We start from the raw sequence: 72,089 nt of genomic DNA, 5'->3' as shown, positions 1-72,089 counted from the left end.
ATAAACACATGTACCAATGGTGGTATATCACACCACACCACAATCCCCAAGCAAATATATGTATGTTACATTTGACACCCAATGCTGATAACATTTGAATTTACATGATTTAAGGTATTCTGTAGACCCCCCACTGTTTTTTGCTATACCTCATCTGAAGCCTGAGCAGGTTATGGTAAGGCAATCCAATGTTAATGCTAAGGATAGCACTCTGATGAGAAATATGCAGACTTGTTAGATATAACAAAGGTAGAACTCACCTGATGTGCCGGACGGCACTCTCTCACACTATCGATTCCTGAAGGCCTTAATACAATCAGCCAGTGATGACTTTCTCAATTGGTCCCCTTGTTCCAAATGGACATCTGAGCGGGAGAGCACACTGGTCTTGTCACAGAGATCCAGTTGATGTCTGTTTAGAAATCACAATGCATGGAAGAAGAGAATGTTAACTAGAACGTATGGGAGTAACTAATTACAGTAATGGCTAGAGGGAAAAAAGAGTAGGGATGTGATGGTTAAGTTCAAGATTGCTTTTCATTCGGACATAGTCAGGAAAGGGTGCATGCTATGACTTGTTACGGGACATATTGGGGGTAAATAGGGGCTTTTTATAATCTGTTAAGGGGGCACTTGGGAGCATTATTGCCTTTAAAAAGGCACATGGCATTATTACTTTCAAGGGGAAAAAAGATGGCACTTTTGTATGGGTAAGTATAAAGTTTTTTTTGCTGAGACACAATCATTATCACTTGTTATGTGGGCACTAAGGGGCATGTTACTACTTTTTAAAGAAAACCTGTCAACAACGAACAGCAACAAAAACTAAGTTACCAATGCAACAAATTTTACATTGATTGTGATAGCATGGCACAGAAAGTTATCTTATCTTAACCCACTAAAAAGCTATTGTTCTCTTATCTTAACACAACAAAACCCATTGTAAGGTTATTCAAAGTGTAAAACAACATCCTGATTGCATGGCACACCATGATGTTATGTCACATTTAGAGTCAAGCTAAGGAAAAAACCCATCTATATGTTACTTTTCGGTTAGGTTATTGGGAGCCAGGGGATGTTTTTTTACACTTCCCATTCTTCATTTCCGGGGTGTCCACTGGTGAAGTTTGTGTGTGGTCCAAAAATCTGACTCTTTTCAGACCACTGTGTACACGCTCTCCCATAGACATCTCCAAGTCCATAATTTGGTTTGTGGTGCTATTCGGTGGTATAAAGTTCCCTTTAAAGGGGCACCCAGGGAATATTATGGGAACATTAAAAGAGAGCATAATAAATTGTTAAGGGGGCACTTAGGTGGGCACAGTGGGGCATTATTACTGTCTAGAAGGAGTAAGAGTCGTTAATACTTTTGTAAATGGCAGTAAATTGGGCATTATTACTATGGACAAATGTACATTACTACTGTTCAGGAGTATAGATGGCACTATTATTGTGTCTGGTTCTAATAAGGGCACCATTATTGTTTGGGCTACAAAAGATGGCACCTTTAGCATCTGGTGCTCTATTAATGTCTGGGAAACAATATGGATCACTATCTGTTTGGCACTATTATTTTTAAGAGCACTATTGGGGATAGCAGTAAGATGAAGAGTTTGTGTAGGTAGAGTAAAGGTTGGTGTGGTTCTGGAAAAATGGAGAGCCAAAGATGTCTGTGCTGCAAACTTTGCAGAGACAAGTTATGGCTAGAGAAATCATGATGGAGATCTGGGCTGGATGTAAAAGACAGAAAAAATGAGCGTCTCCAATCAGAGAATACGTCACCTGTGATTGCTGGATGTAACTCTACTGTAATTACTTATACTGTCTAGAACTGTCTGGGGAAGGAAGCATCAAAACATACAGAGGTAAGATCTGAAAGGTAAATAAACGGCAACAAAAACATTTTATTTTTGTTATTATTGTTTTATAAGCAGAATTTGGCTTTCAAACGTCATCATGATTCCCACAGGATGAACGTGAAACACAAAAATGCTAATTTTTTAGGTCAAAGCCAGATCTGGTAGGCTTGCTCCTCTAGAAAACTGATGGAAGTTTAGATTCCCTTCCAAGTAATCTAGTACTCAATGCAGCAAGGTTTAACTCCCATGCAAGAGCAACATCATTATGCCAGAAGAACTCTTGGAAGGGTTTTCTGATTGGGTTTCTTCAGAGAAAAATGGACAGTTTTCATGGACGTGTTTTTATTTTATATTTATATATTTTTCCTTTCATTCATTTTATTTGCTTATTTTGTATTACATAATTGTGTATGTCTCTATGAAAGTTGTAGGAACATACGTAGGTATCCCATAACAGGCGATGTGGTTACATATGCAACCTAAAGTTCAAAGACAAAGTGCGTCCACACAAGAGGTGTAAAAATATCATTTTTTTAAAAATATCAGTAACCATTGATAAATGTATTGATATTATATATTTCGATGCAGAATGTCATATTTTACACCTTGTGTGGATGTACTTTCCTTTTCCAGTTATAGTTTGTATGTGTTGCCGTATAGGGGATCCCATAATGTATTAGAAAATTGATTAGGATTATGATCACATAACGTTTGGTCTTTTTGACTACAGGTTATCCAAAGATCACATTGCTGGGTATTTGTCTAATGTCAAAACTCCTGCAATTAGTGATGATTTTGGTGAAGCCAGAGGTTAATGTTGTCTCCACTGTAATTTTTTGGGGAAAGTTGTTGGAACTTCCTTCTGTCTCCAACATATTCTACATTTACTCTCATATGAGAAAAGGTTTATACCAAGTTATGCATTTTATTTATTTTTACACAAAAAAAGAGTATTCCAATATAACACGTAAAGAAAGCTGCTATTATTAGTCACTTCAACCCAAAGATTCCATTGGAATTCTATACAGGATGTATTAAGATTTTCATTTCCATCCCTCCACTCTCATACTATACTTTAACAATGGCATCATGCATGCTACTTAATGCAGCCTAAAGTCCAAACACAGCAGGAGATCGCACGCCATAATAAATCTTGTTACATATTAAAATGAGGGGTGGAGAGTACATGTCTTTAATCTCCTCTTATCATATAAGATGAGGAAGTCGATTTAACCCATTGTACTGCCTTTGTCAGCTTATACAAGTCATGGAAGCACTAGGTTATCATATAAAGTTCTAACTTGCTTTATTGCCATTGATATAAGTAATATATGTCAACTTTAATCACGTTTTCATACAAACGGCACAGCATAATTTTTTTATCTCCTAATTCATGGGAATGTGCCAGCATCAATCTATAGAGTAGCTTGCATCATTTGAGAAATGAAATTATAAAATACTATATAAATATAAAAGTAATTCAAGCAACCAAATAAAAACAAACAAACTTGAAGACAGTTTTTGCTTTCAAACGTTATTTTACCAGTTCTGACATTATCTACAAGCTTTTGTCATCTTCCAGCTATTGGCCTAATTAATAAATTCATAGCAAGATAAAGATGGCTACCTTTATATAGTAAACCAACTTCCATAAATCACACATTTCTTATAGCCTTGTCCTATGGCCCACAAGTTAGCAAACACAAAACTCAAGTTTTTCTTTTATTTTTTATACTAGGCACATATTTAGATGCCTTTTCACTACTTTCTGGCAATATTCCAACTGGCTTGGCTTTTACCACAGCCCACAAAACAAAGCTTAGAAGAATTCTTCCACGATCACAGTTATACTGTGGCTATACAATGACAAAAAGTCCCATACAAATTATGGGAAACTCAAATACACTGCAACTTCAATTATACCATAGGAGTTCAATTACAAATATTTGAAAGGTCACGTAGTGCTTTTTAACCAAAGGCAATAATTTAACCTTTGTACATTGTGGCTATAATTTCCCAACAATTCCAGCAACTCTTAGTTGTGTAGCCTAAGCCTAATTCGATTCTTGATGTTGTTTGCATGTGTGGCATTTGTGTGTTTAACAAGACATAAGATATGGGATATTAGATTTACCTATGAGATCCCCATGCATTCACTGACCTGGTTCATTTTACAATATGTGCACCGAGTCTGACTGACTTATGAAATCACTATTAGTAACCATCGAATTATTAAAGTTTGTGACACTTTCTACTTGAAATAATCATTGTTTAATCAAATATGTCAAATGAATTCATTGGCTTTTCAATGATCTCTCAAATCCCTCCTTATCACGCAACTTAGTGCATGACTTTTTTACAGAAAATTGAAACCTTTGAAACTGAAGCCTTTCTGACAAGTGTTAACTTCAGTTTGTCATTTTTCAAGCCAAAATTCCTACATAAAACAGAAATGTAAATTTGGACTGGAAATTCGTTATTTAGATCTTGTTATGCATTTCATTAATATTATGAAAATAAACCAAAGCTGATAATAAACGTTACATCGTGTCATATTCAACAACTTTACCTGCTGCAAAATAAGAGTTTAGGCAAATGTCTCCTGTTAAAAATGACAGGTATCAATAAAAGGGTTAACCCATCTCAGCAATTAATACAAGGACTTATCAAGTATACATCACATGTATGCTGTAAATCAGAAATACTCAAATCTAATTTCTAGGCACCAAATTGTAATATTTACCTACTGTGATGTTCAGCTTTAGTTTCTTATGGTGAGCTGTGTCCTTGAGCGGAGAGGGATTAAGCAGCCTCACAACTGTACTTGAGAGCAGGTGGACAGATTGGGAAGGCGGTTTAGCTCTCTGGATAATAATGATGACACTTGCAGAAATAGCCCTGTGTAAGTAATAGGATTATCAAAAGGATTTAGGAAATGTTGTTCATTAGTGCAGTCCAATAAGAAAGACGCTGATATCTTGAGTCTAAGTAGAAGAAACATTCTAAAATAGCAATTTAATTATACAGCCTGCAGGAGAAGCAGCATATAGTTTCTATACAGTAGTATTTGATTTTAGGTTCACATTTCTAAGGGTTATTGAGAGTCTTTACATATGTACGTTACAAGTGAAGAAATGTAGTGAGTTCAGCATGTACAGATGTAGCAGAGCTCAGTTTGCCATTCCTGTTTATTTCGATCACTGTGATAACCTCACTTGTGAATTACAAATTTACCTGTCATTGAGCCTCAAGCATATGAGCTATGGCCTTCACCATCATAATCATCCTTAGTAGTGTACTTCTCAATTTTCACAATAGTTGAAAAAATAAAAGCTCAGCTGTAATAGATTGTAATAAGAAGGGGGGATTGGGAACTTAAAATGGCTCTGGGACAAAAAATCTAAAAGTGGCCTCATGTTGTTGGGTCCACATTACTGGAATAGTAGTAATAGTACTACCTGATGTGGGATCTGTGATTTGAGATGACCAGACTAGCCCTGCCCCTGACCTCACCAGCCTACCAGATTTTTCCCAGTAGGACCTACAGCAAATCCACCTTTGATAATAAGGCCAGTTTTTTGATAGACAGTTTGGTAAATGAGGCCTAAACATGTCTCTCTTGTAGGTCTCCCTTGTATCTGCAGTGTTGTGCACACTGCAGTTCCTTCTATTTTCATTGCTCTTTCTTCCACAGGCTCAACAGAGGATAAGGCTCCTTGTGATCAGTAAGAAAAGTTCCTAGTCTCCTCTTCTGGAGAAGGAACTTGGATCCTTTCTCCTGTAAGGGTGTGTGTGTGTGTGTGTGTGTGGGGGGGGGGGGGGGGGGCAGTGCCCTGCTCCCCTCTTATGAAATACAGCAGCTCTGCTACCATGAACTGAGTTCAGTTCTGGAGCAAAGTCCATTCCACTGTCTCTGTCAGCTATTTTGTGGCATCTAGCACTGAGCTGCAATAATGCTGACTGCAATATCAGCATTGGCCAAAAACAGGAGCTCCAACCAATATAGTTGTCACTAATAGAACTGAATTGGGTTTATATTAGAAGCTTTTAGACAAGGTTGTGATTGGTTGTGTAACCCATATGACTCTGTGAAAAAGGGCCAGGTGTCAACTTGGGACTCATACACAGTTGGCACAGTGTGTGTTGTATAAGAGACACAGCAGCATAAAAAAACTGAGTGGCCAGGCCAGGGAAGTTGAGGAGGCAACTGACTGCAGGTGCTATGCTCTTCGCATGGTGGGAAGACAGAAATGTCCAAGGAGGATGGGACATTTTGTGAAATGAGATTCTTGATGCACAATCTTTAACAATCCATAAAAGAAGGAGGAAGGGGAAGTATTTAAAGAGACCAGGAAGGATAAACACAGAACTTAAATACATGCTAAAAAGGAAAAAAGACATGTTTATTAAATGGAAAGAGGTGGGGAATATCTAAAAAAGAATATAATGCAGTCTGCAGAAACTGTAGGGCAAGTGTCAGAATAGCTAAAGCTAATAATGAATTGTGGCTTGCGCGAGAGGCCAAAAGCAATAAAAAAAAACAATTTTGGGGTATGTCAAAAGAAAAGTCAAAGATCCTATAGGATTTTTATTGGATGAAAATAGTGAATTTTATTAAAAAAATTATGTTGAAAAAAACAGAAATTTTAAATTCCTATTTTCTATCTGTTTTTTCTCAGAAAGTAAATGTAACATGAATTGATTGTCCCTATGCTATTGGGGGAATAAAAGAATGCAGGCTATCTAAAGGCTGGAAGATGGTGAGGGAACACTTGGCTAACTTAAATTAATTCAAGTTTTCAGGTCTAGAATAATTATATCCTAGGATATTGAAGCAAGCAGTAGAGGTAATGGCTGAACCACTTGGTGGAATCTTTGAAAATCCATGGAGATCAGGAGAAGTCCAGGAAGGGGATCAGCCCTATTCTCATTTGCATAAGGAAAAACCAGAAGTAATGGTATGGAGGAGACACGAGATATTAGAGATATTAGAAAAAACCTTCTGAAAGTGAGGGTGATCAATGAGTGGAACAGGTTACCACAGGAGGTGGTGAGTTCTCCTTCAATGGAAGTCTTCAAACAGAGACTGGACAGACATTTCTGACAATTTAGTGAGTCCTGCATTGAACAGGGATTTTGATGCAATGATTCTGGAGGTCCCATCCAACTCTATGATTCTATGATTCACTGGTGAGCATTCAGGATGACGAAAGAGCCCTGATGATTTGGGGGCTGAAGTAACAATGCTGGATGTGGACCAGCTAGAGAGATCACCGCGTAAAGGACCCCACAGTGCATGAGAGGGCAGAGAGTCTCCCTCCCCAGATGGGTCTGTGTCCTAGATGATACCAATGGCGCCATGGATCCAAGCCCGGATAAAGACACAGCTGTCAGACATGTGAGGCTGGCTTCCAACGACTAAGTGTATACACACTTTATGGACTGTGGCGGACATGCATGAGCATTGGTTTAGGATGTATTATTAGTAGAGATGAGTGAACGTGCTCGTTTAGAGCAATTACTTGAACGAGCATCGCTTTTTTCGAGTAACTGCCTACTCAGGCGAAAAAGATTCAGGGGGCGGTGGGGTGGAGCGCGGAGTAGCAGGGGGAGTTCTCTCTCTCCAACCTGCAACCCCCTGCTCACCCCCGGCGCTAAACGAGCATGTTCGCTCATCTCTAATTATTAGGTTATATGCGTTGATATGTTGTTCCAATCTGCAGGGGTTAAGTATTACGATGTGCTGTGTAATATGTATGTACAGGGTTGGCAAAGCAATTTACAAAGGCACTGTGTGCAAGGAGATATTTGGGTATGTGAAAATGATGTACTCAATTCTGTGTGGTTATTTTATGTACTCTGGAACCCACAGTGTACTAAGGCTGCGATGATAGCGTAATGAAGTGGACCTCCAGAAATAAAGTATGCAGTACTAGTATGAAGACAGACAGTAACTAGAGAGATTAAAGTGACATGCCGGTCTGAGATGAGACATTATTATTGTGTAATTCTGATTGAACTTTGGTAACGTTTCAAGTACCAGTGCTCTCCTATGGAGCAAAAAGTCATCTGCATATTTTCTGTTTAGTAAAGTTTATTTTATAAAATTATTCCTATTTTTTTCCTATTTTCCTATAGGGAAAAGAACAGCAAACAAAAAAACCTATATGTGACCAAAGATGCTACTAAAGAAAGGCCTGTAAAAATGCAGGCATCAGAAAAAAATCACATGCATTTTCGTGCTTTTCAGGCTCTTCTTAGGTCCAGCTCTCTGTGCTGTAATTGTGTCTGTTGGGTGGTCCCAACTGCCCACTAGACATATTGATAGCACCGGGAGCCAGACCTAAGAAAGCCAATGCCTGGCCAACAGAGGTGAGTATGAAAGAAAAAGAGGGATAGAGTTAGTGGAGCCATGGTTGCAGACCTATGAGGTAGCCCTATGATTTTACACAATGACAGTTTCTCTACAAGTATAACTTTCACTTCGAACAAGTTATGGCATATCATAGTGACATGGCAGATGTTCCAATTGTCAGCAGCCTTATGCTGAGACGACAAATACCTTACCACGGTTGTCCTTAGCTACGTACATTGCTAAGGGCACCCGCAACCAGTTTGTAGGAGGAGAACACCAGGTAGATGTAGGCTGAAGATGATTGTTCCCCTCAGGTCCCCATGGCCAGATGGTTTTTATCTCTGTGTGTTAGTGTCTTGTGGAGCTACATGATTCATTCTCCTCTAATCTAGGTCCAGATGAATTACATCGTAGGATACTACAGGAAGCAGTGGAGGTAATTGCTGAACCACTCGCCATAATCTTTGAAAATTCCTGGAGAAAAGCAGAAGCCCCAGAAGACTGGAAAAGGGCAAATGCTGTCCCTATCTTCAAAAAATGGAAGAAGGTGAATCCAGGAAACTACAGGCCTGTGAGTCTGACTTCTATACCAGGAAAGATCTTTGAACAAATTATGAAACAGCATGTATGCAAGTACTTGGATGAAAATGGAGTAAATAACTAGAGCCAGCATGGGTTTGTAACAAACAGGTCTTGCCAGGCTAATCTAATTTCCTCCTATGACAGTATCACTGACTGGGTGTATCAAGGAAATGTGGGGGATATAGTTTATCTTGACTTCAGTAAAGCATTTGACAAAGTATCATACCATACTTATTGAAAAAATGACCAAATATGGGATTGACAAGGCAACTGTTAGGTGGATTCATAGCTGGTTGAGTGATCATACTCAAAGAGTGGTCATAAATGGCTGCACATCCAAGTGGAAGAATGTATCAAGTGGGGTACCACAAGGCTCTGTCCTAGGCCCAGTGTTGGTCAACATTTTTATAAATGATCTGGAGGAGGGAATTGATGGGGAACTGATCAAATTTGCTGGCGACACAAAGCTAGGAGGGATAGCTAACACTAGGGAAGAGAGAGAGTATTCAAAAAGATCTAGAAAAGCTTGCACAGTGGGCAGCAACTAACAGAATGGTGTTTAACAAGGAGAAATGCAAAGTCCTACATCTGGGCAAAAAAAATGAAAAAAGCACATACAAAATGGGAGGAATTGGACTAAGCAGCAGCACATGTAAAAAAGACTTGGGTATACCAACAGATTAGAGACTGAACATGAGTTAACAATGTGATACAGCAGCCACAAAGGCAAGCACAATTCTGGGATGTATTAAGAAATGCATAGAGTCTAGATCACGTGAGGTCATTATTCCCCTCTACTCTACCTTGGTCAGACCTCATCTGGAATACTGTGTTCTGCCAGTTCTGGGCACCCCACTTTAAAAAAGACAGAGACAAACTGGAGCAAGTTCAGAGAAGAGTCACCAAGATGGTGAGCAGTCTGCAAATCATGTCCTATGCAAAACAGTTAAAGGATCTGGGAGTGTTTAGCTTGCAAAAAAGAAGGCTGACAAGAGACTTAATAGTGGTCTACAAATATCTGAAGGGCTGTCACAGTGCAGAGGGATCAGCGCTATTCTCATTTGTACAAGGAAAGACTAGAAGCAATGGGATGAAACTGAAAGAGAGGAGACGCAAATTAGATATTAGACAGTGAGGGTGATCAATGAGTACTACAGGTTGCCATGGGAGGTGGTGAGTTCTCCTTGAATGAAAGTGTTCAAACTGAGGCTGGACAAATATCTGTCTGGGATGATTTAGTGATCCTGCACTGAGCAGGGGGTTGGACCCGATGACCTTGGAGGTCCCTTCCAACTGACATTGCTTTCAGCCCATCGGTGCCCCTGCACAACAGTTGCTTAGGTCTGCTACTATATTTTATGAGCTTGGTCTGGGACTGTATTTATGGTATGAGCTTGGTTCTGGTATTGTATCTATGTATGGAAGTTGGTTTTACTGTGTTTATGTTATGAGGTTAGTTTTGGTGCTGCATTTATTTTATGAGCTTGGTTCTGGTGATATATATCTATATATATATATCTATATATATAAAATTGAATGTATGTCTGTATGCGTGCGTGTCTGTCTGTCTGTTTGTCCTTTATGCGCTACTACACCATTCATCCGATCGCCATGAAACTTTGGGAAATTGTTGAGTACACTCCTGGGAAGATTTCCATCATTGCCACTAATTCTCTCACTTCCCGATGTTGTAGAAACATGAAATTTGGCACGAGCATTGATTATGTCATAAATAGGAAAAGCTAATGGGTCCCAACTCGATTATTCAATTCTATGCACCAAAGAATTAGCGTCCAAATTTTACGTACGGAATCTAATTTTCTCGCTTCCCAATGTCATAGAAACTTGAAATTTGGCACGAGCATTGATTATGTCATAAATAGGAAAAGCTATGGTTCTGGTGATATATATATATATCTATATATATAAAATTGAATGTATGTCTGTATGCGTGCGTGTCTGTCTGTCTGTTTGTCCTTTATGCGCTACTACACCATTCATCCGATCGCCATGAAACTTTGGGAAATTGTTGAGTACACTCCTGGGAAGATTTCCATCATTGCCACTAATTCTCTCACTTCCCGATGTTGTAGAAACATGAAATTTGGCACGAGCATTGATTATGTCATAAATAGGAAAAGCTAATGGGTCCCAACTCGATTATTCAATTCTATGCACCAAAGAATTAGCGTCCAAATTTTACGTACGGAATCTAATTTTCTCGCTTCCCAATGTCATAGAAACTTGAAATTTGGCACGAGCATTGATTATGTCATAAATAGGAAAAGCTAATGGGTCCCAACTCGATTATTCAATTCTAAGCGCAAAAGAATTAGCGTCCAAATTTTACGTACGGAATCTAATTTTCTCGCTTCCCAATGTCATAGAAACTTGAAATTTGGCACGAGCATTGAATATGTCATAAATAGGAAAAGCTAATGGGTCCCAACTCCATTTTAAATTCTAAGCGCAAAATAATTAGCGTCCAAATTTTACGTACGGAATCTAATTCTCTCCCTTCCCGATGTAATTTAGCACGAGCATTGATAATATCATAAATAGGAAAAGTTAATGAGTCCCAACCCGATTATTCAATTCTAAGCGCCAAACAATTAGCGTCCAAATTTTACGCACGGAATCTAATTTTCTCACTTCCCGATGTCATAGAAACTTGAAATTTGGCACGAGCATTGATTATGTCATAAATAGGAAAAGTTCAAGGGTCCCAACTTGATTATTAAATTCTAAGCGCCAAAGAATTAGCGTCCAAATTTTACGTACGGAATCTAATTCTCCCACTTTCCAATGTCATAGAAACTTGAAATTTGGCACGAGCATTGATTATGTCATAAATAGGAAAAGTTCAAGGGTCCCAACTCGATTATTCAATTCTAAGCGCCAAAGAATTAGCGTCCAAATTTTACATACGGAATCTAATTTTCTCATTTCCCGATGTCATAGAAACTTGAAATTTGGCACGAGCATTGATTATGTCATAAATAGGAAAAGCTAATGGGTCCCAACTCGATTATTAAATTCTAAGTGCAAAAGAATTAGCGTCCTGATGTCTTCGCATGGTTACCTCCCCGTGGTGTTTCCTGGGTAACGCAGAGAACCATGCAAAATGGTGAATATATTTTTTTTCCCGGTATCTCTAAAGTAACCACGACTTCATAAGATTTTCCGTGTGAACACCAGATAAACACCAGTACCAAATTGACCCAGGCGAAGCCGGGTATATCAGCTAGATATTACTGGCATAGTACATCTATCCTATGATAGGTGGCGCGCGTGCGAGCGTCGTCGACAGTTATGCCCCCCCAGACAAAGATCGTTTGATTTCCATCTCAAGCACGAAAGCAAAAGGCATTACGAGCAACGGGATGAGTGTTCAACTACAAAATAATGCATCCGCCGAACGTATCACAAGACAATTCCTGGATATTGAGAATGCTGAGGTAAAATAAAAGCTGTGCTGTGATTGGTTGCTATATATTATACCGCTGAGGTAAAATGAATGCTGCGCTGTGATTCGTTGCTATTTTTTATATCGCTGAGGCAGAATAAAAGTTGCGCTGTGATTGGTTGTTATTCCTCTTACTGCTGACGTAACATGAAAGCTGCACTGTGATTGGTTGTTATATTTTATACTGTTGAGGTAACATATAAGCTGCCCTGTGATTGGGTGTTATATATTATAAAGCTGAGGTAACATGAAAGCTGCGCTGTGATTGGTTGTTATATATTATACCACTGAGGTAACATGAAAGCTGCGCTGTGATTGGTTGTTATCTAGATATATAAAAACGAATGTATGTCTGTCTTCGCAGCAACGGGTGCTTTTCCCTATCATTGTTTTAAAGACTTTGTAAAAATGTATACATTGATTTGAAGGAATGCTGCCATCCAATAGGTGGCGATGCAGAGTTATTGTTTCATCTTCCCTATGTGCAGGTTTAAATGAGATAACACATAGGCCTGTCACATCCTAGCACCAATGTAGAGATCATAAAACTGTTCCTTCAGTGGACTGATTAAGTATTTACCTCTCTGCTTATCTTGGTTTCTCTAATTGAGAACAATCACATTTAATTCAGTTGCGGATGTCCACGTCCATGTCTCCCTACGGGCGGCTTGAACTGCGAATAATCTGTGCGGGTGCTCCGCATGGATTCCGCAATTCAAATCCGCCTGTGGACATTGGGCCTAAAGGAGATAGCAAGGAACACATTGAAATTTTGATCAGGAATCTTCACCAATCATATAAATAGATATGTATCTGTATTAAAATGGCAGGTATGTGAGGGATCTCCATGCGCAGGAACAGATAATGGAGAATGGATGCAATGAATGGATGAAATAACTTTACCGGGCAGCGATTACAATCTTACAGTCTCTTTGCATAAATCAGAAGTATTATATTTTAATGTTTCACACACTTTAGCAACTCAGTGACAAAACACAAAGAGAATTGAAAGATTGAAAGTTTTAGCGATCATTTTAATGTCCATTAACAGTTTATCACCTTCATTTGCATGTAAAAGGGCCTCTGGGGGCTGTTTGCAGAGCCCAGCATGTGGGCTGGGCTCTGCACACAGTCGCATTGTTCTTGTTGAGGCTTGCAGCAGAATACAATGTAATCTCCCAGCTTCTATGGAGAACACAGCATGCGGTCTGTTGAGAGATACTTTATCTCTCTACAGCTAAACGATTGATTTTAAGTTCATCTTAAAATCATCATTCAGACGAAAAGTGCAAGATGGTAGTGTTTACATGCAACGATTATTGCTCATTTGCATGACTTCTGAGCAATAATCGTTGAGTTTAAATGGGCCTTAAGACTACATTCACATGGGTGAGCATGATATTGAGCCGTAAAACTCGTCTCAATATTGCGCTTGCTAACGTGCATTGTACCTGCAGATGCGAGGCGTTTTTACCTAAAAAGAACCTGTGAAATTCTGATTTCAATGGGAAACCTTACCTCACACTCACATGCACATCATATAGCATGCAAGTGCCATGCGATGTCTTTAAGGTCCCATTGAAATCAATGGGCAAGGCGTTCTGCGGAATGTGGAAAAAGGACATACAGAGATTTTTTTTCCCCGCACAACATTGTTGTGAGGGAAAACATCACTCATGTGTATGACTCTATTCAAAAGAATAGAGATCATATTCATGCAAGTTTTGTGTGTCTCATAACAAACAAAACATGTGCGAGCTTCGCAGTCATGTGTATGTAGCCTAAGGCCTCTTTCACACGAGCATCATTTTGCCACAGAGTAGGTAAGTAAAAAAATTGCATCTAAATGAACCTATGTTTTCTTATGGGTTCTTTCAGACAAACGTTTTTTTTGACACGCTTAAAAAAATTGTGTGTCAAAAGTTAGAACATAAGAACGATTTTTTGACGCTGAGATTTCTCTCCATCAAAAGTTAGAACTTGTCCTATATTTCGATGACACAGAGCCCTATAGGAGTCTATGCAGAATTACTTGGGAGTTTCTCTCATTCTGGGGGATTTAGTGACTCACTCGTTTTCTCATGCGTTTCACATGCGGTAGGTATGTCTCTCCTTCTCCTCCATATCAGACACAAGGAAACCAGAGATGTCTCCTGGTGTCCCTGCCGTTTCCCTAGTGGATCTGGGAAGAGGGAAGATCCTCAGCTCCTACATAGGGAGCCTCTCCTTCTTCTCCATTTTCAATGCAAGGAAGCTAAAGGTGCTTCCCTGCATCACTGTGAGTCCTCCAACAGCATGGGTAGATGGATGATCATCAACAACCTTTCCTGCTCTCAGACACTCACTTTTATAACTTCACTTGTACCACATGACAACAGTAGAATAGATACATTCAATAGCAAAGCTGACAGGCAATGATTATGGGAGTTGATCCTTCAGACGCTGCAGCTGTGCAACACACATACATAAAATCGACATGAGAGATTTGCACAGTGCATCCACGTAAGACAATACATGTATAACAATTATGGATGGGAGCAGGATGTTGTTCTGGGACACTACATGTTCACTGTGGATAGGACCATAATCCAGTTCCTGTTTCTCCAAGGGAAAGAAGCAAAGCAGATCCATGATGAAATGTCACAAACTTTGGTTGATAGCGGCCCTTTATATGCAACACTTAAATGTTGAGTTGTTAATTTTTAAAACTGGCCATTTTGGTGTTGAAAGTGAGAAACCCAGTAGAAGGCCTGTCTCTGTTTTCTTGCCTGCAAATGTGAAAGCCATCCATGACATGATCATGGAGGACCGCCATATCAGCCACAAGTATTGCTACATGTCTATGGATATCACATGAGAGAGTTGGTGCCATTATCCCCAATGACTTGAGAATGAGAAAGCTTACAGCTTACATCCCAAAACTTTTGAGAACCAAACAGAAGAGGAGACGTGTGGAGACATCGGTGGCTGTTTTGGAGCATTTTACAAGAAATGAGTCAGATTTCTTGGACAAACAGGTAACTGGTGATGAGATATGGATCTACTGTAATGATCCAGAGACAAAGGAACAGTCTAAGGAATGGAGGCACAGCGGTTCCACCAGGCCAAAGAAGTTCAGCATGCAAAGGTCAGTGCAGAAGCAAATGGCAACCATTTTTTGGTGTAAGAAGAGAGTTCTGCTCATGGATCCCAAAGGATTCAACCATCAATGCAACATATGACTGCTCGTTATTGACAAACCTGAGGTAAAATATAAGGAGAAACGTTGAGGAAAGCTCTCCAAATGTGTCATCCTGTTGCATGACAATGCACCGTCACACACTGCAGGTGCCAGTATTGCAAAAATGACCTCCTTAGACTTTCAACTGATGCCCCATCCACCCTGTTCACCTGACCTGACTTCGTCTGACTACCATCTGTTCCCCAATATCAAAAAACACCTAGTGGAACAACAGTTTAGGAGTGTTTTGGAAGGCAACTAATGCTGCAAATGAGTGGTTTGACCAACAGTTTGAAGAATTCTATTTGTAAGAACTTAAAAAGCTGCAGGAGAGATGTCACAAGTGCATTGGCATCCTGGGGGAATACGTACAATAGTGTGGCAGTTTCAGCTTCTTTGCTCAATTTTTTCTGGATAGGACTCAATACTTAGCACCCCCTCGTATCAGCAAACCAAGCATATATACCGAGCACCAAATATAAAACAACAGCTATTAACGGCTTTGCTAAAATGTAATATGTAGGATGTTTGTCATGGACAACATGGCTTGAGCCTCTAAATATTTAGTCAGACTCTGACAGCAATCTGTCTTTAGTAAATATTATTGAGGCTTTTAAGCCTCTCCATATCCTGTTTTCTTTTATTTTAGGACAGGCAGTCTATTCTTGCTTATTTCTACTAAGTAAGTACACATGGTCAACCTAGTTTTTAAGTGTAAATGAAACAAATACAGACCACCAAACTATCATTCCATTACATATGCATCATTGTTTGTGCCATTGTCGCCTCTAGATGGCGCACTATGCTTAAATAGAAACTTGAAGTGTGCTACATTTTTCATGATTTCACACATAGGTACATTTTGATTTTGAAGCATATTTTTGATTTCTGCCTTGTTGCAACATACAACTATTTGCAGATTTAGCTTTCTCACTGATTGTGAGATGCTAGCTTCCAGGATTTGTTAGAAACATAGAAAATTGACAGCAGAAAAAGAGAACATGGTTCATCTAGTCTGTTCTTATATTATTCCCTTTTCAGTTCCCTCTTAGGATAGATATACAGATAGTCCCCGACTTGCGAACATTCGACTTACGAATTTCGCTAGATACGAACTATCTGTCCTGCACAGTATGATGTAATGCTATGGCATTACATCATACTGTGCAGGGACCGGACAGGCTTCTATCAAGCCTGATAGAAGCCTGTCCGGTCACATCGCGGTTGCTAGGCAGCCGGGGGCCTTCTGAAAGGCCCTAGGGCTGTCTATGCAGAGCGCCTATCAAGCCGTGCGCTTGATGGGCACTCTGCATAGGCAGCCCTGGGGCCTTTCAGGAGGTCCCCGGCTGCCTAGCAACCGCACAGCGTCCCGCGATCTCATCGTGGGACGCTGTACGGGCCCCCTGAACGTCGGGTGCAGCGGGCACCCGGCGGCAGCAGTTCCGACGAGCCGCGCCGCTCGGCGGAACTGTTAACACTCTAAATACCGCTGTCAGAGCGGTATTTAAAGTGTTAACAGTTCTGACAAGCGGCGCGGCTCGTCGGAACTGCTGCCGACGGGTGCCCGCTGTAAGAACAGCCGGCAACCGACGTTGTATGGAGCGGGATCCACCCGCTCCATACCATTTGTTCGACTTGCGAACAAAACGGACTTGCGAACGGGCTCCCGGAACGGAACCTGTTCGCAAGTCGGGGACCACCTGTATGCTTATCTCAGGTAGCTTGAATTCAGTTATTGTTGATATTCCATCCAAATCTGCTGGAAGTTTGTTCCAAGCATCTACTACTCTTTCTGTAGATGAGGTCTCCAAAACTGAACTCTGTAATCCAGATGTGGTCTCACCAGAGCTGTACAGCAGGATCACAATCCCCCTCTTTCTACTGGTAATATCTTTAGCTATCCAGCCCAGCATCCTACTCACTTTCTTTGTTGCCTGATCGCACTGTGGACTTATTTTTAAAGCTGTCAGAAATCACAACCCATAAATCCCTCTCTTCTGAAGTAATGGCTAACAGAGCTATGATACTCAATCCGAAGATTTCTTCTCCCCAGGTCCGTTATTTTACATTTGGAAACATTGAACTGCAATTTCCATTGTTTTGAGCATTTATCCAGTAAGACTAAATTGTTCTCCATGTACAAGACAATCTGATAACCAGTTGATATTTAGTGGAATCTGCTTTTTCCTCTATTTAAATAACTAGATTGACCCGATGTTAGCTACGAGAACATAAAGTGTTTGTATAAATGGTTGTAAATGTTTTAAGAACTGATTATTTTAATTGGCAAGGACTTCAGGATACACTATGTTTTCAGTGTACCAACTTTCATCTGAGTGTACCGCTTGAACTGTTTGCCATCCATGGCTTGGTCTTCCACATTTTGGGGACATGGCAACAGTCAAACTGGTGAGCACTTGATATGAACATTGCTTTGGAAGAAGTGCGGCGGAGCTGGACAGCGCCTCTTGTGGTGGAGCTGGAAAGCGACTCTTAGGTGATGTATTTCTTTTTTTTTATGCACAGTAGGGCTTACATTTTAAGGCATCAAAACAAATAATAAATCAGGTACTTGGCAGGAGCAACAGTGTTTTGACCCAATTTTAATAGCAAATCTGCCCCAATGTTTCTCAAATTTCTTCTATTAATCCATCTATGTTTTCTTATTAGTTCTTTTAACAAAAAGGCTATTTTCACACTATATAGCAACTATATTGTATCCCCTTTTTAAACGAACTCTGGTGAACCCCAGACATGCCGTATTGACTTTAATAGGTTCCACTGGAGTTCAGATATTTTTAACTGCAAGAATAAAGCTGCAGATGGAAACCCTGACAACCCCTATTAATGCAAATGTGAACAAAGCCTTGCAATCAGTGACAGCAGGAAACAAATAAAGGTACATAAACTTTTCCATTCTCTTTCCCTTTCGCCTAAAGTAATAATTTTGTTTCTTGACCTTAAATTGCATAAACATATTTCCTGTTTCACAGTTTACGATATATTAATGGCAGAGCTTCAAGAGTTTCAAATATTTTCATCCCAGAGGCCTTTCCCATTCACTCATGTTGTCAGACGTAACATAATTCATAGCAGATGTTCTGCACGTTCAAGGAAAGAAAAATCCTGTTTGCAGGCTTGTGAAACGGATATTACACACAGCCAGCGCAGCCAATGTCTGTTGCAAAATCTCTATAATGAACGCACCTTCAAATATTTCCTAAGCACTTCTATGCCAGTTAATGATGACGTATTTCTATTTATACACTTTTGTTGATTTAGGTCTAGCTGGAATTCTTTTTTCTTCTGTTATTACAGGCCAACTTCCCAAATTGACGTGTTTATACTTAAAAATTGTAAAAACTAATGGGAAGGTGCCAGGCTCCGAGTATGTACTGTAACTTGCTGAGATGTGTGGTCAGATGTACTTGTTTTGTAATCTTGTTATATCACAAGCAGGAAGCCATGTATTACTTGAACTTTGCTACACAATTTTGTCCCTATTGCAGAGCCACGTGTACTGTACATACAGTATAGTGTGTACTGTATGTATCATAAATGCCCAATACATTTTGTCAAAGGGCCACCCTGTGCATTCTAATCTCAAAAATACATACAATAGAAGTCTGTTACAATCTATCATCAGCTCCTGTCTTCTATCAACTGGAGTGGGTCAGCTTCCCTCACTGCTGGAGCTCAGGCTAGTTTCAAGAAGGATTCCTGTTTAGCCTCTCTTTAACCCTTTAACACTCCATGATGTACCCGTCTCCAAGACAAAATGTAATGAAAAAAGTCACATGTACTCCAAAATGGTACCAATGGTAACAACAGGACTTTCTGCAAAAAATGAGCCAAAACTATATCAGCAAAAAAATTTAAACGTTCTGGCTAGAGATGAGCGAGCGTACTCGCTAAGGCAAACTACTCGAGCGAGTAGTGCCTTATGCGAGTACCTGCCCACTCGTCTCTAAAGATTCGGGGGCCGGCGGGGGGCGGGGAGCGGCAGGGGAGAGCGGGGAGGAACGGGGGGGAGATCTCTCTCTCCCTCTCTCCCCCCGCTCCTCCCTGCTCACTCCCGCAACTCACCACTCTCCCCCGCCGGCACCCGAATCTTTAGAGACGAGCTGGCAGGTACTCGCATAAGGCACTACTCGCTCGAGTAGTTTGCCTTAGCGAGTATGCTCGCTCATCTCTATTTCAGATGATGGTGGAAGAAAATGCTATTTTTTTCCAAAAGTAGTACAGCCCAAAAAAAGCAACTATATAAATTTGATATAGTAGTAAGCATACTAACCTATAGAATAAAATGATCATGTCATTTTTGCTGCAGTATGTACACCATAGAAACAAGACCTCCCCAATGATAGAGGAATTGCACTTTTTTTTCCATTTCACTCCACTTAGAATTTTTTTCAAAGTTTTTCAGTACATTACATGGTACTTTGCATAGTAACCTTAAAAATACAACTCATTCCACAAAGGGCAAGCGCTCAGGCAGCTACATTAATGGATAGATAAAAAAAGGATTTTTTAAAAGTGGGGAGAACAAAGCGAAAATGAAATAAAAGGGACATGTCCTTAAGGGGTTAAATATTCCTGGCTACTGCAGTGTGTTGCCGGTTATAGTGTAAGCTATGAAATTTTGAATCCACTATTCCTTGTTTGCTTCTAGTATTTTGTTTATGGTCTAACTTTGGTTCTTGGCAGAGCAGTTTTTCATGTAGTTATTTATAGTCCAGTCCCTGCTTTTTAGACTTGTTGTTTATTGTTGTTGCTTTTTTTCTTGTTTATATCTGTTTGCTTCCTAGTACAGATCTGCTTAGTTTGGGTTTTTTTTTCTGTGGGTCTTAAAGCCCTTTCAATGCTTGTCAGGGTCAGTATTTCAGATAGAATTTATATTAGGGATATCTTTATGGGTAATCAGGGACAGTGGTGTCTAATGTTAAGGACAGCACAAAGGATCGATTAGGGGAAGACTTTGGGAAAGCTAGAGTTAGGGTTAAGGAGTTAGAAATCAACCATTTCTGCCATCATCTGTTCCTGTTATTTTTTGGTGAGTTCCTATTCTTTCATCTTTGTTACCTATTGTTGTTGATACGGCTTCATGTTATTACTCATTCAACTGCTTGGTTATGACATAATTTGACTCTACTGTAAGTTCTGGGGTATCGGAGTACCAGGATAGACAGTTAAAACCTGGTAAAGGTGATTGCTACAGGCGAAGTTGAGTTCTATCGCTCTAGCTGGCATCATTATACAGTCTAAGTAAACCCATTTTTAATTACTATTATATTAGTAAATTCTAAATTGAAAGAGGGGCAAACTGTAGCAGCATTTGTCACCCTGGGGGACCTAGTATTTGATTTCAATGGAAACCATATACTATTTAATTTCTCCTATGGCAAAATGGAACATTCACTACCGATTAACCCCACAGTCAGGCAATCTGTGATTAGCTTAACATTAGTGGCCCCTTCTAGAAAAAATGGATTGTCCACAACACCTATTCATCTAAAGAGAGCTGGCAGAAAGCCATGTGTTTGCTACCAAACAAACTACATGTAAAGACATGTTTTTAGGACAAAAACACATGGGGCATGCGCTAATACGCTCGCAGGTATGAAGCATATTAGTGCGTGAATCTGATTTTTTCCTGGACTATTCAAACTCTGTGCCAGCATGTGCAAATTTGAAAAAAAAAAAGCGAGAAGATAGGTCCTGCCCTATCTTTCTTGCACATAGTATAAACTACGCGTGAGAAAGATAGGGCAAGTCCTATATTTCTTTGCACATACTATGCACATCTCTACTATAGGAACATTTTCTTAACTGATTCACAAATACAATCTCTTTGTGTTCTTAAGGTATTAGCTATGTACACTCTTCTCTTGCAATATAGACCTATTGACTTGATTTCCTTGTTTAGTAATGTAAGCTGTACAAAAAAACAGGAAATATGCTACCAGAATGTCTTATGACAAATGTCCCGTATTACTGGAGGAAATTAACTGTAGAGTTTCTCATAATACTAATTTGCATTCAAATTGCTAGCTAGAATGAGCTTGCACAAATGTATCATAATATGCTACTAGAGATGAGCGAGCGTACTCGGATAAGCGGTACTCGCTCGAGTAATTGGCTTTATCCGAGTACCGCTGTGCTCGGGGCTAAAGATTCGGGTGCCGGCACGGAGCGGGGAGCTGCAGGGGAGAGCGGGGAGGAACGGAGGTAAGATCTTTCTCTCCTTCTCTCCCGCCCGCTCTCCCCTGCTCCCCGCTGCGACTTACCTGTCAGCCGCAGCGGCACCCGAATCTTTAGCCCCGAGCACAGCGATACTCGGATAAAGCCAATTACTCGAGCGAGTACCGCTTATCCGAGTACGCTCGCTCATCTCTATATGCTACATAAAATTTGCCACGTATACGTGTGTTTTTGCACATCTATTGCTGGCCTATATGCAGCGTATTTTATGCGCAAAAACGTACACTAGCAGAGAATGATGTCAAAAGTTGCCCAGCTCCCTGAAAACACCCTTCTAGCACTAATTTAATCACACAGGCACCAAATACTTGTGCTTTCCTGAGTTGGTAACTGTGCTCTGAAAATCATGTCTCTACTAGAGGATGACGCTCTCTTGGTTCGGCTGGTTTATTTCACTTTTGGACAGCCACGTTTGATGTTGGAGGAAGAACCAAGAAGAGACAAGCCCAGGTTCTGGGTTCATCCTCTAGTGTCGCAGCAAGGCTGTAAGTGCGACTTCAACAGCATTTACAGCAACTGGAGGCAGTATCCGGTTCTGTCATAAGAAAGCTCCATTTGGCCAAGGTATTTCCCTTTCCTGCTCCAGGAACGGAGCAGGAAAATGGAATCCCCACCACCGATGTGAAATCAGCCTAATTTAAATAATTTTAATATTTGTATCTCTCTTTTCTTTTCTGAATCCTTGCCCCCAGGAACTCATTTACATCTCTGCATTTTGAGTTCCTACTGGGCCACTCAACCATCTGTGGGATCACCAGAAGGACCTGTGATTTGAAAGCAGCGAGCCTCTTCACAAGCCTGGCTGGACATTGCAGAAGGTTTTGAAGCTGCGCAGTTTCCAAACTGCTCCGGGGCCTGGATAGCAAGCACACTAGTGTGAAGAACTCAGGTCCTGACATTACAATTATAAACAGTACTTTTCAGTATTTCTGTTGGCTCTGGGTAATAGTAACTATCCATTTATACTTGTTGATATTGGGTCCTAAGGAAGCATTGCAGATGCTCACAATCTCAGGGCTTCCAGATTGGGTCAGTGGCTTCTTTCCAACCAGTTGACCCTGCCAGAACCACTGATGCTTCATGGTGCTTCAGCCCACCAGCCCCATTCATTATTGTGGTAGATGAAGGCTTTGGCCCGACAACCTACATTCTGCGCCCCTTTCTGCGCAGAGTGTTGAACACTAGAAGATGGTTTTTATAATTACCATCTTATACAGGCTTATCATTTTGTTGAATTGCCTTTAGGATTCTTACTAGTAAGTGGCGAGTTTTCCTTGGCACTATTCAGATGGAACCTGACTATGTGTGTTCGGTAATTCAATCTGATGTGGTTCTGCACAATTTTTGACACAGGTTGGACTGTGGTTGATGATCTGTTGCACCAACCTCACGAGTTGTTACAATAGATCAGACCCCACAGCGCAGGCCTGCATCATTTGGATTGCTATTAAAAGACCTCTTTGCTATCTACTTTGCGAGTCCTCAAAGAGAAGTTCCATAGCAGATGGATTCTGTCCTAGAAGCCTGATGATCTGGACTATCTAAACCATGTTTTTTTTAACTGGCTTCCTGTTTTAGTTTTTTTTAGTTAGGGTCTTTTTTCTCTTAGGTAGGGGTTTGCAAGACAATGAGGAACTTTGACGTCGGTTGCGAGCTTATATAATGTGGCTTAGTTATTCAAAGCTTTCCTTAAAAATAATGTTATTTAAAGGACCTTTTTTAATCTTTTCTTTGTATAACCTGGCCATATTATAATCTATTAACTCATTAGTTACCCTTTTTTGGACATGCATAAGTCCATTAAATATGGGCTTTGTAGAGGACACCTGAAATTGTGCTGCCAAAACGAAACATCTATCAATCGTTTTTTTGGAAAACAGTCATTCTGTGTGAAAAGTCTAAAGGTAAAGACCTTAGCCATTAATGAAAACACAAAGGTTGAATGCTAACATTTTTTTTATAGAGAAAACCTAAAAATAAATTCTATAAAAACATTTTAGAAAAATAAAAAACTATATAAACAAATTGAAGTATATACCTCTTCAGACCTTACAAATTAGTGAACTGGGGCCCAGACTCACCGTTCTGTGAAGGAGAAGGCCTGAAATCGGTGCTACTATAACATTAGGGCTGTTGTGGCATTTGCAAACTGCGGTCACTGGGGCCTGGTACCAGCATATATGGCCGTGGTAATTGATGGCTAGTAACTGCAGGATTATAGTACCCTATAGTGAGCCTTATGTGGTGCAGTGTTAAGGCAGCAGATGTGTTCCTAAGTTCTTGCTCATGACCTGAAGGTTGCAGGTTCAATCCCTGTGTGTTTCAGCCTTCCATCCTTCTGAGGTCAGTAAAATGAGTCGGTGTTTGCACCAGAGGACTTTACCTTTTACCTGTAGTGAGGTACTGTAGGCATTGGTGGTGGGGCTGGGTGCTGGTGTTGAAAGACCACTGATCAATCCGCATGTGTAAACCATACATCATATATGTCTGTGTTGTGATGCCGACTCAGATGATGAGTGCGATATTGTGGCCAGAAATATACATGGCTGTGGTAATTGATGGCTAGTAACTGCATGGCCGTGGTAATTGATGGCTAATAACTGCACGTTGCTTATCTTTTTCTACTAGCAACTGTCAAAACACATTGTCATCAACCGATGGAAGCATCATAAAAACTCAAGAGATGGTCGAGTGGGAGCAGAGCTGCAGGCTTGTTAGTGTATTGAACTACATTTGTCTGAGTAGTGGGAAAAGTTGCCCAAAGCCATAGAGAACCCCCACAAATGACCCCATTTTGAAAACTAGACCCCTTAACGAATTATACAATTTTTGAATAAATCTAAGCAAAGAAGTAGGAAAAAAAATATGATTTTCATTTTTTGGCAATTGTGGCAATTTAAAAAGTTTTTTTTTGTACAGCACACATATAAATGAAGATTTTCACCCCAAAATAGATACCACTGTTTGTCCCATGTTCAGAAACATACCCATTGTGGCCCTAATCTACTTACAGGACACATGGTTAGACCTATAGCGGAAGGAACACCCGTTGGATTTCACGGTACAACTGAATAAATTTCAAGCCCCATTATCAACTTGCCATTGCCATTGAGCGGCCAAAACAATAAAGAACCCCCTCAAATGACCCCATTTTGAAAACTAGACCCCTTAACGAATTCATCTAGGGGTGTACTGCACATTTTGACCCCACAGTATTTGAATAAATCTAAGAAAAGCAGAAGGAAAAAATTAAAATTTTAATTTTTTTGGCAATTGTGTCAATTTAAAAACAGTTTTTTTTTTGTACAGTGTACAAAGGAATGAAGGCTTTCACCCCAAAATGGATACGCCCATTTGTCCTGTGTTTAGAAACATTCCCATTGTGGCCCTAATCTACTTATTGGACCAATGGCAAGGCCTATGATGGCGGGAACACCCGTTGGATTGCAAGGCACAACTGAATAAATTCCAGGCCCCATTGCTCACTTGCATGGAATAAAAATTGACTCCCTAAAAATATATCCCCAGCCCCCTTTTCCCCCGCACGCCCTTTTTGGTGTTCCCCAAATCTTAGATAAAAGTAATAATGTGAACTGTGTAGTATTTCCGAAGACAGGGGTAATCACGGGGGCTGGTTGGGATGGGTACATGGGGCAATAAAACCGGGTATCCCCCCTCCTCTCATGCTTTTTGGGGGGTGTTTTTTGACCTCAGTGGCAAGGATGGGGTGTAAAAAGTGGCACTCTGTGAGTCGTAAGCTTGCTGAGGTGTGGCGGTCTCACACTGAAGGCGCTCAACAAACTGCTCCTGGAACTGCAGGAAGTCGAGCGTTCCTCGGGCTTCTGATAAATCACGTATTACAGGTAGCAGTCTGAATAATGCCGGGCTCACATGGCAGTATGTGGAACCCACAGTGGATCCCAGCTGTGTGCCGGCCGTGGCGCTGCGTATGGCCGGGTAATGTACTGCCCATAACTGCGTACTCACACAGGCGGTCATGTGCAGTACACCTTTTTTTTGTTTGTATTTCCCACACCGTCGCTTAGCGATGACGCGGGTACCCGCAGCCCGTACACAATGTAGTTGCATATGGGCTGCGGGTATATCCGCGACATGGAGCACAATGGGCTCTATGTTGCAGATATCCGCGGTAAAATAGAACCTGCTGCGTTCTGTTTTTTATGTGAGTGGATTACGTTATTCTGCCCAGCAAATGTGAGTGGAATTGTGTAATCCAATGCATTTGATTGGTCCTCGAGATTTTGAGTTTCCTGGCTCCCTGGCTCCTACGCATGTGTCTAGCATTTTTCCGGCGGTCGCATTTGCAGAATCCGGGAAGCTTCACGGAGGAGGATCATGTCGGGGTTCAAATACAGAGGCCTCCGTTAAAAAAGTTTCATCTCCTCTCACCGATCGTATCGGTGAGGGGAGATAAAACTTCAATTTTTTTTTTACTTTTAAGTGACCGCCATTATCTATTGGATAACAGTGAACACGTGATCAGGAAACGCTCACCGCGGCCCCCCATGAAATCTCCAGGCCCTTGGCTAAGTTTTGTAGCCAGGAGCAGGGAGAATTTAAATTACCCTGGCAATCCACGGCTTTTGCGCATGTGCCTGCCATTTTGGCGACAGGCGCGTACGCAGAAGCTGGGTTAAGGTCCCTGGATAAATCCAGGGGCCTTAGGTACGTAATTTCATCCTCCCTCATGGATATGATCCGTGAGTGAAGATGAAACGTAAGCTTTTTAAACTTTTTAAAAAACTTTTTTATACCTGTTTTTTAACTTTAAATGATCATTGTTATCCATCTCTCTGCTCCTGGCTATACATGGTAACCAGGAGCAGAGGGATTTTAAATTTGCCGTGGCCTGAGCCCCTCTGTGCATGCGCCTGATGACTGACATCGGGCAAGCATGCACAGAAGGGGACTTCAGGTCCCGGAAGACCGGGACATCGCGGAGGACCTGGGGTGAGTATTTTCACCTCCCCTCTCATGGATCCGATTTGACTTTTTTTTTCAACTTTTTAAAACTTTTTCGCGATCGCCGCTATCCATGGGATAGATGCGATCACGGGCCCGGCAAACTTATACCGTGTGAAATTAGCCCTAGGCTGATGATACACTGCTGTGTTTTGGTTGACATTTTGCGTTTATAACAACAGCCTCCCAACCCAAATTCTGAGCATCGTAAGAATATATGACCCTTGAAGTTCAGGTTAGGAGACCTGCGGTCAATCCAGGGTGCACTTCCGTATTACAGATGCAAATGGCAGCCAAAATTCATCCGTGTATCACCAGCCTTTACTATGCATTGGTATCTGGAAACCATCAACAAGCTGCTGGGACTTATCTGTTGTACTAGGAGTCACTATTAGCACATCATATGTAATTAGGTTCATTTGTTAATGAGCCCAGCTGTAATAATAGACAAGCCATGAATTATGGCACAGTATGATCTGTCAGCAGTACTAGCCTGCTTGTTGATGGTTTCCACATAGCAACTTTGTTTTTTTTAACACTGTTTAAAGGAGTAATCTCATCTGGGACAAGTCCTTTCAGATTGGAGCTGCCACAGTAACCAATTGATTGCCACGGCTCTGACTACTGAGAGTTGAAGCCCTGGATAAAATGCCGTTAAGAAGTTCTGGACTCCCAGTTCTGGCTCATAGAGGAAAGTTCTGCATACAGCCCATATGTGATGTTCCATGATAAAGACAGCCCGTGTCCATATGTTCTAATGATATGGACAGAATTATACTCTAGTCACATCCAGAGCTGCTGTGCTCACTCCCTGCTGATCCTGTGGTTCTGCTGCAGAGCATTGTGAGAGATGTAGTCAATGTGACAGATAATTGCCCGCAGCCCGCTAGCAGTGCTGTAGTTTCTAGTGAACGCTCAGGACTGGCAGCGAGTCTTGTGACCGCAGTTTGTACTGCAAGATAAATATTAAGGTCTTCGTTGCTGCAGCCAAGAACACGATTTACCTGTCTGTGATGTCTCTAGTCCTTTACTTGCGTCCTGTCAGATTACAAGTAATGCAGAAGGTGGCCATTATCATGTATAGCTGTGTAATATCATTATCTATATATATCATAATAGTTCCATATAGTGTTCAAATAATAGAGTGCCCATACAGTGCACAGAAAGTACAGGCCTTCATAGAAGTGCCAATAAATAGCAGCAGGCCTTCCCATATAATAATACCTAATAATGCATCATCATATAGAGAAGACACAACAGCGCCTTTGTGATAGTGCCAACACAACCACCATATAATGTCACCTTCTAATACTTACCAGACATGCTGACCGTACAATAATGTCAACATAGTAACTGTAGTGGTCCAGTACATGCTTTCCTGGCCCCCTCCATAATGTCATACATGTATGTCTTATGTTGATTCTCTGTGCAAATCTGTCTTGTCTTTCCGTTATGTGTATTGCACAGCTGCAGCATGTGATGGGTTAAGTGTTTGCAAAGCCTGGAGACTGTCTGCAAATGTATTAATTTATGCCCTGACATGTGATATGAGAGAGTTTATAAAAGTGAGTGTTTGAGAGTGGGAAAAAAGGGGGTTCTTCTAGTTTCATGTCTTCTGGGTCCCTGCTGAAGTGTGCCACCTACATGCGGGCACCTTAAGCCCTCATGTAGTGAAGAATGGAAGAGGAGGAGAGTTTTCTCAATTTGGATGTGCCTGTTATGCTAATGAAGTGAGTCCCCAAGCGAGAGAGAGAAAGAGAAAATGTGAGTGTTGCTTCTCAAGGCCCAGTGCAGAGGTACTCTACTCTAATTTGTTCACACCCAAGCGTCCTGAAATCTGGGACCGCTGGGTGGAGGTTTTACTTGTTTACGCACGGCTGTCCTGAGGTCTGGGATCACCGTGTGGAGGTACTCATAATCAAGTCTGTCTTAATACCTGCACTTGGAATATTTACTATCTTGCCTTGTATTGTTGGAGTTTATCTAGTAAAGTTATTCCAGGCCCTGACCGTTCCCATGGACCTGAGCTACATTGACTTTGACTGCGGCTCATTTATTTTACCGCTGAGGGATTTACCGGTGGGTAAAGGAATGGTGGCGTCACCCGTGACAAACTCGATCCCTGTTCTACCATCTACTGGGCATCCCTATCCTAGGGGTGTCCCGAAGAGGTCCAGCGCTGCCCTGGCCTTGGCTGCGTGTGTCCCTCCTGGAGGGAGCATGGAAAGTGCCGCTATGACAAGCCAGTATCTTGCCCTCCCAGCTCCTCAGCATATGCCATGTGTCCAGCGTCACCCTATGTGACACTGCAATAGAAACCACATAATCATACCAACACTGTAATACCAAATAGTGACCATATAATAATACTGTCTATTCTGACTATATAATCATCCTGCCAAAGTGACCATCCATCAAGTAAGGCCGTTTTTCACATCTGCGTTACAACCTACAGTCAGAGGTTCAGTCGCAGATCCAGCTGCAAATACTGGAAGAAAAAGCACCGCATACAGCACTTTCTTTCCATCCCAAAACCGGGCAGCAGGACAAAAAAGGGGGCAGACCCCGTAATAGTCAATGGGGTCGCCTGACACTGTTTAGTTTCATCCACAGACAGAACTGTTCAGCTGCATGCATTCCCCTCTCCTGCTCCCCGAATGGAGCAGGAAAGTGGAATTCCCAATGCAGGTGTGAAAGCACCCTAGTACAAACCACTGTGACCATATACCGGTGTCAGGTGCATAAGCATATAGTAATACCAAGCATAGTGACCATATACCAGTGTCAGGTGCAGGAGCATATAGTAATACCAACCATAGTGACCATATAGTAATACCAACTATAGTGAGCATAGAGCTGTGTCAACCACAATGAGCATATAGTAATACTAACCACAGAGACCATATGCTAGTGCCAGCCACCATAACCATATAGTAATACCAACCACAGTGACCATAAAATAATACCAGTCATACTGATTATTTAAAGCGCCACTCTGGTGATTTTTCTTTTCTCATTCATTATGTAGCTATCCCACAGTATATATATATATATATATATATATATATATATATATATATATATATATATATATATATATGTATATATATATATGTGTGTGACTAGTGTTACCTTGGTTTGTAATCCCTTTCTGTCTGAAGCTCCTAGCCTTTTTCTCCTCAGATGATCATGTGATCTAATTTCTGACCAGCTTAGATTTCCTTTGGTTTATATGATCAGTTACTAGTCAGTTTCTCAGTCTGTGTGATGCTTCCCTACCGAAGAAACTTCATATAGGAGGACACAGACTCTCCCATCACAGTTATTGATAATGATCACACAGCTCTTGTCACACAGGTATAATAGAGGAGGTCACGGCTCATTCTCCTGGCCATATACTTGTGTTCTATAGCTTATTGAGGGGACTATAGAAGGTAATGATGATTAAATCTCATTGGCAGGCAAAAATGCTATAGCCTCAGCTAATGCTGTGCTAATGCACCATGGGATAGATGGTGAAGTAAAACATCTCAGCCACCACATGGCACCTGATAAGCATCGGACAGGGGGGCTGCACTGCATGGAAGTGGCTGCAATACATAGAGGAGACCTCCAGAGTGTGACAGGCAATCAGGTGATGGGGCAGGGATTGGAAATATGCTTTTTTACCGGAGTGGCCCTTTTAATAACACTATCCAATGCGAGCATCTAGTAAGATCAACCACCATGACCATATGGGTGTGCCAAACACATTGCCCATATAGCCGTGCTACCCAGCAGTACTAACTACAGTGCCCATATAGCAGTGTTAATCAACAATGCCCATAGAGTAATACCAACTACAGTGACAATATATCAGTGCTAGTCACAAAGACCATATAGCAATACCAACCATCGGGCCACATAGTAATACCAACCACATTGAACCCTACTCATACCACCCGCTAGGACCGCACTGTCTGCCAACCATGAAAACCAAATACTAGTAATACCAACTACAGTGACCATATAACAATAGTAGTCATAGTTACTATGTAGCCATACCTATCCTCGTGACTGCATGTCTATGCCTGATCATGAAAGAAGAACACAGTGTGACTATGCGGCCATTCCTTCCGTGGCTACTGCACCTTTAATTTGGGCATAGATGGGTATTTCGTGGGCAGCTTCACTCCCTCCTGTAGATATTAATGATTACTTCTGGAGTCACATTCTCGCCTGTTAATAGTACAACACCGAAGTACAAGAATTCTGTAAACTCAGGGCTGTTAGAGGGCAAAATGTACCCCAGCTATAGACACGAGGGGGCTGATAATGTCTACGGGCAACATACCCTACTGTAGTGAGTGCCCAATGAGGGTATTTCAGGGCATCATTAGAATCTCCCAGAGCTCTAAAAGGTTACCATCCATTCAATTCAGGGTGTTGGAATTCCTCACCAGTTCAGGATCTCTGCTTGCTGTCAGTGAATGGCAACATATTTTTAATTTATATCCAGAGGCTGAAAAATCTGTGAAGACCTTGTACTTCTCACAGCTGAGGGTCTGTATCCAGTCTAGAGAATCCTCTGTGACGCTGTCGCCTAATAGTTCTGCTTTAAGAGCATGGTGTAGCAGGACAGAGGAATTCTTCATGAGAATGACAATCTGTCAGACCCCAGAATTAAGCTTGGCTTAGTTTTGACAAGATTTGATCACCACTTGTTACAACTGGGTGATTTTTGGCTGTAAGGCTGGGTTCACACAGGACGGATTTGCCGCAGAAATTCCATCCGGAATTTCGCCGTGGCAAATCCACCTGCGACCGCTAATACCGGGATTGGCCAGCCATGTGGACAGGATTTGTCAAAAATGTCGTCTACACAGAATGGCGAATCTGTCGCGGCAAAGCCGGCGTTGCGTCGCAGATTCCCTGGCTGCAGCATGTCCATTCTTTTTTTTTTCAGCACTCCTCTATGGGAGTGCCGGCCACAATGGAAAAGCATGCGGCCAAGCCGTTCCAAAACCCATGGCTAAGTGCCGCGGGTTTTGAAGCAGCCCTTTTCCGGCGGAAATCTCGTGTTTTTTCGCTGTGGCAAAAAAGCGAGATTTTCACCGGCAATACGTCCCGTGTGACCTCAGCCTAAAAGCACCCTTACCTAGCAACTTAAAGGAAGTCATGACTCTTTCCCGGCCAGAGTGACGTTATACACATAAGCCTTTCCGGTCAGAAAAGAGTCACAACATACAAGACTTCTCTAGCCGGGGTTTCATCTGCTATGGGTAGGGATACAGGCACAGTGGGAATCCCCATCAGATGGTGCCACCCTTCTTTGCATATAGTGCACAGCCCAAAGACTGGGCTACATCATGCGAGTAGAGTCACAGTGGGAAATAAAAAAGGTATGAGTACACTCTTCATATTCACTTGGTTGCCCAAAATCAGGTGACAGACTTATTTTTAAATGGAATTTCCTGATCACACTGGGTTTTCAGATCTAAATGGGTAATTTGACAAGTCCCTACCCAAAGAATCTTAGTTTACTACTGGTAGGGACCTGGACACACAACTTCTGACAGGTGCCTACCAGTAAGATCCTTGGTCATCCAAATAATGATTAAGAGAGTTGTCCGAGATAAAAGTCTTTAATAACCCCTTCCCGCTCCAGGGCGTAAGTTTACGGCCTGGCAGAGGGTTATTTCCCGCAACAGGGCGTAAAACTTACATCTTGGGGATAGCGCGAGATCATAAGCGATCTTGTGCTATCCGGCAGCGGGAGCCGGCCTCCCGCAGCAACAGCGGGGGTGTATTGGAGATGCGACCCCCACTGTTAACCCCTTCCCTGCCGCGATCTATGTAGATCGCGGCATAGGAAGGGTTCACAGAGGGCGCGCGCTCCCTCTGTGACATCATCGGGCTCTCGCGATGTAATCGAAGAGAGCTGGGTTGGTTGCCATGGTAACATGATGCCACCTACAGGCGTCCTGTATTACAACTGCCTATGATCGCTGTAATATGCGATAAGGCATTGGAGGATAGAAGTCCTGCAATGCCTTATCATAGCAATCATCCATGCTATGGTGAAAGTTCCCTACAAAAACATAAATGGTGTAAAAAAAAGATAAAAGCAATGTACAAAAAAGAAATGTAAAAAAACCCTCTTTTTAGGTGCTTTTCCTCATTTTAGCATAAAAAAAATAAAAATCCCACATATTTGGCATCGTGGTTTCAGTATAGACGTGTACAATAACTTGCACATGTTTTTTATTCTGCACAGCAAAGGCGTTAAAAAAAAACACTAAAAAACTGAGGCAAAATGCAAATTTTTAGCATTTTGCCTCCCAAAAAACACAATGAAAATGATCAAAAAAGTCATATGTACCCCAAAATGGTACCAATAAAAACAACAGCTTGTCTCGTAAAAATAAGCCCTCACAGAGCTCCATACATAGAAAAAGAAAAAAGTTGCAGGACTTTGAATGCAGCAATTTAGAAAAAAAAAAGATTTCCAAAAGAAGGATTTTTATTGCAGAAAAGTGGAAAAACCTAAAAAAAAAAAAAAAGAATTTTGGTATCGTTGTATAAAAGTTTTACAATATAGTCTATGTACCCAAAAACGCCACCAATAAAAACTACAGTTCATCACGCAAAAAACAAGCCCTTATACGGCCGCGTCAACAGAAAAGTAAAAAATGGCTTTTGAAAAATGGAGATGAAAATCCGCCAAAAATCTTTGCGTCCTTAAGCCCAAAATAGGTCATGTCCTTAAGGGGTTAAAGAGGTCCCCCCAGTGTGTAAACATAATAAAAAGCTTACACTCACTGCTTTCCGCTCGTCCCCCGCCGGCGGCAATACGTAGACACATGCAGTGACACCCACTTCTTTTTTTGTTAAAGCTTTGAAGCAAAGTCAACTTCATATTGTTCCTCCTTTAAGATAAAACTCTGCATCTCCTGCTTGAGTTAAGGGGCTCATATACATCAGAGCAGTGATTCCCAAACTTTTTCAGCCAGGGAGCCCTTATTAAGGTAAAAGTTTCCCGTGGAGCTCCACGGAGGGTTTGGTAAGGGGAGGGGTTAGGGGTGTGGCTTACCACAACATGATTTTTGCCTCCATCGTTATAATAAAATAAATAAATAACAGGGCGAAACGTTGGAGCACTGAACGGGCTATTGATATACAAATTATTTAAAATTAACATGCTGTTACAAGCGCTCTGAGCAGGTTATGCAGAACACCGCTGGACCACTCTGTTCTTCATACCCCACCTGTCCTCAGGGAGCGGCATACAGCTGAAACAATAGTATCAGCTGTATCCCGCTGTGAATCCCTGATAAGGCTCATTGTTGCCTTTCTGCACACTGAAAGACAACGATGAGCGATGGCTTAACGAAAACTGCACGATGTCAGTGCAGTTACACACAAGGATAATTGCTCAAAAGACGGCTTTGAGCGATTTTTGAGTGAAAATCGTTGTGTCTAAAAGGGCCTTAAGTATAGGTAATAGTGGATTTGGGTACTTTCAAAGGGTTTTCCTATTAAATACATTTATTCCCTGTTTGCAGGTAAGGGTCAAAAATGTCTGATCGCTGGGGTGTCAAGTGCTGAGACCACTGGCTTTCCCGAAACCAGCACACTCGAATGTACCATGTAAATGGATTGTCAGTGAGCACATGTGACCACCATTCCATTCACTTTCTATAGGATGGTGGGAGATTACTGAGCACATCAATCAGCAGTTGAGCCAGTGCACTACCGCTCCATTCACATGGGGCATCTGGGTGTGCCCGTTTCAGTATCGTTGAGGGTTAGAATGCTGAGGCCCCAAGTAAAGCAAACATTTATCTCCTATCCTAAAGATAGGGGGATATGTCTTTCTTTGGAAAATCCCCTTTTACATATGCAGATGATCGTGAACGACTGTTTGAAGGGTCATTTCAAGACAAATCACCCAAGGGGTAACATCCAACCATCCACCATTTTTAGGAAAATGTGCTCATTTGTTTATTACTAGAATTTATATAAAAATGTCAGTTTTCAGTCCCATCGGGTTTCGGGGTGATTTGTCCTGGAATGGCCACACTATAGTTCCTGTCCGGCAGGAGCTGTTGCTTGCCTTTGGGAGATGAAACAGTTTATTATGTGCAGAATGCGTCTACTGGATTATTGGGCGGCAGCGATCACTCTCATCAGGGTCGCTGTGTAAGGAGAAATCAGACAAAAGACAAACACCATGATGTAGATGTATAGAATTCTGCTTTATTAGAAGAGCAATAAGCAACATTGTAATTAAATATTATTGGCTCTTTAATAAATGACATAATGATCACAGTGACTCTCAGGTTAAGAACGCAGCAGACCACAGAACTTGCTGTGGTCCTTCTGCCCAGTCCACCAATGTCCTAAGATGAGAGCCGCTGGACCCAAAGATCCAGAGGAAGGCGAAAAAAATCCCTGGAGAGTTCTACCTCAGGGGGACAAAAAATTCCTTCCTGACCCCAGATGTGGCGATCGGCTATGACCCTGGATGGAATCTGTCCTGCTGCATTTTGCTGTATATATGTAAGTAATTCCAGGCTCAGGAGCTGATGCTGTAAAGAAAGAGACAAAAACAACCTGTTCCTAAGAGCTTACAATCTAATAGAATATAGAATATCCTGCTACTTAGGTATATGGGCACCGTTAGATAGCTCTAGGCGGGGATTCCCACAGTGGAGTTCAACCCGATACACAGACGGTGACACTTGTGTACCTGTCCGGCGGCGTCTTATGTGCTGCAGATGTGCCATCTGGAACTCCATCGCGCATGCGTAGTAAACACTGGCACGGATCTCACGATACTTCCGCAGTACTCGCTGCGGAAATGCCGCGGGACAGACGGCTTCCACTGACTTCATTGGAAGCCGGCCGTGCGTAACCTGCACAAAATCGCAGCATGCTGCAACTTCTCCCCCGCGAGAGTAAAAATGTAATTGATTTCCGCTCGTGGGCAGGAAATTGCATTTTCTCATAGCATGCTATGGACTGGATTTGCTGCAGAGCCACGTGACATCCCGAGTCACATAGCGGCCGAGTCAAGTGATATCCCGAACGACGTGACATCCCAAGCCAAGTGAAAACCCAAACCACGTGACATACCGAGCCAAGTGACATACCGAGCCAAGTGACATCGCGAGCTACATGACAACCAGAGGCACATAACAGCTGAGCCACGTGACAACCCGAGTCACATAGCAGCCAAGCCCAGTGATATGCTGAGCGACGTGACATCCCAAGCCACGTGACAACCGAGCCAGATGACACCCAAGCCATGTGACCTACCGAGCCACATGACAGACGAGTCAAGTGACGTCCCGAGCCATTTAACAACCCGAGTCACGTGATAGCCGAACCACGTGACATCCCTAGCCATTTGACAAGTCAAGTGACACCCGTTTTGTTTTTTATTGCTTTTCTTTTCTGTGCTTTCAGATACATTTTGTTGCACTTTTTGAAGAGGCCCATCGTAGGCTGACCCTCAGAGCATTGGCAAGCTTTCTTTTAAAGGAGACCAAATTTTGTGACATCCTGAGCTACATTACAGCCGAACCAAGTGACAACCCAAGCCACATGACAAATGAGCCATTTGACAGGCCGAGCCATATGAGAACGGAGCCAGGTGATATCGCGAGCCACATGACAGCCGAGCCAAGAGACATCCCGAGCCACATGACGTCCCGAGTCACGTGATAGCCGAGTCAAGTGAAATCCCGAACCACATGATAGCTGAGCCAAGTGACATCCCGAGCCACAAGACAGCCGAACCAAGTGACATCCCGAGCCATGTGACAACCCAAGACACGTGAAAGCCAAACCACGTGACATCCCGAGCCACTTGACAGTCGAGTCAAGTGACACCTGTTTTGTTTTTTGCTTGCTTTTCTTTTCTGTGCTTTCAGACACATTCTGTTGCACTTTTTGAGAAGACCCATCTACAGGCCGACCCTCAGGGCTCCTGCAAGCTTTCAGGCTTGGATTTTGAGGAGGCCCTTCAATGGAATCGACCTTCAGGGTTTCTGCTTGTTTTTTTTTGTTTGTTCTTTTTCCTTTTGTTTTGATTTTTCAGCTTTTTTTATGCTTTTCCTTATTATGCTGTTTTTGCGTACTTTTTTCCCATCATATTTTTGCACTTCCTTTTTCTTGCACTTTTTGAGCAGACCCATCTACAGGCTGACCCTCAGGGCTCCTGCTTGTTTTTGTGTTTAATTTTTTTAAATTTTGTTTTGCTTGTCTGTTTCTTTCAACACCTTTCTTACTTTTTTTGAGCTTTTTTTCTGTACTTTTTGAGGAGGCCCATCATAGGCTGACCCTCAGACTTTGTCAAACTTTCTTTTTAAGGAGACCACATTTTGTGACATGTGAGCCACATGACAGCCGAGCCAAGTGACAACCCGAGCCACATGACAGCCGAGCCATGTGACATACCGAGCCACATGACAGACGAGCCAAGTGACATCCCGAGCCACATGACAGCCGAGCCATGTGACATACCGAGCCACATGACAACCGAACCAAGTGACATCCCAAGCCATGTGACAACCCGAGTCACATGAGAGCCGAACCACGTGACAACCCGAGCCACTTGACAGCCGAATCAAGTGACACCCGTTTTGTTTTTTGCTTGCTTTTCTTTTCTGTGCTTTCAGACACATTCCGTTGCACTTTTTGCGCTTTTTGAGAAGACCCATCTACAGGCCGACCCTCAGGGCTCCTGCAAGCTTCCAGGCTTTGATATTTAGGAGGCCCTTCAATGGAATCGACCCTCAGGGTTTCTGCCTGTTTGTTTTTTAAGTTTGTTTGTTCTTTTTCTTTTTGTTTTGATTTTTCAGCTTTTTTTATGCTTTCCTTTATTATGCTATTTTTGCGTACTTTTTTACCATCATATTTTTGCACTTCCTTTTTCTTGCACTTTTTGAGCAGACCCGTCTACAGGCCAACCCTCAGGGCTCCTGCAAGCTTTCAGGCTTGGATTTTGAGGAGGCCCTTCAATGGAATCGACCTTCAGGGTTTCTGCTTGTTTTTTGTTTTTATTTGTTTGTTCTTTTTCCTTTTGTTTTGATTTTTCAGCTCTTTTTATGCTTTTCTTTATTATGCTGTTTTTGCGTACTTTTTTACCATCATATTTTTGCGCTTCCTTTTTCTTGCACTTTTTGAGCAGACCCGTCTACAGGCCGACCCTCAGGGCTCCTGCAAGCTTTCAGGCTTTGATATTTAGGAGGCCCTTCAACGGGATCGACCCTCAGGGTTCCTGCTTGTTTTTGTGTTTAATTTTTTTTATTTTGTTTTGCTTGTGTGTTTCTTTCAACACCTTTCTTACTTTTTTTGAGCTTTTTTTTGTACTTTTTGAGGAGGCCCATCATAGGCTGACCCTCAGAGCTTTGGCAAGCTTTCTTTTTAAGGAGACCAAATTTTGTGACATCCGAGCCACATGACAGCCGAGCCATGTGATATACCGAGCCACATGACAGCCGAGCCAAGTGACATCCCGAGCCACATGACAGCCGAGCCAAGTGACAACCCGAGCCACATGACAGCCGAGCCATGTGACATACCGAGCCACATGACCAACGAGCCAAGTGACATCCCAAGCCACATGACAGCCGAGCCAAGTGACATCCCGAGCCACATGACAGCCAAACCAAGTGACATCCCGAGCCACATGATATCCCGAGCCATGTGACACCCCGATTCACGTGACATCCCGAGCCACTTGACAGCCGAGTCAAGTGACACCCGTTTTGCTTTTTGCTTCCTTTTTTTCCCTGTGCTTTCAGACACATTCCGTTGCACTTTTTGCGCTTTTTGAGAAGACCCATCTACAGGCCGACCCTCAGGTCTCCTACAAGGTTTCAGGCTTGGATTTTGAGGAGGCCCTTCAACGGGATTGACCATCAGGGTTCCTGCTTGTTTTTGTGTTTAATTTTTTTTATTTTGTCTTGCTTGTGTGTTTCTTTCAACACCTTTCTTACTTTTTTTGAGCTTTTTTTTGTACTTTTTGAGGAGGCCCATCATAGGCTGACCCTCAGAGCTTTGGCAAGCTTTCTTTTTAAGGAGACCAAATTTTGTGACATCCGAGCCACATAACAGCTGAGCCATGTGATATACCGAGCCACATGACAGATGAGCCATGTGACATACCGAGCCACATGACAGCCGAACCAAGTGACATCCCGAGCCACGTGACATCCCGAGCCATGTGACAACCCGAGGCACGTGACAGCCGAACCACGTGACATCCCGAGTCACTTGATAGCCGAGTCAAGTGACACCCGTTTTGTTTTTTGCTTGCTTTTCTTTTCTGTGCTTTCAGACACATTCCGTTGGACTTTTTGAGAAGACCCATCTATAGGCCGACCCTCAGGGCTCCTGCAAGCTTTCAGTCTGATTTTGAGGAGGCCCTTCAGTGGAATCGACCCTCAAGGTTTCTGCCTGTTTGTTTTTTTTTTTTTTAATTTGTTTGTTCTTTTTCCTTTTGTTTTGATTTTTCAGCTCTTTTTATGCTTTTCTTTATTATGCTGTTTTTGCGTACTTTTTTACCATCGTATTTTTGCGCTTCCTTTTTCTTGCACTTTTTGAGCAGACCCGTCTACAGGCCGACCCTCAGGGCTCCTGCAAGCTTTCAGGCTTTGATATTTAGGAGGCCCTTCAACAGGATCGACCCTCAGGGTTCCTGCTTGTTTTTGTGTTTAATTTTTTTTATTTTGTTTTGCTTGTGTGTTTCTTTCAACACCTTTCTTACTTTTTTTGAGCTTTTTTTTTTGTACTTTTTGAGGAGGCCCATCATAGGCTGACCCTCAGAGCTTTGGCAACCTTTCTTTTTAAGGAGACCAAATTTTGTGACATCCGAGCCACATGACAGCCGAGCCATGTGATATACCGAGCCACATGACAGCCGAGCCAAGTGACATCCCGAGCCACATGACAGCCGAGCCAAGTGACAACCCGAGCCACATGACAGCCGAGCCATGTGACATACCGAGCCACATGACCAACGAGCCAAGTGACATCCCAAGCCACATGACAGCCGAGCCAAGTGACATCCCGAGCCACATGACAGCCAAACCAAGTGACATCCCGAGCCACATGATATCCTGAGCCATGTGACACCCCGATTCACGTGACATCCCGAGCCACTTGACAGCCGAGTCAAGTGACACCCGTTTTGCTTTTTGCTTCCTTTTTTTCCCTGTGCTTTCAGACACATTCCGTTGCACTTTTTGCGCTTTTTGAGAAGACCCATCTACAGGCCAACCCTCAGTTCTCCTACAAGGTTTCAGGCTTGGATTTTGAGGAGGCCCTTCAACGGGATCGACCATCAGGGTTCCTGCTTGTTTTTGTGTTTAATTTTTTTTATTTTGTCTCGCTTGTGTGTTTCTTTCAACACCTTTCTTACTTTTTTTGAGCTTTTTTTTGTACTTTTTGAGGAGGCCCATCATAGGCTGACCCTCAGAGCTTTGGCAAGCTTTCTTTTTAAGGAGACCAAATTATGTGACATCCGAGCCACATAACAGCCGAGCCATGTGATATACCGAGCCACATGACAGATGAGCCATGTGACAACCCGAGGCACGTGACAGCCGAACCACGTGACATCCCGAGTCACTTGATAGCCGAGTCAAGTGACACCCGTTTTGTTTTTTGCTTGCTTTTCTTTTCTGTGCTTTCAGACACATTCCGTTGGACTTTTTGAGAAGACCCATCTATAGGCCGACCCTCAGGGCTCCTGCAAGCTTTCAGTCTGATTTTGAGGAGGCCCTTCAGTGGAATCGACCCTCAAGGTTTCTGCCTGTTTGTTTTTTAAGTTTGTTTGTTTTTTTTGTTTTGATTTTTCAGCTTTTTTAATGCTTTTCTTTCTTATGCTGTTTTTGCGTACTTTTTTACCATCATATTTTTGTGCTTCCTTTTCCTTGCACTTTTTGAGCAGACCCGTCTACAGGCCGACCCTCAGGGCTCCTGCAAGCTTTTAGGCTTGGATATTGAGGAGGCCCTTCAATGGAATTGACCCTCAGGGTTTCTGCTTGTTTTTTTTTTTTTTTTATTTGTTTGTTCTTTTTCCTTTTGTTTTGATTTTTCAGCTTTTTTATGCTTTTCTTTATTATGCCCATACATCCGGCTCCATTGAAAGTAATGGGCTGCCGGCGAGCGCGGGATGAATTTTCGGGAAGGGCTTAAAAATATAAGCCCTTCCCTGAAAATCATCCAAAAATGTGTAAAAATAGAAAAAAAAAATATACTCACCTTGTGGCCTCTGTCACACGGGCGTTTTTTCCCGCGATTTGCGTATCGCATGACGGATGCGCATCCGCAAATCGCGAGACAGTGCCGAAAAATCTGCTCCTCGCTGCGTGTTTCATTAGAAACGGGCCAGAGCAGTGCAGCGCTGTCCAGCGCATTGAATTCAATGGAGCTGGCAATACAGCCGGCTCCATTGAAAGCAATGGGCTGTGGGCGATCTCACGATGAATTTTCGGGAAGGGCTTAAAAATATAAGCCCTTCCCTGGAATTCATCCAGAAATGTGTAAAAAGTAAAAAAAATATATATACTCACCTTGTCCCAGCAGACGAGACGGAGTTCAGCTGCGGCCTTCCGGCAGTTCTCCTGAACTGCTGTGAGTAGTATTCAGCAGCCGGGGATTTAAAATCCCCGCCTGCTGAATGAGCTGCCTCTGATTGGTCACAGCCTCACCAATCAGAGGCAGCTCTCACTCACCCATTCATGAATTCATGAATGGGTGAGTGAGTGCTGCCTCTGATTGGCTCAGCGCAGGGACCAATTAGGGCCAGCTCTCAGCTGTCATTCAATAGCTGGGTAAACAAATCACGGCATGTCCTATTTCTGTGCGAGCCTTACAGAGGCCCGCACAGAAACAGCATTAGTGACGAACCGGCCCTGCACTGCGCATGTGCCGGCTATGTGGCAGCCGGCACATAGCAGAGTGGTGGAGACACCGGGAGCAGGTGAGCCGCGGGTCACTACAGGAGGATGGCTCGCAATCCGCTGTGAGAATTCTCGCAGCAGGATCCAACCCGACTGTCTGCAGGAGGCCTTTAAGGGGTTGTCTCGCGAAAGCAAGTGGGGTTAAGCACTTCTGTATGGCCATATTAATGCACTTTGTAATATACATCGTGCATTAAATATGAGCCATACAGAAGTTATTCACTTACCTTCCCTGCGCTGGCGTCCCCGTCTCCATGGCTCCGTCTAACTTCAGCGTCTAATCGCCCGATTAGACGCGCTTGCGCAGCAGGGTCTTCTGCCTTCGGGTCTGCCCGGCAGCAGCGGCGTTCTGGCTCCGCCCCCTTCTACGCATCATCGCGTAGCTCCGCCCCATCACGCGTGTCGATTCCAGCCTCGTGTCAGACCGAGCCGAAGGCAGAAGACCCTTCTGCACAAGCGCGTCTATTCAGGCGATTAGACGCTGAAGTTAGACGGAGCCATGGAGACGGGGACGCCAGCGCAGGGAAGGTAAGTGAATAACTTCTGTATGGCTCATATTTAATGCACGATGTGTATTACAAAGTACATTAATATGGCCATACAGAAGTGCTTAACCCCACTTGCTTTCGCGAGACAACCCCTTTAAGGAGAGAACTGTACTATTCATGGGTTCCACATTTCTTGATATTTTGAAATTGCATTATTTCGAAGGGCCAGTATTTTCTAATATATACTATGTTCTGAAATCAAGCAAATTAGATTTTTGACAGATGGTTGGCCCTCAGATTTGCAATTTTGGGCAATAAGTAATTTGGCACCTAATATGACATGGTCTATCAATTTTTTTGTATGCTCGGTGAATTGTATTGGAACCAGTAAGCAGTAGAGCGAGTTTTGGGTCAATAGATACGGTTGGATTTGTAACTTTTTTGATACTTCCTTCAAATAGGGCGTGATTAGGGGATGAAATATACGGGAATTAACTCGGAGGTAGAGTAGTATAAATTAATTCCGAGGTAAGGGATACTTTTGTTTTGCCATTGGAATGGGAATTCTCAAGTAAGTCTTGTTTTACATTTTCACTTCTATGTATTCCCAGAATTTGCAACTTGGTCATGTTCAACCTGTAGGATGAAACTTGGGAAGATTGAGCTAAGATTTCACAGGTCGCTCTCAGGGAAGTTAGCCAATGATTTAGAGTCCATAATATGTTATCAGCAAATAGGCTGGTTCTATGAGATAGAAATGAGATAACTTTATCCTATGGGGCTGTACGGTGACGACAGCACCGAGCTTATATGGTTTTGCTGTACTATTTTGAAAAATAAAATATCTTTGGAAAAAATAAAAATATTTTTTTGCTGCCATCCTCTGACTGCCATGACTTTTATTTTTTCCGTTGACCTTGTGTACGAACTCATTTTGTTAGGGACGTCTTGTAATTCCTATTATGGGCTATTCTGACGTGTGTATATCAGCCGGGTTTTCACGCCCAGCCGATATGCGCTGTCTCTCTCTGAGGGGAAGGAGGTGGGCCGGGCCAGGAACAGTGCACTAAGCTCCAGCCACCTCTCCGCCCCTCGCCACTATTTGCAATGACAGGGGGCAGGGAGGAACTTAGCTCCACTCACGTCCCAGCCCTCCCATTGCATACAGTGGCGAGGGGCGGAGAGGGAGTGGGAGCTCAGTGCACTGCTCCTGGCTCGCCTCCTCCCCCTGCAGAGAGGCACAGCGTATATCGGCCGGGTGTGAAAACCCGGCCAATATACGTACGTCGGAATAAGCCCTTAGTTCCATTTTGGGGCACATACGACTTTGTAATTTAGTTTATTTTCATTTTTTTCTTGGGGACAAGTTGACGTAAAATATGCAATTCTGACATGTATTTTTTTTTTTCTGACGAAGTTCATCGTGTGGGATAGATAGTAAATTTCTTTGATGGATTGGACTTTTACGGACACAGCGATACCACATATATACATATTTTAAATTTTTTTTAAATATTGTATAATAAAAAAATGAGAAAGGGTTTTATTTTAACTTCTAATACCTTTTCATTTTTGCAGATTAGTACAACTTTTTTAAACTGACATTTCATTTAGTCACCACAGGGGTTTTGAACTTGCAACTAAGGATGAGCGAGTATACTCGCTAAGGCACTACTCGTCCGAGTAATGTGCTTTAGCCGAGTATCTCCCTGCTCGTCCTTAAAGATTCGGGGGCCGCCATGGAGTGGGGAGCTGCGAGGGAGAGCAGGGAGGAACGGAGGGGAGATCTCTCTCTCCCTCTCTCCCCTGCTCCCCGCTGCGACTCACCTGTCAGCTGCAGCGGTCCCCGAATCTTTATGGATGAGCAGGGAGATACTCGTCTAAGGCACATTACTCGGACGAGTAGTGCCTTAGCGAGTATACTCGCTCATCCTTACTTGCAACCTTTAGATTGCCCATAGAGTGTAATGAGATATCACAGTCTTGCATTATACTATGCTTTGACAGGCTGTCTTTCCAGCCATGCTGCAGGCATGTATGGCTTAATAGGCTATCTGCCTTGCCAGCCCTGCAACCGAATGGCTCCTCATGATCTCATCGTAGAGGGGGAGACATTTGGGACCCCAGAATATTGATTGGGGCATTTAAATGCCACGGTCAGAAGTGATAGCAGCATTTAAAGGGTTAACAGTAGAGATCAGAAAGCATGGTGGGTTAAGGCAGATACTCGTCCGAGCAAATGCGGGTGACAGTCCACGCCCACTCTCTTAAAAAGTAGTGTGGCCAGCGTAAGAAAGAAAAAACATGTGCGACTGTTATATGCCAAAACACTTAAAGGGGTTGTCTCGCGCCGAAACGTTTTTTGTTTTTTTTTCCATAGGCCCCCCGTTCGGCGCAGGACAACCCCAAGGGATGTGTTAAAAAAAAAACCAAAACATATTACTTACCCGAATCCCCGCTCTGCGACGTCTTCCTTCTTCTTCCTTCACCAAGATAGCCACCGGGATCTTCACCCACGATGCACCGCGGGTCCTTTCCCATGGTGCACCGTGGGCTCTGTGCGGTCCATTGACGATTCCAGCCTCCTGATTGGCTGGAATCGGCACACGTGACGGGGCGGAGCTACGCGATGACGCGTAGAAGGGGGCGGAGCCAGAACGCCGCCCGTGCCTGGACCGAGCAGAAGGGGAGAAGACCGCACAGCACAAGCGCGTCTAAAAAAGTCAGAATTAGACAGATCCATGGAGACGGGGACGCCAGCAACGGAGCAGGTAAGTGAATAACTTCTGTATGGCCAATATTTAATGCACGATGTATATTACAAAGTGCATTAATATGGCCATACAGAAGTGTATAGACCCACTTGCTGCCGCGAGACAACCCCTTTAAGGCCTTCAGTAAACCTGCCCAATCGTGCCCATTTTACCAGCTACGCCATGTGTGAGCGAGGCCTCAGCGCTGAGGGAGGAGCTACGTTCCTACATCTGTCATCTTCAAGCCGTCCAGCTCAACTGACACAAGATGGCCGCCGGGTGAGATCTCTGGACATTCTGTTGCTATGGCGATGCCATCTGCCATGTGAGGTCTCCAGAACTGTCAGTGTTGTTGTGCATCAGGTTAAAAGCATTAACCCCTTAGTGACACAACCTATTTCAGGCTTAAGGAAGCAACACTTTTTGGGGGGACTTTCATCTCCGCTTTTTAAAAGTCATTACATTAATTCATACTTGGAAGTTTTTCTTTTTAAAGCGTTGCATTCAAAATCCCATAACTTTATTTTTTCCATCAGTGGGGTCAGTGACAAGCTGCAGTTTTTAATGGGACCATTTTGGGGTACTTGTGGTTTTTTTAATCACTTTTATTGCGTTTTCTTAGCGAGGCAAAATGACCCAAAAAAGAACTTTGGCTTCCTTTTTTTGTGTGTGTGTGTTAGTTCTTTTTTTTATGGCGCACCGCGGCTAGATGTCCCGCAGATCTCGTGAAGGACATAAGAATTGGCAGTGCGGGCCAATTCCTTTCTTTTGAGGGCCGTCCTGGGGCATTACTACTAGGGCCACTAAGGGGGCATTATTACTACTTGGGCCACTATGGTGGTATTATTACTACTAGGGCCACTATGGGGGCATTATTACTACTTGGGCCACTATGGGGGCATTATTACTACTGGGACTACTATGGGGGACACTATTACTACTAGGGCCACTTTTGGGTCACTATTACTACTGCTGTCACTATGGGGGTGGTATTAGTACTTGGGCTGCTATTACTCCTAGGGCCACTATTGGGATGCTATTACTACTGGGGTCTCGATTAAGGTGCTATTACTACTGAGGCTATTATGGGGGTGCTATTACTATTGAGGACACCATTGGAGTGCTTTTCCTACTGATGACACTATTGAGGTGTTATTACTATTGGGGACACTATGGGGGTGTTATTACTCCTAGGGGATACTATAGGGGTGCTACTACTACTGTGGACACTATAGGGGTGCTACTACTACTAGGCACACTATGGGGGTGCTATTACTACTAGGCACACTATGGGGGTGCTATTACTACTGGGCACACTATGGGGGTGCATTTACTACTGGGGATACTGTGGGGGTGCTATTACTACTATGGGGGTGCTATTATTACTGTGGAGATTATGGGGGTGTTATTACTATTGGTGACACTATCAGGTGCTATTACTGTTAGGTGATACTATGGGGGTGCTATTACTGCTGTGGACAGTATAGGGGTGCATTTACTACCAGGCACACTGTGGGGTTACTATTACTACTGGGCAGACTATGAGGATTCTATAACTAATGGGCACACTATTGGGGTGCTATTACTACTGGGGATACTATGGGGGTGCTATTTCTACTGGGGACACTATGGGGGTGTTATTACTACTGGGGACACTATGGGGGTGCTATTACTACTGTGGATACTATTGGGGTGCTATTACTACTGGGGACACTATGGGGGTGCTATTACTACTGAGGACACTATTGGGGTGCTATTACTACTGGGGCACTATGGGTGTGCTATTACTACTGGGGACACTATTGGGGTGCTATTACTACTGGGGACACTATGGAGGTGCTATTACTACTGTGGACACTATTGGGGTGCTATTTCTACTGGGGACACTATGAGGGTGCTATTACTACTGAGGATACTATTGGGGCGCTAGTACTGCTGGGGACACTAAGGGGGTGCTATTACTACTGTGGATACTATTGGGGTGCTATTACTAATGGGGACACTATGGGGTTTATTCTTGCTTCTGGAGTGTTTTTCCTACTGATGACACTATTGAGGTGTTATTACTATTGGGGACACTATGGGGGTGTTATTACTGCTAGGGGATACTATGGGGGTGCTACTACTACTGTGGACACTATAGGGGTGCTACTACTACTAGGCACACTATGGGGGTGCTATTACTACTGGGCACACTATGGGGGTGCATTTACTACTGGGCACACTATGGGGGTGCAAGTGCTGAACCACTTGCCTCCAGACTGACAACTGCTGCATCTCATCCGTAGTCACAGTAACGCCACTCGAGACACAAGAGAACAAACTGCTCTTCCTGAATAGTCTCCGTCGAAATAAAAGCAGCGGCCATATTTCCTGGGACCAAGCCAAGTTATCAAAGGGAGAAAACTACAACAAAATGGCTGTGCAATGCCCTTCTACTAGACCCAGCATTACCCAGGATGCAGAGCAGTCAGGCTGGCCCAGTCTGCAGTGAGGAGAGGACAGGAGGCTCGCTGAGTGCAGTGCACTGTCCCTCCTGCTGTGTCCTGCCATCTTACTGTCCCCCTGCTAATGTGTCCTGTCACCTCACTGTCCCTTCTGCCCATGCCTCCTGTCACCTCACTGCCCCTCCTGCCCATGCCTCCTGTCACCTCACTGCCCCTCCTGCTCATGCCTCCTGTCACCTCACTGCCCCTCCTGCCCATGCCTCCTGTCACCTCACTGCCCCTCCTGTCACCTCACTGTCCCTCCTGCTAATGTGTCCTGTCACCTCACTGTCCCCCCTGCTGTGTCCTGTCACCTCACTGTCCCCCCTGCTGTGTCCTGTCATCTAACTGTCCCTCCTGCTAATGTGTCCTGTCACCTCACTGTCCCCCCTGCTAATGTGTCCTGTCATCTCACTGTCCCCCTGCTAATGTCTCCTGTCACCTCACTGTCCCCCCTGCTAATGTCTCCTGTCACCTCACTATTCCTCCTGCTGTGTCCTGCCACCTTACTGTCCTCCTGCTAATGTGTCCTGTCACCTCACTGTCCCCCTGCTAATGTGTCCTGTCATCTCACTGTCTCCCCAGCTAATGTCTCCTGTCATCTCACTGTCCCTCCTGCTAATGTGTCCTGTCATCTCACTGTCCCTCCTGCTAATGTGTCCTGTCATCTCACTGTCCCCCCAGCTAATGTCTCCTGTCATCTCACTGTCCCCTTACTAATGTCTCCTGTCATCTCACTGTCCCCCCAGCTAATGTCTCCTGTCATCTCACTGTCCCTCCTGCTAATGTGTCCTGTCATCTCACTGTCCCCTTACTAATGTGTCCTGTCACCTCACTGTCCCCCCTGCTAATGTCTCCTGTCATCTCACTGTCCCCCCAGCTAATGTCTCCTGTCATCTCACTGTCCCCTTACTAATGTGTCCTGTCACCTCACTGTCCCCCCTGCTAATGTCTCCTGTCATCTCACTGTCCCTCCTGCTAATGTCTCCTGTCACCTCACTGCCCCTCCTGCCCATGCCTCCTGTCACCTCACTGCCCCTCCTGCTAATGTGTCCTGTCACCTCACTGTCCCCCTGCTAATGTCTCCTGTTATCTCACTGTCCCTCCTGCTAATGTCTCCTGTCACCTCACTGTCCCCCATGCTGTGTCCTGTCACCTCACTGTCCCCCTGCTAATGTGTCCTGTCATCTCACTGTCCCCCCAGCTAATGTCTCCTGTCATCTCACTGTCCCCTTACTAATGTGTCCTGTCACCTCACTGTCCCCCCTGCTAATGTCTCCTGTCATCTCACTGTCCCCCCTGCTGTCTCCTGTCACCTCACTGCCCCTCCTGCCCATGCCTCCTGTCACCTCACTGCCCCTCCTGCTAATGTGTCCTGTCACCTCACTGTCCCCCCTGCTGTGTCCTGTCACCTCACTGTTCCCCCTGCTAATGTGTCCTGTCACCTCACTGTCCCCCTGCTAATGTGTCCTATCATCTCACTGTCCCCCCAGCTAATGTCTTCTGTCATCTCACTGTCCCTCCTGCTAATGTGTCCTGTCATCTCACTGTCCCTCCTGCTAATGTCTCCTGTCACCTCACTGTCCCCCTGCTAATGTCTCCTGTTATCTCACTGTCCCTCCTGCTAATGTCTCCTGTCACCTCACTATTCCTCCTGCTGTGTCCTGTCACCTCACTGTCCCCCATGCTGTGTCCTGTCACCTCACTGTCCCCCTGCTAATGTGTCCTGTCACCTCACTGCCCCCCCCCCTCTGTGTCCTGTCACCTCACTGTCCCCCTGCTAATGTCTCCTGTCACCTCACTGTCCCTCCTGCTGTGTCCTGCCACCTTACTGTCCCCCTGCCCATGCCTCCTGTCACCTCACTGTCCTCCCTGTTAATGTGCTGTGTGTGCTTGTAGCAGAGCTGTATGCGTATATGGGAACTGTATGCGCTGTGTGTGTGTGTGTGCATGTAGTAGAGCTGTATGTGCTGTGTGCATATGTGTAGCTGAATATATGAGCTGTGCGTGCACATGTAGCAGAGCTGTATGTGTGTGCGTGATGCAGAGCTGTGTGTGAGTTTATATAGCAGAGCTGTGTGTGTACACAGCAGAGCTTCATGAGCTGTGTGTGCGCGTGTAGCAGAGCTGTGTTTGAGTGTATATTACTGAGCTGTATGCGTGTATCATAACTGTATGCACTGTGTGCATCTAGTAGAGCTGTGTGTGCACGTGTAGCAGGAATGTATGAGCTTTGTAGCAGAGCTGTGCGTGTACATGTAGCAGATTAGTTGGAGGTAGACCAGCAGTAACGTCAGGTAATATTATAGTACTGGCGGAGTAGCAGACGCGGTTGAAGGATCAGCAATAAGTGAATTCCGACTGCTGGGAGAAGTATACATGTATCCTGAGGTAACATGAGGGGGACTAGATGGTCCCGGCGGGCTTTTCCTGCCGTCTGTTTCCATCAGATTTCATTATGGTGTCCATTGTTTAACCCTATAGTGACCGCCCATATACCTTTTATGGGGGTTATTAACCCCTTAATGACATGGCCTATTTTTGCGTTGAGGACAAATTATTTTTGGTAGATTTTCATCTCAATTTTTCAACAGCCATAACTTTTTTTATTTTTTCGTCGACGCGGCCGTATAAGGGCTTGTTTTTTGCGTGGCAAACTGTAGTTTTTATTGGTACCATTTTGGGGTACATATGTTTTTTTAAATCACTTTTATTGCGTTTTTTTAGCGTTTTGTTTTACGCTTTTTGCCTCGCAGAATAAAAAGCTCATCAAATTTATTGTACGCGTCATTACGGACGCGTCAATACCAAATATGTGGAATTTTTTTTTTTTTTAAATTTTTTTATGCTAATATGAGAAAAAGCATAAAAAAGGGTTTAACTTTTTTTGTTACATTTTTATTTTTTGTACTTTATTTTGCTCTTCTTTTCACTCTGAGGGACTTACACTTCAGCGTTAATGATCGCTACGATAAGGCATGGCAGGACTTCTCTCCTGCCATGCCTTATCGCTTACTATAGGGATCTTAGGTAATGGCAATACAGGACGCCGGTATCTGTCGTCCTGTTGCCATAGCAACCAGCCGAGCTCTCGCGATGTTATCCCGATAGCTGGCTGAAGTCACAGAGGCAGCGCTCCCTCTGTGAACCCTTTCCCAGCCGCGATCTACTTAGATCGCAGCAGGGAAGGGGTTAACGGCGGGTGGGCGCATCTCCGATGTCCCCCGCTGTTGCAGTGGGAGGCTGGCTACTAGTGACAGCCGGCTCCCGCTGCGGGATAGCGCGAGATCTGCTATGATCTTGCGCTATCCCCGTGACGTAAGGGTACGTCATTTTGCGGGTAGTACCCCGCTCCCATGACGTACCCTTACGTCATGGGGCAGGAAGGGGTTAAGGGGCCTTAAACCTACACACAATCTTCTCTTTACGCCGCTGCAGTTTTAAGTCAGCACGGGTCTCTGGTGCCAGGATGAGCGGAGCACTGGCTGCCCGGTGATAGCTGAGACCCTGCTGTAATAGCCATGGAGCGGAGAAACTTCCATTCTCGTCTGTTTAACCCCTGCCATGCTCTGCTAAGTAGTGATTGTGCCATATAGATGGGGGCCAGGGAGAGGGTCCCCTCTATCACCTATTAGCACCCCCAGTACTTTTGACAGTCTCTATGGCAGGCATAAGTCTCTCTGCCATATTTCCCAGCACGTTTGTTATGTTATATCATACTTACGGATGCAGGTTCATTGTTGGCGCAAAGTACGTCATCTGCTGGAGATGTATGGAAGGTTTCTTTCGTTTTCCTCCAGCGCTACTCCTCCCCTTAGCTGTGTACTCTCTCCGGAATTGGTCCTTCGCCACTTTGTATTAAGTTTATCCACTGCAACATAATGAATAAAATCAGCCATATTTTTTATATGTTGTTTCTTATTTTTGTGTGTAAAATATGGTATGTAGGCTCTGTTCACAGAAGCGACTTACAACCTGTCTGTTTTATGTTGGCTGCAGAAAATCGAAAATAAAAACTGTGGAAAAGTTTGCGTTTTCCCAAATAAATCTAGAAAGTTTTCCGTTTGCTTCCGTTCTTTAAACAGAACTATTAGAAAGAAAAAACGAAGGAAAACAATACTCACAAGACCTTTTTATACGAGGAGGAGGCGGAGATCTATTGCTCCTGGTACCTTTGAGATGCCAGCCCATCCTGTGCCCTACCCATGGCATTTCTTTCCTGGTAATCAGGTTGATTGGTATCCCAGATCACAGGAAAGTCCTGCATGAGGGCAATTAGTTTTCCCATATCAAAAGTGGCCATTTTTAGATGTTTTAGAATATTACTACAGAAGAAGTTTAGATGGGTCGGCGGTCCCTACTTTCTGTGCTGCAACTTCCTAGTTTCTTTTTTAACTTCCTTCCAATGTCCCCTAGTGACATGTGTAAAAAGTGCTGCAAGTACGAATAGCAATTGTGTATTCATTGCGTTCGGTACTCACCCATAGACAACCATAGGGCTCTTAGGCGTGTATTACATGATTAAATATAACATGCTGTGTTCTTTATTCCACATGTAACATATGCATTAAATATACACTGGTGTGACTGCACAATGAAAAGCAATGTACCTTCATTACTGCTTATAACCGTGTATTATATGTGCATACGTTGCGCGTGTAATATGCAATGAAAATACCTTTGTGTGAGCTCAGCCTTAAACTGATTGTAGTTCTCATGAAAAAAAAGTACATTAATATAGCTATGCTGGAGAGGAAAAAGGTTATTTCAATTTTAATTTACAAAAATGTATTTTCCACAATGTATTTTTTTAATTTTTCAAATTTGAAAATACACCACAGATTCTCATAGGGGACTCATAGCTCTCTTGTAAGACTGTGGTTAGCCCTAGGTATGTGTATGGCACTCTGATTTTGTATGGAGATATTTCACCCCTTCCAATCCAGGGTTGGGCATCATCCGACATTGAGATTTTCCTGTGTAGCACCCATGTTGGGCGAGGTTGGACACATGTTTCTAGCACTGCTAGTAATTAGCTGCGCCACACAGCTGTGCTACATAGTACATGCTGTGTTTGTCTTGTGTGGTAATCAAGCTGCTGCATGTGTGATGTGTGTGATCCCCACACATCACACACACAGCAGCTTGATTACCACATAAGACAAACACAGCTTGACTCCTCCCACAACAGTGACATCACCATAGGTCCTTCAGCCCACCGGATCTCTGTGGTGGAGGTAGGTCAGTGTGTTCTGTCAGGACTGCTGAGTTGTGTCTGACATAATAGCGGTTTAGTTGTATTCTTATTGTGTTATTTTTGTCCTCTCCTTTTCAAGAGCTCTAACTGTGTTGTTCTTCTGTCGGTCAGACTCTGTTTTATACAGTATATGTTGTAGGATAATAATAATAATAAACTTTATTTGTATAGCGCCAGCATATTCCGCAGCGCTTACATAGACAGGGGGATACAGAAAGACAATACAAACATTACAGAACTATGGTTACATCTAGTAATCAGTTGATTGATACAGTAGGGGTGAGGGTCCTGCTCCAACGAGCTTACATACTACAAATAGTGGTGTGACACAGAAGGTAAAGGGGCTGGAGATGTGCACGGTATGGCGAAGTGGAAGAGTGAGCGATGTTATACACATAGACAATGGTCAGACATTTAGCCGTGTGACGGCAGAAACGGTATGACTGCAGAAGCGGTTTATGATGGCTAGCAGGGATTGCAGTCACTAGGACAGAGAGCATGTTATCAGGCGGAGTACAGAGGGGTTTGTTTAGGGAATGCAGTATGCCTCCCTGAAGAGGGGCGTTTTTAGAGCACGCCTGAAGTTCTGCGAGTCCTGAATTGCTTGGGTAGCCTTTGGTAGTGCGTTCCAGAGGACCGGTGCTGCTCTGGAGAAGTCTTGGAGGCGGGAATGAGAAGTTCGAATTAACCTTCAATGATGTCACCTCACCAGGGAGCGGAGCAATGACATCACCAGGGGTGGAGTCTAATAATCACACACACATATACTTACATACATACAAACAGACAAGTGGTCGATAGTAGTTTGACTAATATTTACACTCATTGTTTATTCACTTCCTTTTAATAACACCAGTAGTTGTACGAAGTCTGTAGACCTGCAGTATAGGATGTTAGGACTGGCGGGGGCAGACGGACAGGGAATCGCTACGCCAGCCCTCTCCCGTGTCCCTACCTACTTGCCCCTCTGGGCTAGGCCCCAGGGCGACAACTGGGCGACAGTCCCTGCGCTGCACTAGTGACAGCGACCGCAAAAAAAGGAGGGACAAGGTGACCGGCAGGTGAGCACCGCATAGCTGACTGGACACAGAAAGTGAGCAGACCAGAGAGTAGTTGTGAAAAGCAGGGTCAAACTGAAAGACACGTGTGGAGAACAGGAGGGCAAAACAGAGACAGAGTCAAAATGAAAGGCCGAAGTCAAACACACAAACGTCAGGTCAAATATTGCGGGTGTAGGTAGACAAGTCAAAACCAAACACTAGCAACCAGAGTCAGGCTAAGCAAGGTAAATATACAGAACTCCCCACCCAGAGGGACGGGGCAAAGTCACATGATGACTGTAAGGAATCATAAAGCCGCCTCCCCCGGCGGCGCGCACTGGCCCCAGTGTTGTGCAGCCGACCAATGGACAGGCACCCCTGCGTGTGCCGCGCCGCCGGCCGCCGCGACCAACCACCAGAGTGGGGGAACCCTGGACAGAGCCGCTAGCCTGGGCCCCCGCAGCACTAGGGCGCGCATCCCGCACAACCCGGTGCCCCTAGTGGTAACCCCATTTCTAACATAGGAACTGTTAGGTGCTATTGCCAAGTAGTTCCCCCTTATGACATTCAGATATGTGTCATGGGATAGGTAATTTATGGTATATATGAACATTATATATGTATGTTATTGAACATTTTATCAAGATGTATCTGCACTTCCTATCCTATTTTATAGGCAAGTATTATCTGTTTGACCATTTTTTTTATGTTATTGCTCTTTTTGTCTCTTGGGTTAGAGCAGACACGTTATCTATTGGCCATTTTAGCATATTTTTATAAAAAGTTGTTTTCTACTTTTTTATTTATAAAATGTCTTGTGTAATTGAACCCGCTGTGTAATGATAACAATGAATTGATACAACTGTGGCTATTTGCACACACGTGGACACTTTTAGTATAAAGTTGAGTAAACATGGCACATCACAAAATGTTTATCTGTTTGTGAGTGTGGTCACTCAGGTATGAACTTCACTCATAAACTTTTAGTAACTTAACCTTTTCTAATGGTGGTTCCACATCTGCGTCAGAACCTCTAGTCGGCGGTTCCATCACAGATGCAGAAAAATATACAAGAAAAAGAGCTGCGTGCAGTGCAGAAAAGCCGGCCAGCTGGGCAGAAAGCGGACAGACCCCATTATAGTCAATGATGTCCTCCCAGCACTGTTCAGTTCCATCCACAGATAGAACCATTTGGCCATGTGGAATCCCTTTTCCCAGGTCGTCTCCACGACAGCACCACCTGAGACCGCCTCCTCCTGATCGGACAGGAACACACCGAGAGGTTAAAATCTCCCCCCCCCCCCCCCGTCCTCCCCTCCTCAGTGTTTTCCTGAACCCGGTGTTTTCCAGGATCACCGAGAGGGGCTGGTGGAGAGCTTACTGGCGAGCCTGAAGAGCCTGAAGAGCTTACTGGCGGATCGGAGGGCAGTGGGGCAGCCTGTCCTCCCTTCCTGCAGAACGACTCCCAGGACGCCACATGGGGTGGTTCCCCCGGGCCAGGTTCCTCTCGCGGCGGCCCATGGGGGGTTCAAAGCGGGACTCCAGCTCACCTCAGACGCCGGCATAGGACCGAGCGCGGCGCTTCCTGGATCCCCTTAACGCGTGTGGAGGGGGCGGGGCGCTGCGCCATGTGACTAGCACAATGACCTCATCACGAAAGGCTCGGCCGGCGCTAGGAGGGGGTGGGGCTTAAATTTAAAGGCGCCAAATTCAAAATTAAAAACAGGAACCTGAGAGAAGATGGCGCAGATCAAGTAAGGGCCATTCAGTGACTGTTTGGCTTACTGCCCCAAGAGTGTCTGCAGCAGCAGTAGCAAAATATGAGTGCTCCAGCACCAGAGGTTGCGGAATGTTCAGCCACAGCGGGAACCGTAAGTAGCCAGTGGGGCAAACAAGGTCATGCATATTCGTGTACGTTATTGTAAATGTTGCATCCTTATACGCAAAATTTTGTTTATCTGCCAGGGGGATAAAAGGGAGCCCTCCCAGAACCAAAGCGAAAAAATGCGCAGAATGCGGCGCAAGACTACCGGCTTCGCATGTGAAGTCATTATGCAAAACATGCATAGCCAAGCTAGTCAAGGAGGAATCAGGGGGATTCCTCGAGGATGTCAGGAAGCTAGTCCGAGAAGAAGTACGGTCAGCCCTGATGACTCCAAAAACGCCACCAACGGAGGCATCAGGGGCAAAACGCCGGAAAAGGGCGTATAGCCCAGAGGAGCACTCAGACTCTGAAGAGAGTTCGAGATCAGAACCAGAAGAGCTGGTGCTCGAGGAGTCCTCAGAAGAAGAGGACTACAAAAAGTACCTCTTCCATAGAGAAGACCTAGCGGAACTCATCAAATCCGTTAGAGCCACGCTAAAGATGGAAGAACCCAAAGAGCCCCGCACCATACAAGACGAAGTCTTTGGGGGATTAGGGGAGAGATGGAAGCATACCTTCCCGGTTCACAACAATATCTGCAAGATGATACACAAAGAGTGGAAAAAACCCGACGCGGGATCCTTCTCCTCCAAGGGGGTTAAGAGATGCTATCCGTTCGAGGAAGAGGTATGCGCGAATTGGGAAGAAATACCTAGAGTGGATGTCCCAGTGGCTAAGGTGGCGAAGAGGACAACCTTGCCCTTTGAAGACGCCACACAGCTAAGAGATCCAATGGATCGAAAGGCGGAGGGCCTATTAAGGAGATCCTGGTAGGCAGCCGCCAGTACACTCAGACCAGGGGTCGCAGCCACGTGTGTGGCTAGAACCCTGGGGGTAGGGCTAGAGCAGCTGGAGCTGCAGATTTCAAATAAAACACAGAGGGAACAAATTATAGATTCCCTCCCGATACTAAAGATGGCCACCAATTTTTTGGCGGACGCAGCGGCGGAGTCGGTGAAGCTCTCTGCCAAAGCAACGGCCCTAACCAACTCTGCCAGAAGAGTCCTGTGGCTAAAGTCATGGTCAGGTGACCTGGCATCAAAAAATAAATTATGTTCGCTCCCTTTTCATGGCCAGTTCCTCTTTGGTCCGGATCTGGACAAGATCCTAGAGAAGGCATCAGATAAAAAGAGAGGATTCCCGGAAGAGAAACAGCGTAAAGGGAAGACCTTCTTCCGGGCCCAAGTACAACAGCCGGAACCGTGTAAGGGCAAGACAGGCTGCTGGAGTTACCCCAAGGGGGGCAGAGGGAGGAACTTCCTCTTCAACCCTCATCACAGGGATCCAACCAAACAGAAGCCCTGACGCCATCCCAGTGGGGGCGAGGCTGCAGAGCTTCATGGATCGATGGGCCTCGGTTTGCAGGAGCCCGTGGATCCCAGAGATCCTGCAGCAGGGATACCGAATCATACATTACTACCAGAGGTCCAGCGCAACAACTGCACCTGCTCCAGCAGGCGGTTCGGGACCTACAACGTCTAAAGGCAGTGTCCTTCGTGCCACAAAGAGAAGAGACCTGGGGGCATTACTCCAGACTCTTCCTAATAAAGAAACCGGGTGGAGGCTCACGTATGATAATAAATCTAAAACCCCTGAACGCCTTCGTCAAATATCGAAAGTTCAGGATGGAATCGATCGCTTCAGCAGTAAGGTTGATCCCCAAGGGAGCCTACATGGCATCAATCGACCTGAAGGACGCCTACTTTCATGTACCAATCCACAGGGACTCACAAAAGTACCTAAGGTTTGCGCTAGAGATGGGCAAGAGGACAAGACATCTCCAATTCAGATGCCTGCCCTTTGGAATCTCCTCGGCACCCCTCATCTTCACGAAAATCATGGGGGAGGTCGCAGCCTATCTGAGGCAGAGATCGATTCTGATAGTCCCCTATCTGGACGACATCTTAATTATAGCCGAGTCCAGAGAGCTCCTAGCCGAAAACCTGGCAACGGTGCTCAACTTGCTACAGTTTTTAGGATGGATAGTAAATTGGGAGAAGTCCAGCCTAGACCCCAGCAGGGAGAAGGTGTTTTTAGGCATAACACTCGATTCAGAAGCCAACCAACCGCATCTACCAAAAAATCTGGAAGAGGTTTACCTCTTGGAGCCAGGGGAAGGACTCCTCGAGCAGCGGCGCTGACATCCCATTAATCCTGGATTTCCTGCAGGAGGGCCTGGATATGGGCCTCTCCCCAAGCACCCTAAGGGTCCAGACGGCAGCCCTTAGCGCCCTGTTCGACACTAAGCTAGCAGGAGACAGGTGGATCAGTAGATTCCTAACAGCGTCAGATAGGTTGCGACCTAGATCTACCAACATATGCCCAGACTGGAATGTAAATCTGGTCTTGGGGACTATGTCAGCGGAACCCTTCGAACCAATTGAGGTGCTCTCAATAAAAATGCTCACAATTAAAACAATCTTCATAGTGGCCATTTCCTCAGCCAGACGGGTCAGCGAGCTACAAGCCCTATCCATCCGCCACCCGCTCCTCAAGATAACAGACACCAAATTAGTCTTCAAAACGGACCCGACCTTCTTGCCTAAAGTAGTGTCTCCATTCCATGGCGCCAAGAACATAGTAATCCCCTCGTTCTATAATCACCCAAAAGATGAGAGAGAGCCCTAAACTGCTTAGATGTCAGGAGAGCGGTCCTGAGGTACATCGATGCCACAGGGCCATGGAGGCAGGACGACAACCTGTTTGTCCAATTCCCAGGCCCTAACAAGGGGAAAAAAGCGGCTAAAAGCTCTATAGCCAGGTGGATCCGACTGGCCATTAGCGAATCATATAGGACCTTGGGGAAAGAGGCCCCCTTGGCTCTTAAAGCTCATTCCACGAGGGCAGTAGCGACTTCATGGGCCGAGCATAGCTCGGCATCCGTAGAGCAGATATGCAAGGCAGCAGTGTGGAAAAAACCACACACTTTTGTCAAACATTACAGGGTAAAAGTGCAGCTGGACGAGGACATGACCTTCGGTCGTAAGGTACTCTCGGCGGCAATCCCACCCTAAAATAACTTTAGTTGATACGTCTCAGGTGGTGCTGTCATGGAGACGACCTGGGAAAAGGGTGATTATACCTACCCGATAATCGGGTTTCCAGGAGTCTCCAGGAATAAATAAATACCAGATAGGTAAAAAAATTTTTAGTTAGCTCCTACCCCAGGAGTTTCGTTATAATACACTGAGGAGGGGAGAACGGGGGGGGGAGATTTTAACCTCTCGGTGTATTCCTGTCCTATCAGGAGGAGGCGGTCTCAGGTGGTGCTGTCATGGAGACTCCTGGAAACCCGATTATCGGGTAGGTATAATCACCCTTTTCTAGCTCCCCGAATGAAGCAGGAAAGCGGAACCCCAAGCACAGATGTGAAAGCAGCCTAAGGCCTCATGTCCACGGGGAAAATGAGGCCCGCTACAGATTCTGTCCCTCCTGCCCTGCGGACATGAGGGCTGAAAATAAGAATTACTCACCTCTCTTGATGCTCTGGATCTTCCCTTCTTCGCGGTCTGATCTTCTCTCTGTCGCGGCCAGATCTTCTTTCTTCGGCCTGGCGGATGTGCTCGGCATGCGCCGGGCACATCCACCGGGTTGAAGAAAGAGGATCCGGCCGCGAAGAAGGAAGATCAGGCCGCGAAGAAGGGAAGACCCGTACCGTCCGGAGCAGGTGAGTTTAATTCAGGCGCGGGTCTCCCGCGGATCTGGACGGCTTCCATAGGCTTCAATAGAAGCCTGCAGGAGCCGTCCCCGCGGGAGACCCGCACTAAAATGGAGTATGTCCGGAATTTTTTTCCTGCACGCAGGACCCGCGCCTGCAGGGAAAAATGACATCTGCAGGTATTTAACTACCTGCGGGTGTCTAATGCATCCCTATGGAGTGCGGATCCGCATTTGGGAAAAACGCTCCGGATTTTAATTCTTAATTTGCCCGTGGACATGAGGCCTTAAGCTGAATGCACACAGGCGGAAATTCCGTGCAGAATTTCCGCTGGTGCACGCCGCCATAGGATTGCATTTGTTTATGCAATCCTATGCAGACAGCTGCGATTTGACACATGAAAACTCACGCAGGCCACGTTCAATAAGGTGCATGTAATCCTTATATAGAGAATAGTTCAAGGATAACAATATTGCATAGTCAGCCCATTCATTCCACTGCATCATAATTTTGACAGTAAATGCCACTGATCCAAACACAATAAATTCTCTTCAGAGTTTATTTTATTAGCAGGATACTCAGAAATATTTACAGAATGAGAAATGTTAATTTCATTTATTTCCCTACAAAAATATCTTCAGAATTTTTAAATTAAAGTTTATATATTACAGATGCAAAATGGTTCATTGAAAACGTTTTGGCCTAAACTGTATCTCAGCTTTTTACTCCAACTGTGAAATAACAGTAAATATGGTTTTCATTTTTGACTGCACATAAAACATTCCAGATGTTCTATTGTATTAAGCGCAGGATTAACGCTGGCCGGAAAACGGAATTTCAACAAAGTCCAAATATTGTATAACGTAAAAATAAGCTACTAGTAATGCTGACCGATGCAGTCCTTCCATATAAGCTACTGTGATATGTATGTTTCATTTATATCTTATGCTGGTTTGGAAGATTGTATAGGATAGTTCACCTTCTAATGTAAATTGTGAAAGATTACAGGGAAATTCTGTCACAAGGCTTTTATACAAGTCACAGAAATCTGAGGGGACTTCTAATATTGCTAAGAATTTATAGAAGTTGCTGTTGCAAGCTGTTTAGTCATTCATGACCCTCAACAACCCTAAAGGCGAGCTCCCTCCATGTTTTGCACTTTCAGCTGTGTGATATCCATGCCAATATCAGCTTTGACAGTATCGGCCATTGTGTCCTTTGGCGGCCGGGTCTTCTTTTGCCGCTGATCTGTCCAAGCATTATAGATTTTTCTAGCGACTCTGCTCACATTACATGGCCAAAATCCATGAGCCTGAGCCCGGCCATCTTGTCCTCCAGTGATATATCAGGTCTCATACGATTCACAACTTGTTACTTTTGTTATCCAGCGTATACGCAGCAACTTTCACCAGCACCACAGCTCAAACGCATCAATCCTCCTTCTAGCAGCTTTTTCCGCAGTCCAGCTTTCACATCCATACATGGCTGTGGGGAAAACAGTGGTTTGTACTATCCTGTGTTTAGTTGCTATACCAATATCCCTACTTTTCCAGATTTTAGTATTGCGCTGTGCCGTTTGATCTCTGGCATAGATTCTCCAGCCTGCTCAATTTTAAAACCAAGGAAGATGAAGTCTCACATGCATTGTCCTCCCTGTCGGTTTTGATTTATAGAAGGGATACATACATTTTTTTCTCGTAGAATGCATATCTCAGCTCCTTTGAACAGTAAGCCAGAGGTTCACATCCATAACTAAATTACTTCATATCACTGACTAAATGATATGAGCCACTGCTCGAGCAAATGAGGTATACACACTGATATTCCAAAAGTCATGGGACAGAAACTAATATCACATAGGACCTCTTCTAGCACGGCAAAGTTCAGAAGCTCAACATGGCATCAATTCCACAAGTGGACAGAAGATGTCTGGAGGGATGTTGAACCATGGTGTCTGGATAACCACCCACAGCTTTGTTGTATTTGTAGGTGCAGGATCACAACTGTGAATGGACCCCTACACTGCATCCCATAAATGCGTGATTGCGCTCATGTTGGGAAAAATGTGCAGGCTACACAATTCACAGGAATCCTCTAGAATGCTTCTGGAACTAATTCTAGTATGGCATGGTGTGTTATCCTGCTGGAATATCCTATTATTTTGGGTGTACATGAAGGTCTGCAAATGGACGCCAACAGTAAAATGATTAGGGCACTGGGCAGCACTGGACAATGACCAGTGAACTGAACCCATGCCGTGTGTACACACCCCACATCAGTATGAAACCACACCCAGCCTGCACAATGCTTTCTTTACAACTGGGGTCCATGGATTCATGGAATCTGCACCATACACGAACCCTATCATCAACCCAAAACAGTCCGAGACCTATTGGACCAAGTCACGTGTTGCCAGTCTTCTAGGGTCCAGTTAACAACCTCACGAGCCAAGATGAGACACTGTGATGGTGTTAATAGAGTGTATCTTCAGCTCTTATATTCCATGAAATCTAAAGAATGTAGATGTGATTACTGTTAGAGTCTCCTGTCTGTTAGCATGGACAATTCTATCCAGACACTAGCAGTCATGATCATTACGCATCTCTGGGCAGCCAGCACAACTGTGGGCAATAATGCCTGTTATAAGATTTTCCTGGCACATACGTGAAACTGTAGCTCAAGGGATGTTAAACACCTGCACAACTTCGGAAATGGAATGTCCTATCCATCTGACACCCACTATCGTGCCTCTCTCGAATTTTAAGAATTCATGTTGCCTTGCCATGAGCACGCTAGCCATTGTTCAACCTCATTTATAAGATAACACCTCACAACTTATACCCTTGTGGGAGTTCCCAAGGCGTCACCTGACGTAATGCCACTTCATTATCAATTTGCATATTGCTATCCCATGACATTTGGAATGTCAGTGTATTACAGTGCAAGCCAGACTGTGCAGCGGCATACAGTGCCATTCACAATACCGCAACATTGTCAGTTACAATCATCTTGCAGCTTCAACAAATATTCTAAAGTTTATCTAAACTTTACATTTGAAGATAGAATTTTCTTTTTAGTATGATTTCTTGCTTCCGAGACTATATATATATTATATGTACTGTATGTGTTCATGAATCCCTCCGATGGATGCATGGCAAAGCAATGTAGTTGCACATGTAGCCTACTATATAGACCACCATTGTAGTTTATGGCCATGTTCGCCATAAGCAGTGGCAAAATTTCCCAGCTGGTACACCAAATGCACACTATCACAGTATGAATAGACCTCAAGGGTATGTTCACATCGGAAACTGAATTTTTCGTGAGGATTCCACCATTAAAACCATAGCAGAAATCTGTGGCTATTCTGCAGTGAAATTTGCCACAGATCTACATATGGATTTAGCCCTGTCAAGGGGCGAAATTGGCATGTGGAATTTCTTACGTTTCCACATGAGAAAGTGACATGTCACTTCTTCACATGGAAATGCACTGAAACACGTTAGTATTTCTACATATGGATTTTGCCCAATGACAGGGTTAAATCAGCATGGGAATCTGGGGCAAAATGTGCAACAGAAACTTGCAGCTTAGCCACAGATTTCTGCCATTGTTCCAGAGACGAAATCCACGTGGAAAATTCTTCATCAGATTCCGCCATGTGAACATACCCTTATGAGTAAAAAATTGCTGACCTAGTTAGTAGTGACATTAAAGGGGTTTTCCATGGAAATACCGTTGATGACCTATCCTCAGGATAGGTCCTCAATAGTTGATTGGCTGGGGTCCGTCACTCGGGACCCCGACTGATCAGCAGAGCGGGCGCATGCTGTCAGTGACGAAAATACACAGAGGTCGGAGCGGAAGTCTCCGTGCTGACCTCTTTGTAGTGGCCGGCGCTTGTAGCTGTAGGCACGGCTCCCATTAATTTCAATTCAATTTGCAGTTACAAGCACCAGCTACTATAAGGAGGTCGGCCGCTCTGACCTCTGTGTATTTGGAGCAATGTCTCTGCGCCGACCTCCCATGTAGTGGCTGGTGCTTGTAACTCCAAGCATAGCTCCCATTGAATTCAATGAGTGCTGTTCCTGTGGTCACAAGTGCCGACCCCTACACAGGTTGGCTCAGAGGCTTCCGCTCCAACCTCTGTATATTTGCGCCGCTGACAGCATGCGCCCGCTCAGCTGATCGGTCAGGGTCCCGAGTGCCAGACCCCAGCTGATCAACTATTGATAACCTTTTCTGATGATAGGTCATCAATAGTATATTTTCCTGGAAAACCCCTTTAATCTGATATAACTGTGTTTGCTTCTATTCCCTATGAGTCCTAATATTAGTAGTATTTCTCAGTATACCAAGAAACACTCCTACATGAAGATATCTTTCAATATGAGAATTTTAATATTATAGCTTACTCTGAGATATCAATGTTTAAAACTATTAAACTCTAGTGGACCATAAAGTCTAATGAGTGCTGTATAAACACTACATTCTTGGAATTTTTACTATTTTTTCCTGCTTTTCTGCTGTCCACTAGATCACATTTCTCTAATCTTTGCTTTTATTACCATCATGTAACTTTCGGGAATTCGGACATTCATCATGGAAAAAAATAAAAGCCTGCCAGGTCATTGATGTGTAAATAGCTTATCTAGTTACCCATCACCTCAGAAATTTGGAATGTCCAAAATGAAGTTTAATTGAGATTGGAAATGGAATGTGTATAAGAATTAAGCAGTGAGATAATAATCAGAAACAGGTATAATGGTGGTAATAGAAATAATATTAGTCCTATTATAGTTAATTGTAGCTATTAGGGTTAAACATACCTTTGCCGGATTGTCTTGCTGAATGTTTGTGTCTGAAATACATTTCAATAATCCATAATCCTTAAAACAGTTGATATGTTGGATTAGTAGATATCTCCAGTTATTACATTTCAGATTTATATACACACATACTTTTATATGCATGAATAGACATATAGGAGAAGTTTTATTGAGACTGACATTTCAAACGGCTCTCTTAAACTGAAGTGCGTTGGAGTAAAATCTGACAAACTTATTAAGAGATGCACACCTCAATAAATTTGGCACATTCCAGGTTGTCTTAAAGAAAGAAATTGAAATCTACACCTGCTATAAGCAAGTGTATATTTTTAGCTGTAATTTTGGTTAGTTTCTGTCTTAAAAGGTGATAAATCTGTTGAACCTATGAAAAGCATGCGCCTCCAGTTGACTCCGCCCACTTTTCTTGCCAATTTTCAAAATTTGAAAGGGGCAAGAACATTCCCAAATTTTAGCGCAAATATGACAGGTATCATAAGCCACACCATTTGTTTGCTACAAAACTTATGCAAATCACTTAATTCATTTCCTCCATAGTGTGCATTCACCTGATTTCCTTCAGCGTCATTACATACTAGGCCAATCATGAGTTGTTATGATGTTGGGAGGGGTATGCATGTAATTGGTGTGTCATATTCAGTATAACTGTATTGTATTTCCCTACAATAAACCAGAAAGGTATGGGGGCTCATGGGGAATACCCCTGAGTTCAAATACATATATTCATGCATGAAGCTTCTCATTATAACCAATCTGGAGCAAACCAGTGAAATCTTCTAGAATATGATTTATTCCTGTAACACTGCCGAAGAGCTACCATAGCTACAACAGTATTGAGGACATTTTTGTTAAAATAGGAGATGCCAGATTACCAGAATTGCCAGATGATAAAGTGCTGGATCTAATACATTTCACTATATATTCATGTGATTGTTCCCAGGAAGAGAAACCAGGTAATCTTGTAGGTATGATACCTTTAATGGCTAACAAAAATACATGATCTCTGGATCAACATTCTACCTTCTGTCTGTTTCTTGATGAGAGAAGATGCTATAACTGTACAGTTCAGACAGTAGAAAAAGCTTTCATAGACTCTGAGATATTAATTGCTTAACATTTAAATAATTACATAATATAATATCAGAGAGGGGGGGGGGATTCATTTGTAGCAAAACTCTAACTGAAAAGGGTTAACTATAGTTTCCATTACAAAATCAAGGGTAAACTTGCTGAGCTGTCACTTCACTGAGTTTCTAACGAATCCCTAGATGTATTATTGTGAAAACAGAGAGAAATCCCCAAATCAACCCCTGAAATGTTACCGCAAAAGCTTATTCATGAGAAGAAGTCACAACTTAAACTCTGACACTAGATAATACTTTCCCTGGTAATGACATGATATGTGGTGAGTGAATGAAGTCTATGTGCTGGACGGTACGTAGACGTTGTGTGTTAACTGTGAGTCAGACAGATTAGTAAAACACGACAGCCCCAGACAAGGAAGACAGACAGATCCGCATGTTACTTTTGGGAATTTGAATCACTACTCTGTCAAGAGCTGCGCATAAACTCCAACGTAAAAACCTCCCTTTAGCTCATCTCTCATTTACAGAAATCCCTATGCCAACCTCAAGTCTTTCAAAGCCACAAGGATTTCCTTCAAGAATTTTGTTTCCGGAAAACTGATCTCTTTCAAGAATCTTTGGAATTAGGACATTTTGCTGAATTCTTTGGAAACTGTAAAGCTAAAATAATGTTGAGCAATGGTTTGGGGATTCCTTTAACCCCTTGAGTGGCACGCCCGGAAAATTTCCGTGACGAGCTCCACTGCTCATAGCAACATAGCCCGGAAGATTTCCAGGCTATGTATCACTATGGGAGCTGCAGAGCACAATGCCACAAGCTGTGACAGTGTGCTCTGCCTGCACAGACCCACAGAGAACAAAGCAAGGGCTTTGAAAAACCAGCAGAAGATATTGCCGACATGTCGGCAATGTCCTGCTTTGTTTACAAGTTGCCATAGAGACCATCGGCTTGTCAGAAGCTAGCCGATGGTCTCTGTGGCAGGGAGAGCTGGTTGTTAGCTGTCAGAGGACAGCTAGGTACTAGCTCTTACAGCAGAGATCAGAGAAAACCTCCGATCTCTGCTGTGTTAACCCTTTACATGCTGCAGTCTATGTGACTGCAGCATGTAAAGGGCTGTCACTGCAGCATGTAAAGGGCTGTCACCATCGGACCCCCGGAATGTGATCAGGGGTCCTGATGGGTCCCTGTGCAATTCCCCTAAAGGGACAAAAAAAAAAAAAAAAAGTTAAATTATTTAAAAAATAAAAAAAACCACTTGTCTCCCTTTACTTGGTAAAAAATCAAAAATACAATCACACATGTGGTATCCGTGTGCGTCGTTATGACCCAGAGAAGGAAGTTAATGCATTATTTAACCCCTTAATGACATGGCCCCTTTTTTTCTTTTTTCCCCATTTCTTTTTTTCCTCCCCCCTGTTTAAAAAATCACAACTTGTCCCGCAAAAAACAAGCCCTCATATGGCCATGTCAATGAAAATATGAAAAAGTTATGGCTCTTGAGACACAACTGCAAAACTAGTTGAAATTCAATGATTAGACCATTTTAAAAAACCTGCCCTGGTGGGCACGACAGGGTGGTAGGAAACCCGCCACTCAAGGGGTTAAAGTATATTTTGTATTGTTAATCAAAATAATCAAACTAGATACATAGTGTAAAGGCTCTTTTACACGGAGCGATGATCGCTCAAAAACCATTAAAAAGTGATTGTTTAAGCTATTATCGTTGCATCTAAACGTGCGCCCATTTTGCACTTTTCGTGCACTGCTAGCTGATCGGTAAATTTAGTCTAAAAATTGTCATTTAGCCTTTTCAGCAGTTCTCCGCGGATAGTGCTGATAGCAAAGGAACTGAAAGCAGATAAGAGCCCTCGGGCTATTAACTGCTTTCAGCTAAGGCTTCATTTGCACACTAAATTGCTGTTAAGTAGCTGAGTAGCTACTTAAAAGTTTATGCAAAATGATCGCTTAAAGCTGTCACTCAAACTGTCGTTTAAGCGATATTTGAGCGATCATCGCTCTGTGTAAATGGGCCTTTACACAAATTTATGTGGTTCCAGACTCGGCTCTGGCACTCTGCTTCCTAAATTCAAATAGGCTTCCTCCCTATTACTCTGTTGTAATTTCTCACATAATTGCCAAACATTGGAGATCATTGGAAGCACCTTTCCTTGGCGAAGTCACAAACTCCATTAACACCATGTATATCTTGGAGGAGATATTTTCCTATAGAAATCCTTCCAAAATGACTTTGTTCCCCTCCTGGGCACTTTGGACAGAATACATTGTTGCATACCCTATATAGGGCATGCTCATGTGGGAAATTGGTTTGCATTCCGGTGCCAGGCTTGGGATGTTAAAGGGGTTGTCCCGCGAAACAAAGTGGGTCTATACACTTCTGTATGGCCATATTAATGCACTTTGTAATGTACATTGTGCATTAATTATGAGCCATACAGAAGTTATCAGAAATTTTTCACTTACCTGTTCCGTTGCTAGCGTCCTCGTTTCCATGGAGCCGTCTAATTTTCAGCGTCTAATCGCCAAATTAGACGCGCTTGCGCAGTCCGGGTCTTCTTCTTTTCTCAATGGGGCTCCGTGTAGCTCCGTGTAGCTCCGCCCCGTCACGTGCCGATTCCAGCCAATCAGGAGGCTGGAATCGGCAATGGACCGCACAGAAGCCCTGCGGTCCACCGAGGGAGAAGATCCCGGCGGCCATCTTCAGCAGGTAAGTAAGAAGTCACCGGAGCGCGGGGATTCAGGTAAGCGCTGTCCGGTGTTCTTGTTTAACCCCTGCATCGGGTTTGTCTCGCGCCGAACGGGGGGGCTGTTGAAAAAACAAAACCCCGTTTCGGCGCGGGACAACCCCTTTAAGGAGTTCATGGGGTGTAGATGCCCTATTAGGTTATACCACCCATTGCCTAGAGAACTTCTTTGTCTTCATTATACTTACCTTAACCGTATAACAATTTATAGATTGTATATGTCATTGTATCCTCGCTGATGCAGTTGTCAGACTTCTACAGCAATACGCATCCAACTGGATAAGCCTCTGAAATTTGCCTTTTGTACCCGTTTTTTTGTTAATTTAAATGTTTCAAATTATTTTATTATATATATTATATTTAAAAATGGTTAAAACTTTCATATTCAACATCTCAATAAAGAAACAATTATTCAAAAAAAAAAAAATAACAGCCAAACTAAAATGTTCTTGTCTACAACTTGAAATCATTAAAAGTCAAATTACTGAAGATTCTAATAAATATTTTAGTTCCAGATCTACACCAGATCTTTCTGTGACAGATTTTCAATACACTTATGCCCTAATGTGTACGGACTATCTTCTTGGAGATGAGCACCCCTCTTCACTGCAATTTTCGATGGTTGTCTGAAAGAGGTTCTCAGTATATTTACTAACTTGCTGACTAAAGTGAGAATATTATTATGCAACGATGAAAAGGGGATGATGACATCATGAATTTGTTTTGTTTTTGCTTTCTCTTTGAGTAAGGCTGCCTGTCCACGGGCAAGTTTTCATTGTGAGATCCGTGGACCTCGCATGACACGCTTTCCATAGGCTAACTATGGAAAGCGCAGCCTGGGGTCCACGAGTGGAGAATCGTAGCGATTTTCTACTTGTGGGATTCAAATCATGGCATGCTGCGATTTTCCGTGGTGAGCCTGTCTATTAGATAGGCTCACCGAGGAGACCTGTCAGTTCTCTCCCCTGCTCCACCGCGGCGGAATATCACTAGCGATATTCTTTCTTTGCCGTGGACAGGTGGCCTAAAACATACAAATTCATACGTTTTTGACGACGTGCATAAACTCCACACTTTTGAACTTCCTGTTTCATCAATAGAGCTTTTTCTCAGTCTCACGATGGGAAGCACTGTATTTTTTTTCCTCTATCGTCATTTATTTTTCTAGTTCTGCTGCACGTCTGAGAAGTTAGAGATAGACAGAAACCTTATGATAAGAAAAAAATTGACGTCTTGTTGAAGAATAGAGTTTTTATTATTTACGCCAAATGTATCAGAAATTCTTTATATAACTCCAACCATAATTTACACAGGAAAATGCTTGGGCTGATATAACAAATTGGCAGGTATTTATAGAAGGATTAGAAGAAATCATTTACTGGCAGTAAGAATGGGAAATGGGTTGGACAGAGTTAGGAAGTCTGGAAAAGCAGATTTTACCACTTATTTCCATGGGAATTGACTCTAGTTACAATTATTATGTTTATTTTGTGAATGTGAAAACTCGTACTGCATTGTACATACGTACTTGACTTATCACAGAAGCGTAGCACAATAAAATGTAACTTTTACTACGCAACAACAACATAGAGTGGTGGAAAAAAACAGTAAATGACTTACTGGACTACATGCCATCTTCATCAGCACATAACGGTAATGAGTGGTTCTATTTTTGGTCATCTGATGAATCCACATGTGGGAAATGTGTTAGGCGCCATGTGTTGGTGAGTTTTTGAGGGTGAATTAGCATGCAGTTCCTAAATGGGGTTGACCTTTTTTATTGCAGGTTCTTTTGGAGGAACTGTAAGCATTTTTTGGCCCACGACCCTCTGTCATTATTTGGCCCTAAAATGGCCCTCTTTTTGACCTTGAAGATAGATAATAAAATAAATAAATCTTTTATTAGTCTAGCACCAACTTATTCCACAGCACTTTCAAGTTATTTATTTATTACCCCCCACCAAGCTGAGTACTCATTTTACTGACCTCTGAAGGATGGAAGGGTGAGGGGACCTTGAGCCAGCTAACTGAACCATGTGGGAATTGAACTTGCGACCTTCAGGTCATAAGCGAGAGCTTAGGACTGCATTTCTGCTGCCTTGGCATTTTGCACCACACAAGGCTCTCGTGTCTTAATAAACATCATATTGCTCCATAAACTATCTGTATGGTTCCTAACTGTATTAATGATGACCCCAATTTGCATATTATTCCATCACATGGTGCAATTCGGATCATACACATTTCTTAATTCTGGATGCTTTTTGTGCTAATATTTAAATTAAATAGCATTCAAGTGTTAAGATCTTGATGGAAAAATGAATCGTAAATATCCCTCTTTGACTGCCCAAAAAGTTGGGAGGTACTTATGTAGCGGTCTTTTCAGTAATATGTGTCTTGTAGGCAAGTTCATTAGTCTCAGTGTAGTTATATAAAGTTAGTCTCACAGATTTATGTGCCATAGAGGAAATGGTTGAGGTACCCGGGATATAATATAACGTCATTACTAATTTACCCAATTATGTCCTGAAATAGGATATCTTAAAATTGAGATTTCCTAGATTTTCAGTGAATTTTCATCACAGATTAACAATCCAGAATGTATGCATTTTATGGGGTAAATTATTAGCTAATTAGGTTTTAAAAGTAGCACTAGATGAAAATACATCCCTGTTTGTGGTGCCTATTTGCTAGAGCTATTATGACTCTGTTGTAGGTTAATGGGTAATGCCATGCTGCTGGTTCAGCGGGACTGATTAGATGGAAAGGTTTCACTTTCTGAAAGTCCTAAAAGTTGGCATACTTGACGTGGCTGAATGCAGTGGCTGGCGATAGTTGGGACTTATGGAACAATATAAAGGATTCATCTGTATTCTGTTTCTGAAACTGGAAAATACAACCTCACCAGTCTGCGCTTTTGATCCAGTGTAAAAAAAAAGGACTGGAGACGGAAACTACAGAAACAGACTGAAACTAAAGACCTGATACATTTCTATGGGCTTCAGAACGTAATTGTTTTCTTTCTGTTTTGATGTTCTTACGACAGATCGGCAAAACAGACATCAAACGGCTAGTGTGAAAAAGTCCTTAAAGAGTTTAACCAAATGAACATAAACTGATCCCCAGACACATGTGGAAGGTACCAGTGAATCTTGTTGAAGCTTGTGTCAGAAATGATTATGTATTATAGATACTACAGCGCCTGAGACATTTCAGATTCATTGTGCAATGTGAGTATTGGTTATACATCCTGTTGGATTGTTTGACAGAATGCTGAAACTAATTGTCATATTTTCTGTATTATTCATCTTCTTGTTATCACAACTCTACTGACTATTACTGCTAGTTTTAAATAAAGTTACAATAATTTTACATTCACTTTTACCTTTTTTACATTACGTGTTTTTCTCAAGGAAGAATGACTCGGTTGATTTATTGAATATATCTGTTAATCATATTTCTTATCTCATTGTCTGGTGTTTCTTCCGCAAGCTAAATTTGGAAATGATTATGTCCCAATACTGTATTACACATTATATGAGTGATATAATTACCTAGATGTGAATATTAAAATTGTCTAGAACAGTGTTTCCCAACTCCAGTCCTCAGGGATCCCCAACAGGTCATGTTTTCAGGATTTCCTCAGTGTTACACAGGTGATGTAATTATTGTCAGTGCCTCAGACATTGCTACAGGTGTTCTTACTATAGGATATCCGGAAAACATTACCTGTTGGGGTCCATGAGGACTGGAGTTGAGAAACACTGGTCTAGAGAATGGAGGGGCAGAAGCCACTTTGGCCTTCTCTGCACAGTGGCACTCCTGGTCTGGCAGTGAACAGGGAATTGTGACACAGCTTAGTTCAAGTAGATGGTACTTTAGAAGTTCCCTGAACAGCAGGTGACCTGGATCAGGACTTCCACTGATGTAATGGAATAGTCCTTTAACAGTCTTGTGGTCCCTTCATTCTGAATATATACTGACATAGTTTATAATTAGAGATGAGTGAGCATACTCGATAAGGCAAACTACTCGAGCGAGTTGTGCCTTATTCGAGTACCTGCCCGCTTGTCTCTAAAGATTCGGGTGCTGGCAGGGGGCGGGG

This window comes from Eleutherodactylus coqui, chromosome 3, assembly GCF_035609145.1.
Source record: "Eleutherodactylus coqui strain aEleCoq1 chromosome 3, aEleCoq1.hap1, whole genome shotgun sequence".
Classification (NCBI taxonomy): Eukaryota; Metazoa; Chordata; class Amphibia; order Anura; family Eleutherodactylidae; genus Eleutherodactylus; species Eleutherodactylus coqui.
Note: the sequence above shows the minus strand (reverse complement) of the source record.